Source organism: Oncorhynchus nerka, linkage group LG22, assembly GCF_034236695.1.
Source record: "Oncorhynchus nerka isolate Pitt River linkage group LG22, Oner_Uvic_2.0, whole genome shotgun sequence".
Taxonomy (NCBI): Eukaryota; Metazoa; Chordata; class Actinopteri; order Salmoniformes; family Salmonidae; genus Oncorhynchus; species Oncorhynchus nerka.
The window spans coordinates 71063814-71135902 of NC_088417.1; the positions used below are offsets into that span (position 1 = coordinate 71063814).

General features: G+C 41.5%; 4 protein-coding genes across 7 annotated transcripts in view; 1 reads left to right on the forward strand and 3 right to left on the reverse strand.

Moving 5' to 3' along the window:
* The first annotated feature begins 3400 nt into the window (after positions 1-3400).
* mipepb (mitochondrial intermediate peptidase b) lies at positions 3401-23278 on the forward strand. Of its 3 annotated transcripts, none has more exons than XR_010460553.1 (19): positions 3401-3825; positions 4077-4250; positions 4359-4447; positions 4552-4638; positions 4854-4917; positions 5107-5289; positions 5451-5607; positions 5750-5798; positions 5924-5984; positions 6101-6153; positions 6399-6552; positions 6733-6810; positions 6903-7107; positions 7389-7498; positions 7962-8036; positions 8114-8230; positions 9587-9708; positions 9832-9941; positions 13231-13290. XR_010460553.1 is itself a non-coding variant. In XM_065007355.1 (19 exons), the coding sequence occupies exons 1-19, from the start codon at positions 3688-3690 to the stop codon at positions 21264-21266; spliced, it is 2082 nt and encodes a 693-aa protein (XP_064863427.1). In that variant the 5' UTR covers positions 3401-3687; the 3' UTR covers positions 21267-23278. The 3 variants fall into 3 exon arrangements, 2 of the variants coding, with proteins under 2 accessions (XP_064863427.1, XP_029483654.1); XM_065007355.1 differs by lacking the exon at positions 9832-9941 and adding an exon at positions 21175-23278 and having other exon boundaries at positions 13231-13304; XM_029627794.2 differs by lacking the exon at positions 9832-9941 and adding an exon at positions 17326-18015 and having other exon boundaries at positions 3405-3825; positions 13231-13304.
* Positions 16637-26927, reverse strand: LOC115105591 (tumor necrosis factor receptor superfamily member 19-like). 2 transcript variants are annotated; one of them, XM_029627797.2, is made up of 7 exons: positions 26303-26927; positions 26086-26196; positions 25452-25630; positions 25283-25368; positions 19138-19299; positions 18873-18989; positions 16637-18709 (listed from the first exon to the last, which is right to left on the reverse strand). In XM_029627797.2, the coding sequence occupies exons 1-7, from the start codon at positions 26342-26344 to the stop codon at positions 18507-18509; spliced, it is 900 nt and encodes a 299-aa protein (XP_029483657.2). In that variant the 5' UTR covers positions 26345-26927; the 3' UTR covers positions 16637-18506. The 2 variants fall into 2 exon arrangements, with proteins under 2 accessions (XP_029483657.2, XP_029483655.2); XM_029627795.2 differs by having other exon boundaries at positions 26282-26926.
* A 138-nt stretch (positions 26928-27065) lies between these two features.
* LOC115105592 (gamma-sarcoglycan-like) lies at positions 27066-34850 on the reverse strand. The gene is made up of 7 exons (XM_029627798.2): positions 34506-34850; positions 33981-34082; positions 32895-32982; positions 28973-29092; positions 28703-28775; positions 27558-27681; positions 27066-27338 (listed from the first exon to the last, which is right to left on the reverse strand). The coding sequence occupies exons 1-7, from the start codon at positions 34701-34703 to the stop codon at positions 27165-27167; spliced, it is 879 nt and encodes a 292-aa protein (XP_029483658.2). The 5' UTR covers positions 34704-34850; the 3' UTR covers positions 27066-27164.
* A 29868-nt stretch (positions 34851-64718) lies between these two features.
* LOC115105593 (glucose-6-phosphate exchanger SLC37A4-like) overlaps positions 64719-72089 on the reverse strand; it is an 18323-nt gene continuing 10952 nt past the window's right edge. Inside the window, exons 6-10 of the mRNA XM_029627799.2 lie at positions 70592-70677; positions 70398-70511; positions 70183-70248; positions 69074-69212; positions 64719-68950 (exon numbers count right to left, since the gene is read on the reverse strand). Coding sequence (XP_029483659.1) covers positions 68784-68950; positions 69074-69212; positions 70183-70248; positions 70398-70511; positions 70592-70677 — 572 coding nt within the window. The 3' untranslated portion in view covers positions 64719-68783. The remainder of the gene's footprint in view (positions 68951-69073; positions 69213-70182; positions 70249-70397; positions 70512-70591; positions 70678-72089) is intronic.

Sequence of the window (72089 nt, forward strand, 5' to 3'; positions counted from 1 at the left end):
TCCATTGGTTTTGTCTTGTCTTCCCACACACCTGTTTTCAATCCCATTCATTACCTGTTGTGTATTTAACCCTCTGTTTCCCCTCATGTCTTTGTCAGAGATTGTTTATTGTCAGTGTAGTGTTTTTGTTGTATAGGTGCGCGACGGGTCTTCGTACCCATATTTGTTTATGTTCTTTTCCTGTTTAGTGTTATGGAGCATGTTACTATGACATTATTAAAAGACTCCATTTTACACTCCGTTTGACTCTCCTGCGCCTGACTTCCCTGCCACCTCTACACATATGCCTGACAGTTCTTTGGCTTGCAAGCCTCCGCCTTTTTCCTCCAAACATAACAATGGTCATTATGGCCAAAGAGTTCTATTTTTGTTTCATCAGACCAGAGGACATTTCTCCAAAAAGTATGATCTTTGTCCCCATGTGCAGTTGCAAACCGTATTCTAGCTTTTTTAATTGCAGTTTTGGAGCAGTGGCTTCTTCCTTGCTGAGCTGCCTTTCAGGATATGTCGATATAGGACTCCTTTTACTGTGGATATAGATACTTTTGTATCCGTTTCCTCCAGCATTTTCACAACGTCCTTTGCTTTTGTTCTGGGATTGATTTGCACTTTTCGCACCAAAAGTACGTTCATCTCTAAGAGTCTCCTTCCTGAGTGGTATGATGACTGCGTGGTCCCATGGTGTTTGTACTATTGTTTGTACAGATGAATGTGGTACCTTCAGGTGTTTGGAAATTGCTCCCAAGAATGAACCAGACTTGTGGAGTCTACAATTTGTTTTCTGAGGTCTTGGCTGATTTCTTTTGATTTTCCCATGATGTCAAGCAAAGAGGCACTGAGTTTGAAGGTAGGCCTTGAAATACATCCACAGGTACACCTCCAATCGACTCAAATGATGTCAATTAGTCAGAAGCTTCTAAAGCCATGATATCATTTTCAGGAATTTTCCAAGCTGTTTAACCCTTGCAAGGCTGCTGGCCCAGACAGCACGCTTTCTGTGTCCTCAGAGCATGCCTAGAACAGCTGGCTGGTGTGTTTACGAACATATTCAATCACTCCCTATCCCAGTCTGTTCAAGATGGTTTCCATTGTTCTCATCAATCTACACACAATACCCTAATGCTCCTACCTGCCAGGCTACCGGCCGCCTCATGAGCGTCACTGTACAGCTATTTTCAGGTCTCTCCAATGATGTTAGATCTGGTTCAAGTCCCAGCTCTGGCTGGGCCACACAAGGACATTCAGAGACTTGTCCCGAAGCCACTCCTGCATGGTCTTGGCTGTGTGCTTAGGGTCGTTGACCTGTTGGAAGGTGAACCTTCGCCCCAGTCTGAGGTCATGAGCGCTCTGGAGCAGGTTTTCATCAAGGATCTCTCTGTACTTTGCTCTGTTTATCTTTCCCTCAATCCTGACTTGTCTCAAGTCCCTGCCGCTGAAAAACATCCCCACAGCATGATGCTGACACCACCATGCTTCACCGTAGGGATGGTGCCAGGTTTCCTCCAGACGTGACACTTGGCATTCAGGCCAAAGAGTTCAATCTTGGTTCAATCTAGGTAGTTGTTGTTCAGATATTACTGCACTGTTGGAACCAGAAGCACAAGCATTTCGCTAACATTTGCATTAACATCTGCTAACCATGTGCATTAACATCTGCTAACCATGTGTATGTGACCAATAAGATTTGATTTGATGCCAAACAGGAGGTGTAAAGAAGGGGATTTCCTTGGAAGATGGGGAAGGAGAGGAGGGTCTCAGCTGAGGTCCAAGCATTCTGATATGTTCTGGCCAGTTGTCCCTCAAACAGGCCTGTAGGTGCCATCAACCAGCCTACATACAGTATTATCTGAGTGAATGAACTGTTAGGATGGCAAAGAGAGAGAGAGATCAATAATCACTGTTTAAAAATGGTGTAAAACTGTTCTAGATTCAGATTGTCTCAGCACTGTATGGTACAGCAAAGTTAGAGAGATATGCAAACTTACAATCATGAGGCCAGGCATTATGCTTCTCATCAGGGTGTTGTAGGAGAAAGTAGTGTAGGACCTTGAGAGCTTCTGGATAGGGCTGAGTACCTGTACTGTGTGAATGTTCCTGTGAAAGAGAGAGAGAGAGAATGTGGGGGGAATCAGTAATCAAGTAATATCAGACTATCTCTGTATCATTGATCATCAGCCCCCCTGAAAGGTGATAGGTATACATTCAGAAAAGTAGGCTGATTGGCGTCCCATGTCTCCTCTGCGCGCTGGAACCAGTCGCCCACCACAGGAGCCTCGATCTAACGCTGATGCCAAGGAGCCAGAACCGGCTGATACCCCAGTACACACTGGAAGGGGGAAAGGTTAGTGGAGGAGTGGCGGAGCGAGTTCTGGGCCATCTCTGCCCAGGGCACGAACGCCTCCCCCCCCTCCCCCCTCCAGCCGGTCCTGGCAATAAGACCTCAGAAACCTATCCACATCCTGGTTAACTCTCTCCACCTGCCTGTTACTCTCAGGGTGAAAACCCGAGGTAAGGCTGATTGAGACACCCAGACGTTTCATGAACGCCCTCCAGACCCTCGACGTGAACTGGAGACCTTGAACAGACACTATGTCCTCAGGTACCCCGTAGTGCCGGAAGTTACGTTATTATATACAGATCTCTGGTGTAAATGGGAAAGTGGGTTTCCAGGGTTAGAGTAGTGCAGAAGTTGTCATATACTGAGTCAGTGAAGAAAGTAGAGGAAGATGGGTCAAGGTGGGGTAACCTGAGAGGAGTGGTGTGAGTAGTAGATCTGTACCAGTACAGAGGGATAGGCCAACAAGTGATATGTTTCCGTAAGATTGGATTTTTAGCAATGGTTATCAACTGTACTGCAGGGATGGAATGTAAGTTACAGAAAATTGAGGTTGTGGTGGCAGCTGCAGAGAGGTATTTGGATGTGCGAGACTTGACATCAGAAGTTACAGGGTGTGTTAAGTGGTGGTGTCCCATCCTTTCAGGTTGTTGGCCTGAAGTAGGACTAAATAGATTTAAATAGTGGAGTAGGGTGGTGTTTTTTTGTGAGTGTAGTGTTAGATGGTAGGGTATTTGTAAAAAAAAAAGTATAAGGGAGTTCAGTCTAGTAGGTTGCGGTAATGAAACAATTATTGGATGCCAACCGCAGTTAAACCTCATCGAAGAAGAAATGAGAAGGCGCACAATCACAGAAGAAGCGAACGAGACCATGAGAACAAGCTGACATAAACGCTCATAACGAAAAATACAAAAAAAACTAGATTATGTGATACATGCATTTCGAATATCGCGCATAAATGTACATGTGAAATAATCGATTTAATTCGATACATCGCCCAGCCCTATGGATAGGGCCTAGTCGCGAAAGTGCAGACACGAAACATCGGAACCATTTTGAGAATTGTAAACATTCGTCATTCATGCTTGGCAGTGCTCGTTTTAGCTCAATGGCAGTGGTGGGCTACTAGCTAGTTAACCGAATAATTATAGAGAGACAGTGAAATAAAGACTCATTTAAAATCCAATACTTTTTTGTATTATGAAAGTATCAGCATGGATGCAAAGCAAAAGCTTAAAACGTGCTTGCTTATTATAGAGATAATCATTTAACGCGAGCCAAGTTACTCCCCACGGAATTTTCACTTTGACCGACCGACCTTTTTCTTTCCACAACAATCAGTTGAAGTTGTTATGATGTTGGCGTGTCAACGATTTGTGAGTGTTGTGAGGAACTCAAGGACACTATCACGACATGTCACTACTTGGTCTCCGGTTGGAGCAGCATTCAATGCCCAGCAGAGGAAAGTTGATTTGTTTCAGAAGAACGTGGTAAGTCAGCTAACGTTAGCGGTTTGTTTGCGGACCGCCATAATACCAGAGAAGAAGTTAACTAGCTGCATACAATCCCAACCTATATTAAATGTCCTCATTGTCAAAATCACCCATAATTGTGTTCACTAGAAAAATACTTGCTCTTTTATAAATGTGTAATTTGGGGTTGTTGTAATGATCAGCCTCGAAAACGAAGAGTTGGCCACACAGACTTTTGACATGGCATTGTACGTGCTATATTTGCACAGGGATTATTCGGGGTTCCAGGGTTGAGTACTCCGGCTGGTTTCGAGGTGGCTCAGCAACGAGCGCTCAGGGAAACAGAACAGTTGGTAGAAATAGCCTGCAATAACCCACCAGGCGCCCTGACCGTGGAGACCTTCGATCAACTTTCTGACAGCCTTTGCAAAGTGGCAGATTTGGTAATGGCTCACAGTCACACTCAGAGATCATTGGCATCGTTGTTGTCAAGCCAAACTCCTCCCTGTTGAATATGATACACCCTTGATGTTGTATTTCTTTTCTTGCAGGCAGATTTTGTCAAAGTTGGCCATCCAGACCCTGCCTTTCGGGATGCTGCTGAGAAGGCATGCATAAACATTGGCACAGTAGTAGAAAGGTATGAACCCTCTTCCGTAGTTTCTCTAGTAAAGTATTACATGATGTCAAGCAAAACACTTTTTTAATACATTCTTTGATGTTTTCTCTTTTTTGCCCTGATAGGCTGAACACTAATGTTGAACTGTGTAGGAGTCTCAAGAACCTACTAGATAACAAAGAGGTTCTGGATTCTTTGGACCCAGATACAAGGCATGTACAATCATCTTCCTGTTTGTACGATGAGTAGCAGTGCATTTAGTCTTTTGCCTGACGACTCAAACTGAATTCTTCCGCTGCTCAATGTTTGCTACATATTTCATTGCAGAGAAGAAACTAATGTCCGTGGGCGTAGTGTTTGGCTGGAGCAAGGAGGTTGGGTAGACAGGCAATCTTGTTTTACTGATATTTCACAATACATTTTGCAGGAGAGTAGCAGAACTGTTCATGTTTGATTTTGAGATCAGTGGCATTCATCTGGATGAATCAAAGGTTAGTGATGTGATATAAATGACATTACTAGCCTATCACTTATACTTCATGGAATATATTTTTAAATCAATAATTGTCATGTACACATTGATTATTAGCCTACTAAGCCACATCCTAAGGGAAGTATAACCACAATGTGAGCTTAACCTAAACAGCACCTCTGTTTCAATGTATGAATCTTTTTCCCAGAGAGGGAAGGCGGTGAGCCTCAATGTCAAACTGCTGGATCTGAACAATGAATTTCTAAATGGCACCCACCTGCCCAATAGGATAGAGAAGACGGCCCTGCCAGAACACATCCGACACTGCTTCTCCATAGACGGCAACTCCATCCAGATTGGAGGTCTCCATGCAGATTCTCCTGATGAACTGGTGTGTGTGTGTGTGTGAGCGTGTGTGCGCAACCCAGAGGTTTATCTCTATACATAATTAGTGGTCTTCCAGCTACTGTCCCATGGTAGGAAATGGTATTGGGCATGTTTGTTTGCTGTGCAGTAGCCTATAGATATTATATGCTTGTTCTTTTCTCTTAGGTGCGGGAGGCTGCTTATAAAATCTTTCTCTTCCCGAATTCAAGTCTGCTGCTTTGTCTGGATGACCTGTTGACTTGTAGGAATGAGCTAGCCAAATTAGTGGGCTATGAATCTTTTGCACACAGGGCTTTAAATGGAACTATGGCCAAGACTCCAGGTAAAGTACTCTGGCTGTTTACCTAATTTCTTTGTGCTCTGCTGCTTGGAAGAAATATTTAATTGATTTTATGATTCTTCAAACAGAGAAGTGTGTACTATGCTGTGTTGACCAGTGTGTTTAGTATGTTTTTGTTTTGTAGAGACTGTCATGAAATTCCTTGAATTGCTGACAGACAAACTCTCGGACAGGTATGGTAGGAGTCAGAGAGCCAGACACTGGCATGAACACTGTACAACACATCAATGTTTTGCCCATCTCAAACATACTGTAAGAGTAGCACATGCTCACACAATGTCCCTATTCCTCAATCCAGAACTGCCAAAGATTTTAACCTGATGAGGGATATGAAGATGAAAATGAACTCAAGAAGCACCGTGAGTCATCTTATAAATGCGTATAAGTAGCTCTCATGGTTCTGACATCCATGTGTAGGAGATCATGACAATCTTTCTGCTGTTTGATGTTTCAATGTTAAAAAAAAAAATCCAAGGTACTCATGCCATGGGACCACTCCTACTTCAGCAGCGCTGTGCGGGCAGAGAGGTAAGATACCTATAAAAAGGTATACAGTACTGTAAACCTATGTGTATATTCTAAGTGGAAATAATATAACTTGTCAACAAGGAATCGTTGGGAATCTCCTAAAGAAACTATGGAAAGGTTGACGGGAGTACCTGAGCTTTATTTTCTACTAAAAGGCCTCTAGAGGGGGCTTGTGTATTGCTTAACATTATTCGGAAAACAGTCTGTAATAACATAGCCTTACAAGTGTATGTTTGTGTGTGCAGGTATAACATCGATCCCAGCCTGTACAGTCCTTACTTCTCCTTAGGGGCCTGCATGGAGGGCCTCAACATGCTGTTCAGCCAGCTGCTGGGAGTCTCCTTCCGGAATGAACAGCCCATGGCAGGAGAGGTGTGGAGTGAAGAAGTCCGCAAGTTGGTGAGAGAACAGTCTCTGTCTGTATGACACTCAACACCAGTTTCTGGGGGCTCCTTTGAGTGAACCAGCAGAAAATGTAATAGTTGCTGCTTGGCTTTTTGTCATTTTAAGGCCCATCGTTTCTTTTGGGGATGGATTTTATTTTAAGCAGTCCTAAATGTCAGTTGGTTCTCTTAACAGGCTGTTGTCCATGAGACCGAGGGTCTTCTGGGATACATCTACTGTGACTTCTTCCGAAGGCCTGACAAACCACACCAGGTAAGACAAGCTGCTGCAGAAATACTGCCTAAATCCTCTGCGAAAGTAAGATACTAATGCTGATCATATCAAGGCTTTCTCTGTGCTCCCAGGATTGCCACTTCACCATCCAAGGGGGGCGTCTTAAGAAGGATGGGGAATACCAACATCCTGTGGTGGTGCTGATGCTGAGCCTGCCCCCTCCCACACGTAGCACCCCAACACTGCTCAACCCCGGCATGATGGAGAACCTGTTCCACGAGATGGGCCACGCCATGCATTCCATGCTGGGACGCACGCGTTACCAACATGTCACAGGTAACCTGAGTCCAGGCCAGAGCCTACTGCTTTAGGAGGGATTTCCCCTGTCTCTCATTATTGCATTGCATATGTTGCACATTTGCTTAGCAGACACATTTATTTGCTTAGCAGACACATTTAGTGAACTACCATATGATTAATAGGCCTACAGTCTTGTGTTTGTATGACCTACGATACAGTGCTAGCATGGCATGCTATCGCAAAACATTTTATGACATAGTACAGTTGGTAAACAATCTCTTTTGTGAGAGACTCATCTTCTGACTGGTCTTTTCCAGGAACTAGATGCTCCACTGACTTTGCTGAAGTCCCCTCCATCCTCATGGAGTTCTTTGCCACAGACTATCGGGTGGTAAATCAGTTTGCACGGCACTATCAGACCGGACAGGTGGGCAGCACAAGTTCATACCTGTCCTCTGTAACTTTCCCTCACACACAACACAGTCATTCTTAAGATTATGTCATCTATATGGACTAGCAGTAGTTCTTGTTTACTGCTGTGGTCCACAGATACAGTAGTGTCCTAAGCTGTCCTATCAGACTGTCTGTTATAATAATATAGACTTTGCCCCTTTGGTATGATAATAGTTCTGAGACGCATCACTAGCTCTGCATCAGCTCTGAACCAAATGCTCTCGGCTGCACTTGAACACACGTTGGTTTTGTGTGAAGTCTTTTGTCATGATTTTGAATTGGACTGAAAGTCTGTTGATTAGACAGACTACAAACAGTCAAGCTAATAGCAAACTATTTATTTAACCAAATACTGAAGATAGCAGAGGTTCACCACACAGAAGACTCGATAGATGGGTGTGTTTTGTTTTTCTCAGAAATATTTTGTTCTATTTCAGCCCCTGCCCAAGAGCATGGTCTCTCGCCTTTGTGAATCCAAGAGAATCTGTGGGGCTGCCGACACTCAGCTTCAGGTATAGCCACAGTGGCAGTTTGTGTCTTTTCAGTACTTACTAAATAAAATTATTGGCGTGTTTTTATTTTTTCACAGGTTTTTTATGCTGCTTTGGATCAAGTGTATCATGGCAAGCCACAAAATCGGTCAACGACAGACATTCTAAAAACGATGCAAGAGAAATTCTATGGACTACCTTACGTTCCAAATACTGTAAGTGCCTGATATCTTAGTGAGTCTCATAGTACTGAAGCTGTGGACGATGTACTGATCTGTGAATGTCAGATCCTTGGGGGTAAATAGTAATTAGACTATTCTCTCTACCGGATATAAACCATCCGGTTTGTACCCCCCTTACTGTGTGAGAGAGAATTTATATCCACAGAGAAACATAAAACAGAATAGAACAACCCACAGGCTATTTCTTCTCAACTGTAATTTGGACAATGATATTCTCCCTGAATTGGCTTACCACCACAGCTAACCAATATCTACTCCGTGAGTCCATTTTCTATTAATTTTACATTAGTTTGTTGCCAAATAGCAGAGCTCAGTTTTTCCCTGCCTGGCCATACAAACCAAACTGCATTTGTTAACTGCAGTGATCATATGGAGCTACTTTCACCCCGGTCTTAGTTTAGAACATGTTTGGAACTGTGACACTCAGCAAGTCTTTTGATAGGTCCTTATCTGTCATTGACTGTGAGAAGCAAAGGGGAGGGTTCCCACTGGATTTGGATTATAACAAATCACCACACAGACAGCCGGGCTCTTATCATTAAAATAAGACTGCGTAGGAGTTAGAAACAACTGGCCAGAGAGAGAGAATACACAGAAGCAGCATCATTCCGATAGATACTGCACGTCTCACTTATGTTCTGTAGCCAATTTAGTCATCTTCTATAAGGTGGGTGGCACGTAGGAGAGAGGTTTGAAAAAAAATATTTTCAGATTGACAATGTTGCTTGAATACAAAATATTCAATCGAAAATATGGAAGTGTCTTTCAGTGCTGGGGTTAATTCCACAAATGCAATTCAAATTAAATACCCTCCCTATAAATTCCATTTCATTCAATTTAAATTCCAGTCCAGTTTTTGAATTAAGAGGTAATTCAATTTCTCTCAATTTCAATGTTATTTAAATCCAATAATACAATTCCCAATCCAACATTATCCCCAACAATTCAACAAATTCAAATTGAATTCAATTCCCTCAGGCTTTCAGGCTGATCATGTCACTCACTGTTCAGACAGCCTAGCTATACTGGAAATATATAAATACAAGTTGAAATTATTTAAAACAAATCCTGCAGCCCATTTTTTATACTAACTACATGAATTCCATTCACTGGAATTTAATTGGAATTCAATATTTGAACATTTCCCAAAGATAAAAACAGCATTAATTCCAAAACTTGAAGATTGTTGAAATTCGAATTGAAGTCAACGTAAATTCTCTACTTAATGTGTGAATTCAAGAACTGAATTGGAATTTCAAATTAAATTGGAATTGACCCCAACCCTGGTGTCTTTAGATAAAGATGTGTAACTGGTATTCTTGTCCCTAGGCCTGGCAGCTGAGATTCAGCCACCTCATTGGGTACGGTGCTAAGTACTACTCATACCTCATGTCGCGCGCCATAGCCTCCATGGTGTGGAGGCAGTGCTTTCAAAAAGACCCCTTCAACAGGTGAGAGAAACTCACCTGACCTGACCCCTGACCTGACCCATGTTGTAAATTATTTCAAAAGTTATTTAGTCTGCCATGTGAAGTCTCTATTTGAATTTTTTTATTTCACCTTTATTTAACCAGGTTGGCCAGTTGAGAACAAATACTCATCTACAACTGCGACCTGGCCAAGATAAAGCAAAGCAGTGCGACACAAACAACACAGAGTTACACATGGCATAAACAAACGTGCAGTCAGTAACACAATAAAAATAAATTATATACAGTGTATGCAAATGTAGTAAGATTAGGGAGGTAAGGCAATAAATAGGCCATGGTGGCGAAATAATTACATTTTATCAATTAAACACTGGAGTGATAGATGTGCATTAGATGAATGTGCAGAGATACTGGGGTACAATTAATTGTACAGTTCATTCCAGTAATTGTCAGCAGAGAACTGGAACAGGGGAGTTGGCTTTGGGGATGACCAGTGAAATATACCTGCTAGAGCGTGTGCTACGGGTGGGTGCTGCTATGATGACCAGTGATCTGAGATAAGGCAGGGCTTTAATTAGCAAAGACTTATAGATGACCTGGAGCCAGTGTGTTTGGCGTCTAATATGAAGCGAGGGCCAGCCAACGAGAGCATACAGGTTGCAGTGGTGGGTAGTACAGTGGGGCAAAAAAAGTATTTAGTCAGCCACCAATTGTGCAAGTTCTCCCACCTAAAAAGATGAGAGAGGCCTGTAATTTTCATCATAGGTACACTTAACTATGACAGACAAAATGAGAAGAAAAATAATCCAGAAAATCACATTGTAGGATTTTTAATTAATTAATTTGCAAATTATGGTGGAAAATAAGTATTTGGTCAATAACAAAAGTTTATCTCAATACTTTGTTATATACCCTTTGTTGGCAATGACAGAGGTCAAACGTTTTCTGTAAGTCTTCACAAGGTTTTCACACACTGTTGCTGGTATTTTGGCCCATTCCTCCATGCAGATCTCCTCTAGAGCAGTGATGTTTTGGGGCTGTTGCTGGGCAACACTGACTTTCAACTCCCTCCAAAGATTTTCTATGGTGTTGATATCTGGAGACTGGCTAGGCCACTTCAGGACCTTGAAATGCTTCTTACGGAGCCACTCCTTCATTGCCCGGGCGGTGTGTTTGGGATCATTGTCATGCTGAAAGACCCAGCCACGTTTCATCTTCAATGCCCTTTCTGATGGAAGGAGGTTTTCACTCAAAATCTCAAGATACATGGCCCCATTCATTCTTTCCTTTACACGGATCAGTCGTCCTGGTCCCTTTGCAGAAAAACAGCCCCAAAGCATGATGTTTCCACCCCCATGCTTCACAGTAGGTATGGTGTTCTTTGGATGCAACTCGGCATTCTTTGTCCTCCAAACACGACAAGTTGAGTTTTTACCAAAAAGTTATATTTTCGTTTCATCTGACCATATGACATTCTCCCAATCTTCTTCTGGATCATCCAAATGCTCTCTAGCAAACTTCAGACGGGCCTGGACATGTACTGGCTTAAGCAGGGGGACACGTCTGGCACTGCAGGATTTGAGTCCCTGGCAGCGTAGTGTGTTACTGATGGTAGGCTTTGTTACTTTGGTCCCAGCTCTCTGCAGGTCATTCACTAGGTCCCCCCGTGTGGTTCTGGGATTTTTGCTCACCGTTCTTGTGATCATTTTGACCCCACGGGGTGAGATCTTGCGTGGAGCCCCAGATCGAGGGAGATTATCAGTGGTCTTGTATGTCTTCCATTTCCTAATAATTGCTCCCACAGTTGATTTCTTCAAACCAAGCTGCTTACCTATTGCAGATTCAGTCTTCCCAGCCTGGTGCAGGTCTACAATTTTGTTTCTGGTGTCCTTTGACAGCTCTTTGGTCTTGGCCATAGTGGAGTTTGGAGTATGACTGTTTGAGGTTGTGGACAGGTGTCTTTTATACTGATAACAAGTTCAAACAGGTGCCATTAATACAGTTAACGAGTGGAGGACAGAGGAGCCTCTTAAAGAAGAAGTTACAGGTCTGTGAGAGCCAGAAATCTTGCTTGTTTGTAGGTGACCAAATACTTATTTTCCACCATAATATGCAAATAAATTCATAAAAAATGCTACCATGTGATTTTCTGGATTTTTTTTCTCTCATTTTGTCTGTCATAGTTGAAGTGTACCTATGATGAAAATTACAGGCCTCATCTTTTCAAGTGGGAGAACTTGCACAATTGGTGGCTGACTAAATATTTTTTTGCCCCACTGTACATGGGGCTTTGGTGACAAAAGGGATGGCACTGTGATAGACTACATCCAATTTGCTGAGTAGAGTGTTGGAGTTTATTTTGTAAATGACATCGTCGAAGATCGGTAAGATAGTCAGTATTACTAGGGTATGTTTGGCAGCATGAGTGAAGGAGGCTTTGTTGCGAAATAGGAAGCCGATTCTAGATTTCATTTTGGATTGGATTTGCTTAATGTGAGTCTGGAAGGACAGTTTACAGTCTAACCAGACACCTAGGTAGTTGTCCACATATTCTAAGTCAGAACCGTCCAGAGTAGTGATGCTAGACGGGCGGGCGGGCGGCGATCGGTTGAAGAGCATGCATTTAGTTTTACTTGCATTTAAGAGCAGTTGGAGGCCACGGAAGGAGTGTTGTATGGCATTGAAGCTCGTCTGGAGCAGCGTCCAAAGAAGAGCCAGAAGTATACAGAATGGTGTCGTCTGCATGGAGGTGGATCAGAGAATCACCAGCAGCAAGAGCGACATCATTGATGTATACATAGAAAAGAGTCGGCCCGAGAATTGAACCCTGTGGCACCCCCATAGACTTCCAGAGGTCCGGACAACAGGCCATACGATTTGACACACTGAACTCTATCGGAGAAGTAGTTGGTGAACCAGGCGAGGCATTTATTTGAGAAACCAAGGCTGTTGAGTCTGCCGATAAGAATGCGGTGATTGACAGAGTTGAAAGCCTTGGCCAGGTCGATGAAGCCGGCTGCACAGTATTGTCTTTTATTGATGGTGGTTATGATATCGTTTAGGACCTTGAGCGTGGCTGTGGTGCACACATGACCAGCTAGGAAACCAGATTGCATAGCGGAGAAGGTACGGAGGGATTTGAAATGGTCGGTGATCTGTTTAATTTGGCTTTCGAAGATTTTACTTTAGGTGGATTCGCTCACACTAGTCTGAACATGACAGTGACAAAGAAAATGACCACACACCCACATCACAGATGTCACTGTGACATCAGGGGATTTGTGTTTAGAAATTGAGTATTGTTTTGCCTGGGGTGTTTTTTTCTCAGAGCTGTTTTTTTTCTTCCTGCTCTTTGTGTTTCTGTCATGGGGGCTTGTAGAGTGGCAGACTACAGTCAGTGGCAGTGAAAGTACAGCTCAACCCACAGGAAAACCAAGCCAGTACAGTATTCAGACATATCCTTATCTGTCTGACATAAACCCCAATCCTATCTCTCTCTACCTCTCTGCCTATTCACCCCCTTCGTTTAATGTCCCCACACAGGGACATGGGAGAGCGATATCGAAGGGAGATGCTAGCTCATGGAGGTAGTAAGGAGCCCATGCTTATGGTGCAAGGTAAGGAGCTCACACTGTCACTATTTTTCTTGGCCGCTACCTTCCTCCCTTTCTTTAGGGTTCTTGCACTATTTTTCTCCTATTAGTTCCTTCCCCAGGTCACCACTCCTGTATGTATAGTACAGTGCCTTCAGAAAGTATTCACAACCCTTGACCACTTTTTTTTGTGTTATAACCTGAATTTCAAATTGATTAAATGTTTTTTTTATTGTCATTGGCCAACAACACACACTATCCCATAATGTCAGTGGAATTATGCTTTTCCAAATGGTAATACATCAATTAAAAATCTGACATGTCTTGAGTCAAAGAGTATTCAACCCTTTAATTATGGCAAGCATAAATAACTTCAGGAGTAAAAATGTGCTTAACAAGTCACATAATAAGTTGCATGCAATAATAGTACTTAACATGATATTTGAATGACTACCTCATATCTGTACCCCACACATACAATTATCTGTAAGGTTCCTCAGTCGAACACTGAATTTCAAACATGGACCAAAGACCAGGGAGGTTTTCTAATGCCTCGCGAAGGACACCTATTGGTTGATGGGTAAAAAAAAAGAAGCAGACATTGAATATCCCTTTGAACATGGTGAAGTTATTAATTACACTTTTGATGGTGTATCAAAACACCCAGTCACTACAAAGATACAGGTGTACTTCCTAACTCAATTACCAAAGAGGAAGGAAACTGATCAGGGATTTCACCATGATGACAATGTTGACTTTAAAACAGTTAGAGTTTAATGGCTGTGACAAGAGAACTGAGGATGGATGAACTTTATATTTACTCCACGATACTAACCTAATTGACAGAGTGAAAAGAAGGAAGCTTGAAGAGAATACAAATATTCCAAAACATGCATCCTTTTTGCAACAAGGCAATAAAGTAATTCTGCAAGAAAATGTGGCAAAGCAACTACATTTTTGTCCTGAATAAAAAGTGTTATGTTTGGGGAAAATCCAATACAAGGCATTACTGAGTACCACTTGCCCTTTTTTTTAGCATAGTGGTGCCTGCATCATGTTATGGGTATGCTTGTAATCGTTAAGGACTGGGGAGTTGTTCAGGATAAAAAAGAAACGGAATAGAGCTAAGCACAGGCAAAATCCTAGAGGATTCAGTCTGCTTTAAAACACAAGGCCTAATCTATACGAGTTGATTACCAAGAAGACAGTGAATGTTCCTGAGTAGCGGAGTTAGTTTTGACTTAAATCTACTTGGAAAAACTATGGCAAGACCTGAAACTGTTTGTCTTGCTATGATCAACAACCAATTAGACAGAGCTTAAAGAATGTTTGGTAAGTTTTGCACAATCCAGGTGTGGATAGCTCTTAGAGACTGAGCCAGAAAGACTCACAGCCACGATCACTGCCAAAGGTGCTTCTATAAAGTATTGACTCAGATGTGAATACTTATGTAAATTAAATATTTCTGTATTTAATTTTCAATAAATTTGCTAACATTTCTAAAAATATGTTTTCACTTTGTCATTGTGGGATATTGTGTGTCGATGGGTGAGAGAAAAAATATTAAATCCATTTTGGTTTCAGGCTGTAAAACAACCAAAATGCGGAATAAGTCAAGGGGATAGAATACTTTCTGAAGCCACTGTATATTATCAACTTATATCATTTTGGCAAAGCCATCAATGCATAGTTTTTTTGCAAGTGTATATGCCTGAGGCACAGGCTTTGGCTACTTCAAACTCTTAATTATAGCTATGTGATGATGGCAGTTGCTTTGCTTTTCCCTGGGTTTGGAAACAGGTAAGGGCTCCTACTATGCATCATGGCCCTCTGATGCCTCCCAGGTTATCCTGAAACCACCATAAATCTCAAGACGGGAAGCTTTATTTGTGTTTAAAGGAAAGATTCACCCATTCCCCAGGAATAGATCAAATCAAATGTTATTTGTCACATACGCCGAATACAACAGGTGTAGACAGTGAAATGCTTACTTTCAAGCCATTAACCAACAATGCAGTTTTAAGAAAATACAACAACAAAAAACGTAAGAGAATAACAAATGATTGAAGAGCAGCAGTAAATAACAATAGCGGGGCTATATACAGGGGGCACCAGTGTCAAGGTAATATGTACATGTAGGTAGAGTTATTGAAGTGACTATGCCTAGATAATAACAAGAGTAGCAGCAGTGTATGGGGGGGGGGGCAATGCATTTAGTCTGGGTAGACATTTTATTAGCTGTTCAGGAGTCTTATGGCTCGGGGTAGAAGATATTTAGGAGCCTCTTGGACCTAGACTTGGTGCTCCGGTATTGCTTTCTGTGCGGTAGCAGAGAGAACAGTCTATGGCTAGGGTGGCTGAAGTCTTTGACGATATTTAGGGCCTTTCTCTGACACCGCCTGGTATAGAGGTCCTGGATGGCAGGACGCTTGGTCCCGGTGATTTACTGGGCCGTACGCACTACCCTCTGTAGTGCATTGCGTTCGGAGGCCGAGCAGTTGCCATACCAGGCAGTGATGCAACCCGTCAGGATGCTCTCGATGGTGCAGCTGTAATACCTTTTGAGGATCCGAGACCCATGCCAAATCTTTTCTGTCTCCAGAGGGAGGTGTTTAGTCCCAGAGTCCTTATCTTATTGATGAGCTTTGAGGGTACTATGGTGTTGAACGCTGAGCTGTAGTCAATGAATAGCGTTCTCAGATAGGTCTTCCTTTTGTCCAGGTGGGAAAGGGCCGTGTGGAGTGCAATAGATATTGCATGATCTGTTGGTGCTGTATGCAAATTGGAGTGGGCCTAGGGTTTCTGGGATAATGGTTTTGATTTGAGCCATTACCAGCCTTTCAAAGCATTTCATGGCTACAAACGTGTGTGCTACGGGTCGGTAGTCATTTAGGCAGGTTACCTTAGCGTTCTTAGGCACAGGGACTATGGTGTAGTCTGCTTGAAACATGTTGGTATTACAGACTCCGACAGGGAGAGGTTGAAGGGAGAGCTTTGTATGTGTCTCTGTGTGTGGGGGGTAAAGGTGGTCTGAAGTGTTTTTCCCTCTGGTTGCACGTTTAACATGCTGAATAACGGGGATCTAGGCCTGGTCGGGTTTCTGTATTATATCCCTCCCACCTGACTCATTGAAGAACTCTTTGTCCAGTTTGAGGTGAGCAATCGCAGTTCTGATATCCAGAAGCTCTTTTCGGTCATAAGAGATGGTAGCAGCACATTATGTACAAAACAAGTTACGAACAACGCAAAAATATATATTTTTAAATAGTATGGTTGGTTAAGAGCCGATAAGATGGCAGCCTTCCCCTCCGGTGCCATCATGGAACATTGCTCAGAAATGCACAAAAACGAGAATGTTCAAAATGGGTGGATATTTCCTTTAATTTGCACACTTAATTCAAAGCCCTATTTATGGTGATACTTAGGAAACTCTCCAGATAGATTTTTACATCCATTTAGCAAATGTTGAAACTAGATGTTATTCCATCCACTCACACCCAAAAAGCTAAACCCACTCAACATTCCCTGGAGTCACTCAGAATTTTGGCACTGGCTCTTGTTTTTCATAGTCACAGTTGAAAGATGGGCTGAAGTTCATGATTTGTCGGTATTTGAAGAAGATCAAATACATTAATCAATGGCATTACTCTCCCATAGGGCCAAAGTGAGTTGTATATGGCTTTCATTTTCAATTGCTGTGTTAACTCGATCAGGCTCTGAGAGGTGACATGCATCTCTGGTAATTAACCTCTTAGTAGCTGTCAACATGACATGAGTACAGCCAAAGCTGAGTTGTTACAATACAGAACCAGCACAGATAATCAGCGGTGTATTACAGGCCAATTTGACATGGACCTAGTTTAATTTCTGTACATATGAATGAACTCAAACACAATGAATCCGGGTTAAAACAATAGCTCAATAGATTGAGCACTACAAATAAAATATCAAGATTTTCTTTCCCTCAGACAAGTTTCAAATTTGTCATTGAAGTCCTTTATCTAAATCTGTCCCCCTCTCTCCTGGCCTGTTCCATGGTTTGCAGGCATGCTTCAGAGATCCCCTACCCTTGAAGAATTAGTGGACGCTCTAGTAGCTGACCTGGACACAGACTCAGTAACCTGCCGTGATGATTCGTCATGAGCAGATTGTACTTTTGTTTTTTACCTACTGTGAATTATCACGGGAAATTAGGGGCAGGACCCCTCCCCACTTACCTCATCCTACGCTTAGCGATGTTGAATTTCAAAATTGATATTACTCTGCAGTGGCCTGATGAGTATGAGGGAATGAAAATATGAAGTGTGTATAATATTGTATTTGACTTGTGATGCATCCTTGTCTCATTGTGAATTATGAACCCTTAACATCCATGTTGCCAGTGCCAGCCCTATATTGTCTACTATTTAATTTTTTTTGTCATCTGAACAACTAGTGTGCTATTACTCTCTAAATCTCTAGCTACAGGTTTCAGCTATTGAATGAATCACTCTTGAATGCTCTTTTTTGTGAGATAGACCGTCAGCAGCCTGATTAGTGAAACAAGTGAAAGAGCTGTGGGCCTGTAATTGTTTTGACATAGAGAATAAGGGGACGGAGGATGTCTGAAGGGCTGCAGATAAATGACAGACTCACTAAAGCAATACAGCTCTGTGCTGGCCTCTGGAAGAGCTCTGCTGTATTCTCTGGTTTTCCTTCATACTAACGAACACCATTAAAATAATGTTTAACACTTTGCTTGACACCCTGCTCGTAACGGCTTCATAACAAAGTATTGAAAAATGGGTGCCATCCATCATTTTGAGATGTTAAACCATTTTTTCCTAAGCAATTGTACTACTATAAAATACAATAGCTCAGAATTTTTGGCTCATCTTTATCAAGGGTGCCAATAATTTTTTGGATGAGACTGTAAATTACAAGCTTTAAATGTATACATTGTACATATTTTAACATTTTTAAAAATCCAAGAGAATTAGTTAAATTTAAACTTGCACTATATCAGACATTGGCCCACACATATTTGGTAATGGCAATAACAGAAGCAGAAAATACAAGTTTGAATGGCTTTGAAACCAGCAAGTCACGTTTCTGTCAGCAGTTGCAATGTCTTTCACATAACCACAAGTCTGTTATGATGACAGTCAACATATCAAAGGTTATCCTCATGAAGAAATGGTCTCTGCTTTTAGGTCTACTCAGTACAGTTTAGTGAATCCCAGATCTTTAGTTTAATACAGCATGGGTCCACGTCTTCTCATCAGACACTTCCACATCAGTTTGGTAGAGGTCATGGTTCAGCTCACTGGGCAGTGTGTTCTCTAGTGGTCTTCTCTGTGAGTCCCAGGCAGGATATGTGGCCATACCATTGCTGTTCTCCATGCTGCAAGGTTCCTCAGAGAACTGATAAGGGAAAAGCTTCACTTGACCTTAGGACAGGAAAATGCAGTTTTAGAGATGTTGATGGGACATGTCAAGTGCAGCAATTCAAGTTATGCACTCTTCTCAAATGTGGATTTGGCGCCATGTGCATATTGGTAAAGAATGACATGAAAAGGTTATTTGCAAGCCCAGGCTAACAGAACAACATACCACAAGTTATGCCTGTGCCATGGTAGCAGTTTGAGGTGATTTGATGTAGCTGATGGACCTGAATATTCTCAAAGCTGGGGAACTTTGCATCATGGCAGCTACCACCCTGGCATGGCTCTGATTAGTGCAAAAACACAAGTGTTTATATCAATAAATATTTGGCATGGTATAAATACAGCATATCTGCATTAAACATTGTTTGACATGATTACAATCTTAGTCAACACGAGGGATGAGTGAGAATCTGTGATTCAGGCAGGGTTACCATGAGGTTTCTTCTCCAGCTGTCTTTTGCAGTAGATGGCACAGAAAAGCATTAGGGCCAGTAGGACAGAAGTCAGAGCGATGCAGATGACTACAGCCAGGACAGTGTCCCTGGAGCTTGCCACAACAGACGAAAGGGGCACCAGGTTCACCCTGCTACTGCCTACACAGTAAACATGCATAAACACACACGCATGTGCACAAATATCACTACAGCTGTTTATCCTTGGGTGCAATACAGCACACCCACAAACATGCATTTAATTATAGAACAGTTCTTACCTTGGAATATTGAAGTCTCATGTTAAAAGGAACCACCAACTTTCATATGTTCTCATGTTCTGAGCAAGGAACTCAAACGTTAGCTTTTTTACATGGCACATATTTCACTTTTACTTCTCCAACACTGTTTTTGCATTATTTAAACCAAATTGAACATTATTTATTTGAGTCTAAATTGAATTTTATTGATGTATTATATTATGTTAAACTAAGTGTTCATTCAGTATTGTTGTAATTGTCATTATTGCAAAAAAAAATCGGCCAATTGAATCGGTATCGGCTTTTTTTGGTCCTCAAATAATCGGTATCGGCGTTGAAAAATCATAATTGGTCGACCTCTAGTTGTTATGACACCCACTTTCTCGAAGTATTTTTAAGTATGGGATAATTCAGATTTGTAATTGAGTGTGGGTGCAGTGTGTGTTGGCATGTGTATATTAGGTTTTCAGTAAGGCAATGAATGCTATCTCATATGTCCTCTTTGGTAGTGGCTTCTCAAATCCAAAGACAGCACATTGAGTCTGGTTGTCTTTGTGTCTCCCCAAATCTTTCCTGCTTTTCAGTTCAGATAGAGGACAATCCACTGAAACAAATTTACATGCTGATCTAATCATAACACTGTTCTGTGCCAAAACCCTTTGGTTTGATAACCAAACCGAACATACCAAACTGAACCACCAGAACAGAGATGTCTAAAAGGTGTCAGGAAATCAAAAACAAGCACCTATTAATTTTTTTCAAGCCTATTTTCTCAAAAAAGTGATTGGAAGTACAAACTATGGTAAGATCCTTCAGTTGGAAGGATATGCAATAACTGCTGGTCTACACTTTGTTTTTGTTTTATAAAAGTCACTATGAATGAAATGCTGCTCCATCACAACTGGAGGCATGTAGTGAGAGGTGGGGAGAAGACACTTGGAGAGCACTGTCACTCTGGGATACAACAACCTATTTGTCTCATAAGAATTTCACATTTCAACTACAAGAGTTCTCAGATGGACTTCAAATAAGTTTTTGTAATCTCAAAATCATCTAAATATGCCTTTTATGGTATCAAAGTGTGCTTCAATACCAGGAGTATTTTTCCATACCTAACATCTAACAGTAGGTTGTAACATCTGGGAAATGTGTTCTTATTTCAACCCCATTTGACTGCCAAGTTAAACACAGAGAGAGACGGAAGTTCAACAGCCAGCTAGCTCACACTCCACTACAAAATAGTGGTGGGCATGATTTGATCTTCCAAGAATTTCATTTGAGGCTGGTACATAGTGGATATGTGTGTGCAAACAATCCCAGAAAGATGGTTAAACAGACAGACATCAGTAAAGCACATTTCACATGTTCCCTGGAAATATTTTCTTAAATTATTCTAAAAGTGGTACAGTAACATTAAGCGTGCTTATAGTACATGGACTGAAGCCCAATCTTGCCTATGGGGAAATCAAAATCAAATTAAATGTTATTTGTCACATGCACTGAATATAACAGCCGTAGACTTTTCCCGTGAAATGCTTACTTATGAGCCCTTTCCCAACAGTGCAGTTAAAAAGTAAGAAAAAAAGAATTAGTAAATAAGAAGAAAAAAAAGGAAATAGTAACATAATAAAATAATAACGAGGCTATATACAAGGAATACCGCTACCGAGTCAATGTGCAGGACTGCGATTACTCACCATGGACTGGCAGAATCCCTTTTTTTCCTTTAACGAGTCTGACGAGGCCGTTGCAAACTATATACTGTTCTCTGGTACAGGCCCAGATCCCTGTGATTTGCATGGAGAGGAGGCAGAGAAAAAGGGGCCGGAGGGAGGGCTGCCTTCTGAGAATTCATGGGCGATCGAATAAACCCCCACTTTCTTCCATTCTGCAAGCAAACGTGCAATCTTTGGACAATAAAATAGATGACCTACGCGGAAGATTAAACTACCAACAGGACATTAAAAACTGTAATATCTTATGCTTCACGGAAACGTGGCTGAACAACCACACTATCAACATACAGCTGGCTGGTTATATGCTGCACCGGCTGGATAGAACAGCGGCGTCTGGTATTTTTGTAAATAACACCTGGTGCACGATATCTAAGGAAGTCTCAAGCTATTGTGAGATAGTGTATCATGATCAACTGTAGACAACACAACCTACCTAGAGAGTTTTCATCTGTGTGTTTCGTAGTTGTTTACATACCACCACAGTCAGAGGCTGGCACTAAGACAGCATTGAATGAGCTGTATTCCGCCATAAGCAAACAAGAAAATGCTTACCCAGAGCTCGCCCTTGATGGGGTCAAATTGGGGTCATGATAGGGGCTGCCCCAAATGTTTGATGTATTATAATAAAATAATTGATATTCTTATGTTGTATTAATAGGAGAGGGGCTATGGGACCCCTCCTCCTCTACATTTAAAGGGTCCTAGACTACAGATTAACAATATATATATTCATTGTAAGGTTTTAGAATTGTTCCAATCTTTTCTAAGTCTCTGCCTCTTATAAAGAAACGGGGTCTGTGAAAAAGCATTTCAAAGATAAACAAAGAGCCATGCAGGGGACTAGAAGAGATAAGAGGCTAATCAGACATACCTCTATAAATCAACTTGGGGGATTGGACATTTACTGCTGAGGCCTTAGAAAACACTGGAACTATTGTATGCATGGGCTTGGTCTGAGGAGTAGCAGGTAATGACGTATGCAGTGACATCACAGGGGGTTGACTACAAGCATGATAAAAGTAACTTGGACTTTTCCTATGGGGCAGAACTCATGAGAGACATCAGTTGTATGTGTGATGTTTGACTTCTGTCTACAGCTGTATTTTGATTCAAATTGTTATGATTTATAAGTGCACATTTTGAGTGTTCCTTATTTGTTAAGTAAATAAAATGGAGCAGAGAAAAACGGAACCAACACCCTCCATTTGACAGATCTGACCATAATTCTATCTTCCTGATTCCTGCTTACAAGCAAAAATTAAAGCAGGAAGCACCAGTGACTAGATCAATAAAAAAGTTGTCAGATGAAGCAGATGCTAAGCAACAGGACTGTTTTGCTAGCACAGACTGGAATATGTTCCGGGATTCCTCCGGTGGCATTGAGGAGTACACCACATCAGTCATTGGCTTCATCAATAAGTGCATCGATGACGTCTGTCGTAGCAGAATCAGAATTAGTTAGGTAACATTGATAAATAAGATGTTTTATCTACTTTCATAAATATGCTTATGTGGGTAAAGTCACTTGGGGCCCAGAGAGGGGAGAGGTCAGGCTTGTCTTTATATGTGAATGTTTCTTTTAAACCATGTGAAGGGATGATTGAGGGGGAACCAATTATCTCTTGGCTCCACAATGTCTGTGCTAGTCACTCCCTACTTTTCCCATTTGGGGGAAGAGTATGGCAGTGTCTGGAACCATTGTGTGTCCCCTCTGATGTTGCCCTTATCTTGACCTAGAGGCTTCACTCTCCTCTCTGTGAGCTTGTCCAGGAGGGATTGTATTTGAGATGGGAGTATCTAGAATTGACAATTGATATATGCCATTGGATGAGGTAATGTTTTGGCACTATGTTGTACCAAGAACAAGATAAGAACTTAGTTTAGGAGACCAAACTGAACAATAATTTATAGCTAATGCTGTCTGGATATGGGATACTCCTCTCTCAAGTAAAAGTCTTCCTTTATGCAGTTTTCCTAAGACCTGTGGTTCGTCATTGTGAGTTGGGAGGGGTGGATCTTTGCTATAAAAGATCTCAGTTGCCATTTTGTAAGCACTCAGAATTCATTTATAGACACTGAATTGATCTGAGAGTCAAAGGGCTATGGGGAAGCTCATATTATTAAAATATTACGTTTAAAGTATAACTCTGACTTGTGTGTGGTTTGTAAACTCTCCTTTCACTTAGTAATACAGGAAATTACCACGACACGTCGTACCTACAGTGACCGTGATGTCATTCAAAGAGGCACTGAGTTTGAAGGTAGGCCGTGAAATACATCCACAGGTACACCTCCAATTGACTCAAATTATGTCAATTAGCCTATCAGAAGACTCAGTTACACCAGCTCTGTCAGGAGGAATGGGCCAAAATTCACCCAACTTATTGTGGGAAGCTTGTGGAAGGCTACCCGAAACGTTTGACCCAAGTTAAACAATTTAAAGGCAATGCTACCAAATATGAGTGTATGTAAACTTCTGACCCATTGGGAATGTGTTGGAAGAAATAAAAGTTGAAATAAATCACTCTCTACTATTATTCTGACATTTCACATTCTTAAAATAAAGTGGTGATCCTAACTGACCTAAGACAGGGACTTTTTACTGGTATTAAATGTCAGGAATTGTGAAAAACTGAGTTTAAATGTATTTGGCTAATGTGTATGTAAACTTCCGACTTCAACTGTATGTAAAAATGCTGTTCATTGGCTACAGCTCAGCATTCAACACCATGGTACCCTCCAAACTCATCATTAAGCTTGAGACCCAGGGTCTCGACCCTGCCATGTGCAACTGGGTCCTGGACTTCCTGAAGGGCCGCCCCCCAGGTGTTGAAGGTAGGAAACAACATCTCCACTCCGCTGATCCTCAACACTGGGGCCCCACAAGGGTGTGTTCTCAGCCCCCTCCTGTACTCCCTGTTCACCTACGACTACGTGGCCATGCACACCATCCATGCACGCCTCCAACTCAATAAAGTTTGCAGATGACACAACAGTGGTAGGCTTATTTACCAACAATGACGAGACAGCCTACAGGGAGGAGGTGAGGGCCCACTGAGTATGGTGTCAGGAAAATAACCTCTCACTCAATGTCAGAAAAACAAAAGAGATGATTGTGGACTTCAGGAAACAGCTAAGGGAGCACCCCCCTATCCACATTGACGGGACAGCAGTGGAGAAGGTGGAAAGTTTTAAGTTCCTTGGTGTACATATCACCGACAAACTGAAATGGTCCACGCACACACAGTGTGGTGAAGAAGGCGCAACAGCACCTCTTCAACCTCAGGAGGCTGAAGAAATGTGGCTTGTCACCAAAAACACTCACTAACTTTTACAGGTGCACAATTGAGGGCATTCTGTCGGGCTGTATCACCGCCTGGAATGGCAACTGCACCGCCCACAACCGCAAGGCTCTCCAGAGGGTAGTGCAGTCTGCACAACGCATCACAGGGGGCAAACTACCTGCCCTCCAGGAAACCTACAACATCCGATGTCACTGGAAGGCAAAACATATCATCAAGGACAATAACCACCCGAGCCACTGCCTGTTCACCCCGCTTCCATCCAGAAGGCGAGGTCAGTACAGGTGCATCAAAGCTGGGACAGAGAGATTGAAACTACAGCTTCTATCTCAAGGCCATTAGATTGTTAAACAGCCACCACAAGCACAGAGAGGCAGCTGCCTACCTACAGACTTGATATCATTGGCCACTTTACGAAATGGAACACTAGTCACTTTAATAATGCCACTTCAAGAATGTTTACATATCTCGCATTACTCATTTCATATGTATATAAAGAATACTGTGTCCTTCACTATCCATTCTTTACTATCTATTGCATCTCAGCCGCTCTGTCACTGCTCATCCATATATTTTATACTGATATTTTCTTATCCCATTCCTTTACTAGATAGTGTGTATTAGGTTTTGTTGTGGAATTGTTAGATATTACCTGTTAGATACTGCTGCACTGTTGGAACCAGAAGCATAAGCATTTCGCTACACTTGCAATAACATCTGCTAACCATGTGTATGTGACTAATACAATTTGTGTCTGTGTGAGTGTGGCGTCAATATGCATGTCTGTGAGTATGTAGTGTGTGTGAGTGTGCATAGATCATTTGTATTGATGAAAAGGCCTACTCACAGAGAGGCTCATAGGCATGAGTAGGGTCTCCACAGGGTACACAGTCCATGTCCTGAAACCCACTCAGCTTGGTTTTCCTATAGAACCTGTAATACAACAACAGCATATGTGATGGAAAATGGAGACACTTCGGAGATAATGGGGAGGATGAGACAGCAGCTGTCCTCACCCGGGCAGACAGTCTCCACACACAGCGTTTCCTGTGGTGGTGCAGTTGGCTCTATGGAGGCGGCTGGTGTGGGCACATGATAGACATGGCTTGCATTTCTGCCCTCCTGCTTCCTCTTTGTAGCGCCCCGGTCTGCAGGGTGCACAGCGAGCACCCACCCCATAGCCAAAACCACATTCCTGAGGGGTTTAACACACACACAGGAGACCCAGTTGATGGTGAGGAGGTGTGGTGGGGGTTGGGAGTTTGTGAAGGAACAGCAAGCAGAGGTCGCTGACAGTGGTTGAGAGAGAAAGAGACAACTTGCATAGTAACATTTGTGTAAAATGTTTCATATGTCAACAAAGTATGTAACAGGAAATACATAACATTTTAGTCATTTAGCAGATGCTCTTATCCAGAGCAATTAGGGTTAAGTGCCTTGCTCAGGTTCAGATTGACAAATTTTTCACCTAGTCGGCTCAGGGTTTCAAACCAGCGATTTATATTATCTTATAGGGGAACCTTTCTTACTGGCCCAAAACTCTTACCGCTAGTCTACTTGCGGCGCGCAGATTAATTATATTCTTACAACGGCATGACTGGTTGTATCAATAATTTTGACAGTAGGGAATACGTTTGATAGACTACTCACCGTGGATAACTCCTGCCCAGATCCACACTGTCTGCAGGCGACACAGTCCCCTACTTCATCCCTGTACTCCTGCTCCCTGCATTCTCTATTCTCCACTGCAGTTCCATGAACCTGACCAAGAGCATCACTCACAGACTTCAGATACACTACAACAAATGAAAAACTACATCCGTAAATGAAAAACGTTATGCCTTACCATATAGCACAAAATAATCACCTCCAGTAAAAGCGACAGCGTCTTCTTTAGCTTCCACTCCATGTTAACTATTTTGTCTTAAAATGTCTGCCAATACCTGGATGGGAATCAATGAGCTAATACTTTTATACCACCCACGCTCATAATAATGCGATTAAACGGTCCATCTTCTGATACAGTACGTCCAATGTTAATTGACATAAGAAGCTATTAAGTACAGTAATATAAGTAGATATCTGGCGGACATGACATATGATGCTACCATAGGCAAGATAAGGCAACAGCGTTTATTCCATAACAGGTTCCTAGAAAATACCGCGCCCCACTCCTAAATACCCAGTCAGAAGTGTAGTTCGCAGACACGGCTATTGGGTAGGCTACTTTTTCAACAAACACTGTTGCCGCCTGCCAGATACTAGCGCATCAAGCTCCCCTTGAACATTATGAACAATCTTCAATCACATATGTACACTGCACGTTCAAAATATCAACCTGTCTTCAGAGCAATGGGTAGGATTTGGAAAATGCATTTGTTTCCCTCCGTTTAGTATGATATATTACCCTACAATAGGTTACGTTATGGATGGAATAGCGGTCGTACAATATCATATAGGATGTATAGTATCATACATGTTATCCGGTTGTACAACATCATAACCAACATATGTTTACTGTGAAAGTGATGAAAATATCCACAAATATAATTAATGAAACTATTCCCAGACAAAAAAGGTAACATAGTTGGTGCCACTAGAGTAGAACACCTTGCATGTACATCTTTTAGATATGAAGCTGTGAAAAAAAACTATTAAAATATATGATGATGTATGTATAAATATAATCCCAGGTAAATACAAATCTCAAGATAATAGAGTGTGGTCTTTTAACAATTGTGACTGTTGTCATGGCAGGTGGAGGTGTGACCAGCTTTGGACAGGTACAGTCTTCCATCAGGACACACACACACTTCATACAACTGCTCCCCAGGACTCCCTTTCTCTCCTTCTCCACTCAGAGGTAACCTGGGCAGCTGCACCCTCTCAGCATCCAGAATCAACTGCAGAAAGAGAGGAAAATAATATGATGCTATATTCATTATTTGTTTGAGCACATGAACCATAAGACATTCATTTAGTTTTTGCTAACAATAAGAAATATATTTGGAAACATGAGTGTCCTTATTCCAATGCAAATGAATTAAGTATTGTAATCAGGACACTGAAGTAAAAAGTGTTGCCATGTGTGCTATCCTAGATTTAGTGGTGCCTCTTCTTACCACTCCGTCCATAGAGAGTAGAGAGATGTCCATGCTGGACACGGCCTGGCCGCTGCCGGACACTGCTTTGATGTGGACTCCCTTTGGAGCATCCAGGTGGAGGGATCGGGTGGGGGCCTCTAGCCTGAACACACAAAAAGACAGAGTATACGGTAAAGAATATTAGATAATAAGAGAATATACACAAATGGTGCATGCTTTACACTTAGAAGGCTGAATTGGACTTGAATTAAGCCTATAGGTGGCAGAAAATCCACACATTACCAGTTTAGCACATTTATTCAGTCTACATTCAAATGTATTTAGTCATGTTATCAATTCGAATACAGAACATATTTGAATTTAATTTGTTGGAAATCGGCAGAGACTGAAAGAACTGTGGACAAATTCACTGGGGGTTTTCACCGAGCAATATGAGCCAATGACATGAATATTTATGCACACCATCTCCAAGCTGTTGCTATGAGACCCCTTGATCCATCCAAATCAGAAATTAGCTTAATACCTCTTATCTTAATTAAACATGTAAATTGGATTTACATATTTCCACAAAAGCATCTCTTTACATCGACAGTAAAGCCCCTAAATACATAAGTCCCAATTTATAGGTCTGCCCACTCATGTACACAAAAGAGGAGGTCTCTACTCCCACCCACTGGCAGTACATGGAGTGTGTGGCATTAGGATTATGATTCGTTAAGGTAGGACACTTTGTATGCTGAGGGAGAGAGAGTGAGCAGAGCACTGTGCATTCTGAGGGCCACACACTGGGGAAACCAAGATGGCGGGAGAGATCACAACGGCACAGGAAACACACGCTGCTCCTAACCCCAGAGCAGTGGACTGTTGTGCCTGTTACGTCTGTGCTGCAGCCTGCACTGCGGACACTGCTGTTGATGGGACATTTATATTGAAGAGAGAAGATGTCTGGGAAATGTTGCCCTGCTGTGTGATACATATGGTGACTGTAAGACAACAAATTATGTTTAATTGTTATGTTGTTTACCCAAGGTGGGATTATTTCTGTCACAGGAAATGGAGACAAAATTATCAAAACTCTAATTTAACAACAGAAGAAAAGCAAAGGCTTCTCTCCCCTATGATCAGATAAAAACTGCCATTAGGTGTCAACATTTTAAAGTTACCTCAAGTCCATGGAATGCTCTGCCCTGACCAGGGATGTCTCTATAGAATGTTCACACTGAGCACCATCAGACCCTGTAGAACACAAATGTAGGAGCACTGCCCAGTTTACATTATATTCTTATAATAACATCATGTGAATCAGTATGCAGATATTGTATGTATTACCATATCCCTGACAGTTACAGTATATCAGACAAAACTAACAAAGGATGTTTCATGATTAAACAAAGTTGGACTGTCTCTCTGAATAGTGTGAAATGCCCACATACCTGTAATGGTTAGCTTATCCACTCCAACAACTACCTGTTCTGTACCAGCAGAAAATAACAATTTCCCAGTGCTTGTCATCACCTCAAAATGTTGTCCTACGCTTTCCATGGATTGTGGACCTAAATACAAATAATAAATTATATTACCAAAGTGATTAAAACACAGTAGGCATTTAATTAACACTTAAGTAAATGGATGCACACAGTGGGTTGCGTTCAAATGTTACAAACACATCTACCCACACAGCAATAACTGTGTGTGGAGAGTGTTTTGATTCAGCAGAACAGCTATTTGCTATCTCCACGTACACATACAGTAGGTAGTGGGAGATGTGAGTTAACCCCAATATTTAAAAACGCTTAGATTCTGAAATGAAAGGTGCTTCATAAATGGGATCCATTGAGTTGCCTAATGAGGGTCATTACCAAAACACATTTATATTTTACTCAAGTTTACATACACTTAGGTTGGAGTCATTAAAACTTGTTTTTCAACCACTCCAGAAATTACTTGTTAAACTATAGTTTTGGCAAGTCGGTTAGGACATCTACTTTGTGCATGACACAAGTCATTTTTCCAACAATTGTTTACAGACAGATTATTTCACTGTATCACAATTCCAGTGGGTGAGAAGTTTACATACACTAAGTTGACTGTGCCTTTAAACAGCTTGGAACATTCCAGAAAATGATGTCATGGCTTTAGAAGCTTCTGATAGGCGAATTGACATCATTTGAGTCAATTGGAGGTGTACCTGTGGATGTATTTCAAGGCCTACCTTCACACTCAGTGCCTCTTTGCTTGACATCATGGGAAAATCAAAAGAAATCAGCCAAGACCTCAGAAAAAAAATGTAGACCGCAAGTCTGGTTCATCCTTGGGAGCAATTTCCAAACGCCTGAAGGTACCACGTTCATCTGTACAAACAATAGTACACAAGTATAAACACCATGGGACAATGCAGCCGTCATACCACTCAGGAAGGAGATCGTGTCACGATCGTCTTCAAGGAAATGACCGGACCAAGGTGCAGGGTGGTAAGCGTACATTCTTTTATTTTAAATGTCGCCAACAAAATGAACGTGGAGCTCTGTAACGCTATACATGCCACAAACAAAGACAACAACCCACAAATCACAAAAGGAAAAAAGGCTGCCTAAGTATGATTCCCAATCAGAGACAACGATAGACAGCTGTCCCTGATTGAGAATCATACCCGGCCAAAAACAAAGAACCAGAAAGCATAGACTTCACCCACCAGAGTCACACCCTGACCAAACAAACATAGAGAATAGAAGGATCTCTACGGTCAGGGCGTGACAGAACGTATTTTGGTGCGAAAAGTGCAAATCAATCCCAGAACAACAGCAAAGGACCTTATAAAGATGCTGGAGGAAACGGGTACAAAAATATCTATATCCACAGTAAAATGAGTCCTATATCAACATAACCTGAAAGGTCGCTCAGCAAGGAAGAAGCCACTGCTCCAAAACCGCGATAAAAAAGCCAGACTACGGTTTGCAACTGCACATGGGGACAAAGATCGTACTTTTTGGAGAAAAGTCCTCTGGCCTGATGAAACAAAATTAGAACTGTTTGGCCATAATGACCATCGTTATGTTTGGAGGAAAAAGGGGAGGCTTGCAAGCCGAAGAACAACATCCCAACCGTGAAGCACGGGGGTGGCAGCATCATGTTGTGGGGGTGCTTTGCTGCAGGAGGGGCTGGTGCACTTCACAAAATAGATGGCATTGTGAGGAAGGGAAATTATGTGGATATATTGAAGCATCATCTCAAGACATCAGTCAGGAAGTTAAAGGTTGGTCGCAAATGCGTCTTCCAAATGGACAATGACCCTAAGCTTCCAAAGTTGTGGCAAAATGGCTTAAGGACAACAAAGTCAAGGTATTGGAGGCGCCATCACAAAGCCCTGACCTCAATCCTATAGAAAATGTGTAGGCAGAACTGAAAAGGCGTGTGCGAGCAAGGAGGCCTACAAACCTGACTCCGTTACACCAGGAGGAATGGGCCAAAATTCACCCAACTTATTGTGGGAAGCTTGTGGAAGGCTACCCGAAACGTTTGACCCAAGTTAAACAATTTAAAGGCAATGCTCCCAAATACTGACTGAGTGTATGTTAACTTCTGACCCACTGGGAATGTGATGAAAGAAATAAAAGCTGAAATAAACCGTTCTCTCTACTATTTTTCTGACATTTCACATTCTTAAAATAAAGTGGTGATCCTAACTGATCTAAGGTTTGGTCTGGTCTGTCCTCGGTTGCAACACTCACTACCCAGTTCAAACTGTCTCTGGGAGCAACACCAGCACAAGAACCGTTCGTCGGGAGCTTCATTAAATGGTTTTCCATGGCCGAGCAGCCGCACACAAGCCTAAGATCACCATGCGCAATGCCAATCATCAGCTGGAGTGGTGTAAAGCGCTCCACCATTGGACTCTGGAGCAATGAATCACGCTTCACTGTCTGGCTACCTGCCCGACTGCATAGTGCCAACTCTAAAGTTTTGTGGAGGAGGAATAATGGTCTGGGGCTGTTTTTCATGGTTTGAGCTAGGCCCCTTAGTTCCAGCAAGGGGAAATCTTAACGCTACAGCATACATTACAATCAAGATGATTCTGTGCTTCCAACTTTGTGGCAACAGTTTTGAGAAGGCCCTTTCCTGTTTCAGCATGACACTGCCCCGTGCACGAAGCGATACAGAGATCGGTGTTGAAGGACTTGACTGGCATGCACAGAGCCCTGACCTCAACCCTATCGAATACCTTTGGGATGAATTGGAACGCTGACTGCGAGCCAGGCCTAATCGCCCAACATCCGTGCCCGACCTCACTAATGCTCTTGTGGCTGAATGGAAGCAAGGCCCCGCAGCAATGTTCCAACATCTAGTGGAAAGCCTTCCCAGAAGATTGGAGGCAGTTCTAGCAGCAAAGGGGGGACCCCTTCTCATTTTGGAATGAGATGTTTAACGAGCAGCTGTCCACATACTTTTGGTCATGTAGTGTATAAGAAAGATCAGGAATCTTTATTTTTTGACTTGTATTTAACCACTTATTTTTGGCACTAAACAGTCTCTACTGTACTTCCATAAATGTTTTCAAATGGTTGACGGCGGACCTTCAGACGAGTCTTGTGTTGCTCTAGGACGCCCACAGGCCCCACAACTGACATGTATGTGTTCGTGAGAGTCGCAAGATGCTTGTGGGGGTCGTAGAGCATCTTTCCATAGAGGGGTCATAATAGTTTGCGGGCGCTACAGACTATTTTGTGAGAAGACCGATTTCTGGGATGTCTCATGGTCTGAAACACCGCTCTAGCTCTGTCACCTTTCACCGCAGGTGCAGAAGTGCGACATCGGTGAATGCGGTGGACTGAAATGCATCCAATGCAAAAAAACATATCTCTAGCTTAAACGGACTGATTTTTTTTTTGGGGGATTATGCTAATTAGATTTCAGCGGGGGCATGGACATCTACTTTGATAAATACTCACAGGCTATTTATATTAGCCATCAAATGTAGGGATCTAAAGTATTAATCACATATATATATGAGCCCATAAACTGAGAATAATATATTTCAGGGCTCATGTGGAGGCATCCCATCTATGGCATTTTGATTTGAATACATTAAAGCCATCCTTTCTGATTATTCAGAGTTGCACCTAGCTTTTTTTGACATCTCCATTTCTCATAAATCTATTTAGCCCAGTAGGTCTGCATCTTATCAGTGCCACAGAGAAACTAATAGATACATCAGCATGAGTTCATTATACAGTCATCTATTAAACATCATAAGTGTGTTTAAATAATACTAGTTTTTAATTTGATTCCTTAGAAGCATGTTTTGAGTCATAATAGCACTATATATCACATTCTTGTAGCTAGCAGATGGACTCTTACCCAAGTTAAGGCTACCTAACACACCTTTTCCATTGCAGGCTTGAAGCGTGACATTCTGGGACTCAGAGTGGATAAGAAGGGAGGTGTCCTGTGACACAAGAGAACAGTGTTTGAGTGCAGTGTCACTCTGATCAGAGGGGTATACTACAATTAAATCTACTCAGGGTTTTCTAAAACTAGCCAACTTCAGTTCACATTCCAGCTCAGGCTTCATTCATTTACGGTGATACGGCCTGTTCTCTCTGCAGAAGGCAGGGCATTCATATGTGTTGCTCTTCGCAGAGCAGCGCAGAACTGTTGTGAAGGATGTTGTCAAGAATGTGAGTTTGTATTTATACAGGACCTTCAGCCCCACCTACCGTCAACCAATCATGTCAATGCGTGGCTATACAGAGTCTCCCGCATTGTTACAAAATGTGTGCGCCGCATGCCAATGCAGTATGGAGCTCAATTTGGCCTCTGCATACCTCTGAAGGCTCCGCAATTGCGCCTCCGACCACATTTTCGGATCAAGCATGAATTGGCTTTAACTAGCTAGTCAAACACCAAACTCTTCATTGAGACAATGCTGAAACGTCAATCCATGGGCGAGTCAGTTCCACATTTTAATTTGTGGCAAAATCAAAATTATAAAAGTTATCTTGCCAATCAAGCAGGCTACGGTTTGAAATAGGCTTGTTGAACTGCCGTCTTTATTGTATAACGTATTGTTAATGCTGGCTTTGGTGTGCTTATCAATGCACAACCACCTCCCACCTCTCCTATCAATAAAATAATTTAATAAAAAGTCATACAAAACTTTTACTGTGGATGAAGTTTGAAATGCATCCTGTCATTACTAAATGTGATTGAAATACCTATGTTACTATCTTTTTAGACAAAAACATTTGATGAATAAAATATTTAATCCATGGTGAAAGGGATGATGATGCAATCTTTGCAAGGGAATATGATTTCATTGGTCCTCAACTCATGGCTCAGACACTTCATTCAGTATAAGTGGAGTTAGCACTGAGTTAGCCAGAACATTGAGGGGAAACAGGAAGATATGTAAATGTTCAATGTAAAGAACTTGAATTAGTTTACCTGTTTGGAGTGTATCTCTTGGGCGTAGAGAGAGAAGAGGAACTCGGACACTCCATCAAGCCTCACCCGATCTGATGTTATTCTCAGCTGCCCCATTCCTTCCTGAAACAGTCAGGAGGAAATCAACTTTTAATACAAACTCTGTTTTGCCATTCTTGCTCTTGTAATATGCTGATATTCTCCTCCAGAAGAGTTAAAGTTATCTTATCGTACCTCTGAAGTGTTTTGTGAGACTGCTGACATGCCTTGATGGTCTTTAACTAGACAAAGGTGTATAAATGACTTCCCTGTTTTATTATAGATAAAACCCATTTCAAGATAGGCTATCTCATCCAGGATGTCTAGTAATAAGCAACTGTCACTGATAAATACTGAACTGAGCAAACTAGACTGAGCATGTACTCCTTGTGAGTCTCAAAAGTATTTAATTTGATTTCATGCATCCTTCTCCTGGCCACCTACTCAAAATTGTCAGAGGGAACCTCATAGCAGGCGAGAAGAGAAATACTGTTGAAATGCACTCACTGTGTTGAGACAGGTGACCCTGAGGATCCAGATTGTCAGGGCAATGTTGACCAGCAGGGTGGAGAGCAGGAGAAGCACCAGCAGATAGAGGCAGCGCTTCCTCCAGCCATAGACCCCCAACCTGTGATCATCATTCTGCTCCTCTGTGTCCGGGCCTTCAGCACCCTCTGCTGGTGGGGGGTATTGCTGCAAAACCATCAGCTGAGAAGGACAGTTATAGCACTGTTGCAGAATAGGCTACCTACAACCTTGGGGAACATAGCATAAACATGGAGCATCACAATGAAAAATGTTCATACAACATGTTATGTGTACAAGTCATACAAGTTTGAAGTAAAGATGCAATAATGTGCTGCTATATGTGTGACCACATTGCATTGAAGTCATGTAATCTGCTGTTGCATTACTTTATTTAGATAAACAATTATTATACAGTACCTTGTTTAGAAACTAATCAGAAAACCGAATGTTTCAAACGTGGTGAGAGTGAAATTATCCTTTTGAGCAGAAGTCCAGTCAATTTGAATCTTGGATGTTTAGAAGTTTTTAATTTCTGGCATCTCTTCAGTATGTTGAAATTATTTTTAGAGTGGATATGAGACCCAAAATCCTAAATGTATTTGTGAACTGTACATTTCTCAATCTATACATTGCATGCTTTAAATAACTGATGGGAACAAGATGAGATGGAAATGATAACTTTGTCTCCAAAAGGATGAACAGCACTGAACACTAATGAGATCTTGTTGTGAAGAACCCCTTAAAAAGAAAAACAGGAACAACTCTGCTAAATCTCCCCAGTAATTACATGTCAGTTCAGTTCCTGTTCAAAGCATCCTAATGAGCTGTTCAGTATTCCCCCACTGAAACAGGGGAACAATCTATGGAAATAAGTGGTGTGATGGTCAAAAATGAATCTTCCGTAACATAACTTTAAGCGATTGCTGGTTTTTACATCATCTGACTCATGTTCAGTGGATGTATTACACATTTTTATACCATAGCGACAAAAATAGTTCTGATCTTGAAATAACATATGCTACTTAAAAATAACTTTAATTCATATGACATGCAAGATGCAACATGATAAACAATAGGGCAGAATCTTCAGACTACTAGCTTGTTCCTTAACCAATGACAGACAAATCAATGACAATAAGCATCTCTTACCAAAGTATCAGAGAGAAAGTTTCCCTCCTTTGCAGAGGGACTTTTGTATGGAGCTCAGACCCATGGACCTGGCATTTACCAGCAAGATGCCATGAATCACGCTCCGAATCGGCACTGACTGAGTGATGCTTAGCATCCCTCCGCATGAGGACTTTGGCTTGCTCTCCTGCATTATATTAGGTACCCACATTTCGCTGCCTGCCTCACTTCTCCATTCTCTTTGTTCAGCCTAAGTTATGGGCTACCTATGGGTTTTCATTGCAGGTGAAAAACCATGTCATTATTCTCTGTCCAAAACTTTTTTGCAGAATAGCAGAAAAAAAACCCAGTCAGGTATATGAGATGAAAGAGACATAAAATATACAGTATTTCAAGTGATTCTCAGTCTCATTAGAAAATTAAGATGTTTTCAGTACAGCATTCTGCTGAAGGGTTGCTGATATTATTTCAGAATTACCTATAGATTTTTGTAATAATATTAATAATTATTGCATATGATTCATTATGCATGTTGATATTATTAATTAAAACGTGCTGTTGACAAACAATCAGCACCAAGGACAGGTTTTATAATATCATCATTTTTTATAATTCACTCATTCATAATTTCACACTAGAGAAGGATTGTACCTAAATGTTCGCTCAAAGTGGAGATGCTGTGAATGAACATATCCTAAACTGTACGAATAAACACGAGTTATCACGTTTCCTTTCCGCATGCGATTCTGTCTGTCGGTCAGTGCATGCTCTATTCAAATCCTCCTCATTGTAAACAAAAAATACCTCAATGTCTTACCGACTTGACAGACTGCACGACTAGAAAACTCGTCTCTGGCATGTTGGTGTTGGATTTACAGACGTAAAACCAAATATTCATGGCAAAGAAAGTCGTTTAAAATGAGTGATTGTCTGATACCTACACCAATATTACCTTGTTGCGATAGCGCCAATCCTGAAACTCAGATTGTCGCAAATTCTTAAAGGTGTGACGGTGCCACAGCTTTAGATATTTGGATACAAAAAAGACCCCCGACTCTGTCAACTCAACATCTCTGGACTGGAACTCCACTCCAGAATGAGTGATATGATGCCTTTATGCAATGTTGTGTTAATAATGGGCTGCTTATTCTAAATCCGTGTGGGGGCGTTATCACTACAAACATGCCACTCCAGTGCCCCTGGGTGCCATCACGCAAGGACAGGTTTGTTGATTTGGAGTTTACACATCCCAGTGCGCACACATAATTAATTCGGAACTTTAAATCACATTTTGGAAAGTAATTTGCACAGCTGTTTGTTAAGTATACACACATTTTAATGAGCCACTTGAAGACCAATACATGCATTACCAATGTTTTTGATTTAGTCCTAAGCCTACAACAACGAATCTCCCTACAAGTTACAATGTTTCACCATTAAAATCACCATGGTACCATGGTAAGGGTTATTGGTACAAGAATCATATCTGCATCATATCATTCTATATCTTGAAAACTTGATTGCTGACGTGCAAAACATTTTGGGACTATCAACAGTGGACTAATGAAACAAATACCCCAAAATGTCTATACTTTTACAATAAGTAATGTGAAGGGAGGAATTTCATTGCTATGTGGCCTAAACACTAATGGTATATTGTATATACAGTGGGGTGCGCAATTATTGACACCCTTGATAAAGATTTTGATTAACAATATACAGTTCCAGTCAAACGTTTGGATACACAATCTAATTTGTTTGGACTATTTTCTACATTCTAGAATATTAGTGAAGACATCAATTCTATGAAATAAGACACATGGAATCCTGTAGTAACCAAAAAAGTGTTAAACAAATCAAAATATATTTTATATTTCAAAGTAGCCATTCTTTGCCTTGATGACAGCTTTGCACTCGCTTGGAATTCTCTCAACCAGCTATACCTGGAATGCTTTTCCAACAGTCTTGAAGGAGTTCCCACATATGCTGAGCACTTGTTGGATGCTTTTCCTTCACTCTGCGGTCCAACTCATCCCAAACCATCTCAATTGGGTTGAGGTTGGGTGATTGTGGAAGCCAAGTCATCTGATGCAGCTCTCCATCACTCTCCTTCTTGGTCAAATAGCCAACCAGATTTAAAAATGCCCTGGTACTGGGTAAAGTTCATGATGCTGTTTAACGTTAACAAGGGCCCCAGGACCAGTGAATTATTTTTGCCCCATAACATCAAAGATCCACCACCATTTTTACAGAGGGTATGGGGTTGTTTTCTGCTCATGCATTCTCATTTAAACTCTTAAACCACCACTGTTATGGGTAGCCAAAGATCTCTATTTTCATGTCATCCAACAGATGGTATTGTAAATGGTGTTGACACTTGGATTGGAACCAGTGTTTTGGTGAGATGACATGAAAATAGAGCTCTTTGGCCACACACACCAGTGGTGGTTTTGGTGTGGAAATGAGAATGCATAAGAGGGGCGGCAGGTAGCCTAATGGTTTAAGAGCATTGGGCCAGTAACTGAAAGGTCACTGGTTCAGATCCCCAAGCCAACTGGGGGAAAAATCTGCCAATTGTCCATGGGCAAGTTTCTTTACCCTCCTGTTAGTCGATCTGTGTCCGGTTTCCCGATAGCGATGGAACTTAAGCTTATGAGTGTTTTAATGATGCATTCTAAAAAATAACTGCCAAAGATGTCAAACCCGTTTCCCAGAACGATACAAGACACTTATACTGCATGTACCGACATGTGTTGTTTCTCTAAAATCTGCGATTGTGACACACGGCGCTGCATGATTTACAACTGCCCCGTTGACGGGACTCCTATCCCTAAGTAGTAGGCTAATAGGTAGGTTTACCGATTTCACATGAAATTTGCTTGTGTTTTCCTTTTTTTAAGTATCCTTGCTTCGTTTATTTATAACACAGCAAGCTTTTTAGGCTATTAATATTCATCTATTACATTTTCGGTGGTCACAGAGAGACAGGTATTCATCTTCATTCTATGTTTAGCTGAGATTTTCTGTGTTGAAGTGACGCAGGAGGACAAATGGTGATCTACACACAAGTGGCTCGCTTGTGGCTTTGCTGGCAGCATATAGCAACATGTTGTGCGTCAAGAATTCAGCATAGCAAGTTTGTATGACGGTCTGGTTATTAAGTGGGTAAATAGTTGATTACAGCACAGCTTCGCGTTCTTAGGAAACTATGCAGTATTTTGTTTTTTTAATGTATTATTTCTTGCACTGTTACCCCAGGTAATCGTAAGTTTTATTACATACAGCCAGGAAGAGCTATTGGATATAAGACCAACGTCAACTTACCAACATTACGACCAGGCATACGACTTTCCCGAAGCCCATCCTCTGTTTGGACCACCACCCAGGACAGTGGATCGGATCCCAGTAGGCGACCCAAAACAACGGCACCGCAGACGGAGCGGTCTTCTGGTCAGGCTCCGTAGACGGGCACATCGCTCACCACTCCCGAGTATACTACTCGCCAATGACCAGTCTCTTGACAACAAGGTAGACGCAATTCAAGCAAGGGTTACCTTCCAGAGAGACATCAGAGATTGTAACATTCTCTGTTTCACGGAAACATGGCTCACTCGGGATAACTTATCAGAGTCGGTACAGCCACCCGGTTTCTTCACGCATTGCGCCGACAGAAACAAACATCTCTCTGGTAAGAAGAAGGGAGGGAGTGTATGCCTTATGATTAACGAGTCGGGGTGTGATCATAACAACATACAGGAACTCAAGTCCTTTAGTTCACCAGACCTAGAAATCCTTACAATCAAATGCTGACCGCATTATCTACCAAGAGAATTCTCTTAGATTATAATCACAGCAGTGTATATCCCCCGCCCCCAAGCAGACACCTCGATGGCTCTGAAAGAACTTCATTGGACTCTATGTAAACTGGAAACCACATTTCCTGAGGTTGCAGTTATTGTAGCTGGGGAGTTTAACAAGGCTAATCTGAAAACAAGGCTCCCTAAATTTTATCAGCATATCAAATGCGCGACCTGGATCATTGCTACTCTAACTTCCGTGACGCATACAAAGCCCTCCCTCGCCCTCCTTTCGACAAATCTGACCACGACTCCATTTCGTTGATACCAGCATATAGACAGAAACTAAAACAGGAAACGCCCTTGCTGAGGTCTGTTCAACGCTGGTCTGACCAATCTGATTCCACGCTTCAAGAATGCTTCGATCACGTGGACTGGGATATGTTCCAGATAGCCTCAGACAACAACATTGATGTATACGCTGATTCGGTGAGTGAGTTTATTAGAAAGTGCATCGGTGATGTTATACCCACGGTGACTATTAAAACCAGCGCAAACCACTGCTTTTAATCATGGCAAGGCGACCGGAAACATGACCGAATACAAACAGTGTAGCTATTCACTCCGCAAGGCAATCAAATAAGCTAAGCTTCAGTATAGAGACAAAGTTGTCGCAATTCAATGGCTCAGACAAGAGACATATGTGACTGGGTCTACAATCAATCACGGACACCGACGTCTTGCTCCCAGACAAACAATTTCTTTGCTCGCTTTGAGGACAATACAGTGCCACTGACACAGCCCGCTACCAAAACCTTTGGGCTCTCCTTCACCGCAGCCAACTTGAGTAAAACATTTAAACGTGTTAACCCTCGCAAGGCTGATCCGGCCCAGACGGCATCCCTAGCCGTGTCCTCAGAGCATGCGCAGACCAGCTGGCTGGTGTGTTTACGGACATATTCAATCAATACTTATCCCAATCTGCTGTTCCCACAAACTTCAAGAGGGCCACCATTGTTCCTGTTCCCAAGAAAGCTAAGGTAAGTGCTTTGAGAGACTCGTCAAGGATCATATCACCTCCACCCTACCTGACACCCTAGACCCACTCCAATTTGCTTACCGCCCCAATAGGTCCACAGACGACGCAATCGCAATCACACTGCACACTGACATAACTAATCTGGACGAGGTACACCTATGTAAGAATGCTGTTCATCGATTTACAGCTCAGCATTAAACACCATAGTACCCTCCAAACTCATCATTAAGCTCGAGGGTCTCGACCCCGCCCTGTGCAACTGGGTCCTGAACTTTTTGACGGGCCGCCCCCAGGTGGTGAGGGTAGAAAACAACATCTCCATCCCGCTGATCCTCAACACTGGGGCCCCACAAGGGTGCGTTCTCAGCCCTCTCCTGTACTCCCTGTTCACCCATGACTGCATGGCCATGCACGCCTCCAACTCAATCATCAAGTTTGCAGACGACACTACATTGGTAGGCTTGATTACCACGAAGAGATGACCTACACATCGGCATACACATCACAGACAAACTGAAGTGGTCCACCCACACAGACAGCATGGTGAAGAAAGTGCAACCTCAGGAGGCTGAAGAAATTTGGCTTGTCACCAAAAACACTCAAACATTTACAGATGCACAATCGAGAGCATCCTGTCGGGCTGTATCACCGCCTGGTAGAGCAACTGCTCCGCCCACAACCATAAGGCTCTCCAGAGGGTAGTGAGGTCTGCACAACACATCACCGGGGGCAAACTACCTGCCCTCCAGGACACCTACACCCCCTGATGTCACAGGAAGGTAAAAATGATAATCAAGGACAACAACCACCCGAGCTACTGCCTGTTCACCCCGCTATCATCCAGAAGGCGAGGTCAGTACAGGTGCATCAAAGTTGGGGCCGAGAGACTGAAAAACAGCTTCTATCTCAAGGCCATCAGACTGTTAAACAGCCATCACTAACATTGAGTGACTGCTGCCAACATACTGACTCAAATCTCTAGCCAATGTAATCATTTAAAATTGGATGTAATAAATGTACCACAAGTCACTTTAAACAATGCCGCTTTATATAATGTTTACATACCCTACATTACTCATATGTATATACTGTACTCTATACCATCTACTGCATCTTGCCTATCCCATTCGGCCATCGCTCATCCATATATTTATATGTACGTATTCTTATTCATTCATTTACACTTGTGTGTATAAGGTAGTTGTGAAATTGTTAGATTACTTGTTAGATATTCCTGCACGGTCGGAACTAGAAGCACAAGCATTTCGCTTGTACAGATCTGTGTCTCGCATTAACATCTGCTAACCATGTGTATGTGACCAATACAATTTTATTTGATTTAGTTTAATCAATTCTCCATTTAATGGATTTATTCACAGGTAAATAGTAATATGCTCTAAACCGCTCTGCTGACAAACTTTTTGCCCTGTTTCCAATTGTCAACAAGTAAATAATTTATTTTTTAAACGTTTTATTATTAGCAAACTAGCTACAGAGCTGGCCAACTTTTACATACGATATAGCTAGCTAGATAAGTGAATTAAATATCACCAGCTACCTAACTTCATATTAGCTAGCTATCTTGATGTATTTATCATTGTAAAAAAACAACTCTAAATGCATTTAGCTAAAAGCCATGGCGGAGGGTGAAAGAATAGCAGCCAACTGTCAAAGTGAGAGAATAGGCTATTCTGCATAGGGCAGGTGCTTTTGTGTAGTTCCTCTCCCAGTAAGCATGCTCATAGATAATAGTAACAATAGTAACATAATGCTCAGTGCTGTATAATTTGAGTATAATGAAGTCTGATTCTCCTGATGTTTTCTGTCCTCAGATACAGAGAGCTGTGAAAGCCTGTATGCAGATGAAGAGGTCCCAATAAAGAACAGTGGTTCTCAGTCCTGGTCCTGGGAACTCAAAGGGGTGCACATTTTAGTTTTTGCCTCAGCACTACACAGCTGAGTCAAATGATCAACTCATCATCAAGCTTCAAGTGGTATTTATGCATTCATTTGTGATGCTATACTTGAAATGATCCTGCTGTTGTCATGATACACATGCACATGTGTGTGCACATGCATCTATCCCAATGTTATCATGATTTGTTATAAGATATATTATACTTTAGTAATCCACAATGACATGGTGATATAAACGTCTAATAATGACATTATCTTCCATATTCCTACAGACACCTTGCAATTGGAGATTCCTTCAAAATGATTGCCTATAGTTACAAGTTTGGGTGACCAGGGCCATCTGGGACTGTCTCCTGGGAAATTCAGGCGTGTGAAGGCTACCCGTGTCCTGTATAACTTCATAAGAATGGACACGGGGACCAGGAGGGGATCTGCAGCTCGCCACCATGTCCCAGAGGAGAAGTCTGCTGCTCTGCAGGAGGGGATCTGCAGCTCGCCGCCGTGTGCCAGAGGAGAAGACTGCTGCTCTGCAGGATGTTTCAAGGATGGGGTCCAACAATGCAGCAAGAGAGGCAATCCGTGAGCGGGAGATCTTCATCTCCTACTTCTTCGAAGAGGGTGCTGTTCCCTGGCAACACTATAGACTACACTATGCAAAACCAAAGGCTCTTTTAACCTCTTGGGGCTAGGTGGCACTATTTTCATTTTTGGAAAAATAACGTTCCCAAAGTAAACAGGCTATTTCTCAGGACCAGATGCTAGAATATGCATATAATTGACAGCTTAGGATAGAAAACACTAAAGTTTCCAAAACTGTAAAAAATATTGTCTGTGAGTATAAGAGCCATTCACATTGTAATAACAGTATTCTTCCATTTACTTAGCTATGTTAACTGCAGTTCTTCAATTCCCAATTTCTTTCCTTTTGATTTCTACTTCTCAGGTGAGGGTGCTGTTTAGGTAAGGGGGTGATGTCTGTACAAAAACAAAACACTATTTTAAGTCACTCATATTGAAAAACATTTGAACAAATACATGCCCTATAACCCACACTTACACACTCATGTATCAATCTGATCAATGGATTGTGTTGTGCAGTAAGCAGGTTCAGGTGTATAACTGTGGCTCCTTCCACCTTCAAAGAATAGGCAAGAGGGCCTACACTATATTGCTTATCCTCGTGTGTCTGTGCGTGTTTTTCAGTATAAAGTACTCTGAAGCCAATTAGTGTGGACGCCAGGTGAGGCTACACACACAGATACCTGTTGAACACGGTCTCTTTAACTACCTTATTTTCTCAATAACAGTCTCTCTCCTTCACTTCATCCCTCCCCCGTCTCCCTAAATCCTCTAGGTTATATCAGCTATGTCGGTGAACCCTTCCTGCATCTGAACTGGCTACATAGAGGGCACAGCAGGACCAGAGGTGAGAGGTCACTTGGTTGGGTCAACAGGAAGTATTATCAATGACATGCTTTACATTGAAATACAGATAGAGATGTAGTAGTCCCAGAGTTAATGATCCAAGGTCAGTTTTGCATTTCACCTCCTGATGGTTATGATGACTGACAGTGTTAGCGAGTTTAAGCCTTTTTTGTTCTCTCTCTCCATCTGTGTCTCGTCTGCAGGTATGTTTTGACGTGAGAGAGGATGCCAACCCCCAGTCCCATCATCGCCACCTCACCCGCTCTTAAGATAAACTTTGGGCCAACTGGGGGCCCAAGGCAGGTTAGGAGACACCGCTAGAGACACTATTATGTAATTGGGATGAACTGAGAGAATATTAGAGTAGCACTGTGATTCATTAATCATATGCTGTCTTCCTTGCTCCTCTGTTCTTACCTCTTTCCCTTTCTGTTACACTCTCACACCGCTCTCCCCACCTCTTTCTTCCTCTGTTTTATAATGCACACCAGATGTGCATTGAAGTACAGATTGAACTTGTATTTATAATATTATAATTTTTATAATCCATGTGTTATGTATCTATAACACTTGGATAATGAACTTCTTTCAATAAAGCATTTCACATTCTCTACTGATTGAAATTAAGTCTGTCATTTGGTGAAATACTACACCTATCCTGCATCCTCAGATCAGTGCAGATGAAGGAAATTATATATTGATATGAACCCGTTTTTTAGTATTTACATGATGCATAGGAAGTGTAGTTTAGTGTTTTTTAGATTCTGTTTCTGTATAGAGCACCAGCCAAGTTCGAACACACCTATAATTTTTTACTATTTTCTACTTTGTAAAATAGTAGTGAAGACAAACTCTGAAATAACACATATGGAATCATGTAGTAACTGAAAAAGTGTTAATATATTTATATTTGAAATTCTTCAAAATAGCCACCCTTTTCCTTGATGACAGCTTTGCACACTCTTGGCATTCTCTCAACCGGCTTCACGAGGAATGTTTTTCCAACAGTCTTGAAGGAGTTCCCACATATGCTGAGCACTTGTTGGCTGCTTTTCCTTCACTCTGCGGTCCAACTCATCCCAAACCACCTCAATTGAGTTGAGGTCGGGTGATTGTGGAGACCAGGTCATCTGATGCAGCACCATCACTCTCCTCCTTGGTCAAATAGTCCTAACACAGCCTGGAGGTGTTTTGGGTCATTGTCCTGTTGAAAAACAAATGATAATCCCACAAAGTGCAAACCAGATGGGATGGCGTTTTGATGCAGAATGCTGTGGTAGCCAAATTCTCAAATTCGGACTCATCAGACCAAAGGACAAATTTCCCACCGGTCTAATGTCCATTGCCCGTGTTTCTCGGCCCAAGCAAGTGTCTTCTTATTATTGGTGTCCTTTAGTAGTTGTTTCTTTGCAGCAATTCGACAATGAAGGCCTGATTCACGCAGTCTCCCCTGAACAGTTGATCTTGAGATGTGTCTGTTACTTGAACTCTGTGAAGCATTTATTTGGGCTGCAATTTCTGAGGCTCGTAACTCTAAGGAACTTATACTCTGCAGCAGAGGTAACTCTGGGTCTTCCTTTCCTGTGGCGGTCCTCAAGAGAGCCAGTTTCATAGCGCTTGATGGTTTTTGCGATTGCACTTGGAAGAAACTTTCAAAGTTCTTGACATTTTCCAAATTGACCTTCATGTCTTAAAGTAATGATGGACTGTCATTTCTCTTTGCTTATTTGAGCTCTTCTTGCCATAATATGGACTTTGTCTTTTACCAAATAGGGCTATATTCTGTACAACACCCCTAGGGACCTTGTCACAACACAACTGATTGGCTCACACACATTGAGGAAAGAAATTCCACAAATTAACTTAAGGCACACCTATTAATTGAAATGTATTCCAGGTGACTACCTAATGAAACTGGTTCAGAGAATGCCAAGAATGCCATCAAGGCTACTTGAAGAATCTCAAATATAACATATTTTGATTTAACATTTTAGTTACTACATGATTCCATATGTGCTATTTCATAGTTGATGTCTTCACTATTATTCTACAATATAGAAAATAGTTTAAATAAAGAAAAACCCTTGAATGAATAGGTGTCCAAATGTTTGACTGGTACTGTGTATGAATTACAAATCTGCCTTTAACTAGTCAAATCATGTTTCTAGTCCAGTGGTTCTTAACCTGGGTTCGATCGAACCCCAGGGGTTCGGTGAGGCAGTCTCAGGGGTTCGGCGGAGGTCAAGACACACATCCGACTCATATGATTCGTGATGACACGTCCCGCTTGGCCATCATTGGCTGCAGGTGATCACGCTACATCGCTTGGCCTATCTGTGCTGCAGGGAATTTGGTGCGCTCAGTAGTCGACTTGTGACTATCGTGATGGTACGTCTTGTGATTTCTTTCTTAATATTTTAATCCCTTCATACTTACTATGTCGAGCAAAAAAAGAAAGGGGTCAGACGAATATGTACAATATGGATTCACATGTTTAACGGAACGTGATGGGAGTCAGCGTCCTAACTGCATGATTTGCAATGCCAAGTTGAGCAATTCTAGTCTAGCACCGGCAAAACTAAGAGAACACTTCCTTAAGCTGCATGGAGATGGAAAATACAAGAACACAACGCTCGCTGAATTCAAGGTGAAGAGAGCCAGATTCGATGAAAAGGCTACTCTGTCTGTTCTCGGCTTTGTACCCATCAACAAACCGATCCTCACAGCATCGTACGAAGTTGCTTACCTGATCACAAAGCAGGGAAAACCACACACCATTGGTGAAACACTCATAAAACCAGCTGTGTTGAAGATGGTTGAATATCGTGCTGGGAGTTAAGTTATCCCAAATTCCTCTTTCAAATGACACCATCAGCGACAGAATAGAGGACATGAGCAAAGACATCTTGGCTCAAGTAGTTGCAGATCTGATTTCAAGCCCGGCAAAATTCAGCTTTCAACTCGACGAGACCACAGACGTTTCCAATCTAAGCCAGTTTGCTGTATTCGTGCGCTATGTGAAAGACGACGTGATAAAGGAAGATTTTTTATTTTGTAAGCCTCTTACAACAACAACTAAGGCAGCCGATGTGAAGAAACCTGTGGATGACTTCTTCAAAGACAACAATCTTTCGTGGGATATGGTTTCTGCAGTTTGTTCGGATAGAGCTCCAGTCATGCTGGGAAGAAAGTCTGGTTTTGGTGCGCTAGTGAAAGCCGATGCACCACACATCATTGTTACGCATTGTATTCTGCACAGGCATGCGTTGGCAACAAAAACCTTGCCTCCAAAACTGGCAGAAGTATTAAAAATTGTAGTGGAATACGTGAACTATGTGCAAACTAGTGCTCTGAGGCACAGCATCTTCAGTGAGCTATGTAAAGAAATGGGCTCTGAATTCGAGGTACTTCTGTACCATTCTAACGTTCGGTGGTTATCACAGGGACAGGTGCTGATTTGTGTTTTTGCCGTGCGTGTGGAATTAGCCCTGTTTTTGCAAGAGCACCAACATTGTCATGCAGATTGCTTAAAAAATTCTGAGTTCATTCTCATTTTAGCGTACATGGCCGATATCTTCGCAGCTCTCAATCATCTCAATCAAAAGATGCAGGGCGGTGGAGTCAACATCATCGAAGTGGAGGAAAACCTGAAGGCTTTTCAAAAAAAGCTACCGTTATGGAAACGACAAACAGAACGATAACTTCGCAAACTTTCCCCTGCTGGACGACTGTGTAAGTAAGATCGAAGATGTATCTGGAATCGGAGACATTTCTGTACCCGCGGAACTGAAGCAAGCAATTGCCACGCACTTAGATGAGCTTGCAAAGTCTCTCGACGGATACTTCCCTACAAGAGAGTCATATCCAGCATGGGTGAGACAGCCGTTCACGTTTAGTGTTGAGACAACAGATGTTAATGATGAATACCTCGATGAAATCATTGAAATTCAGCAGAGCCAGATTCAACAGCAACTCTTCAGAACAACAACGCTTTCAACGTTTTGGTGTCAACAAATGGTAACGTACCCTGTTATTGCTAAGAAAGCTCTAGAGATTTTCATACCGTTTGTTACAACATATCTTTGCGAGCAATCCTTTTTGAGGATGCTGGACATAAAAACGAAGAAAAGGAACAGACTTTGTTGCGAAAATGACATGAGAGTGGCACTTGCCAAGGTGAAGCCGCGCATTTCTGAACTGGTCTCTGAAAGGCAACAGCAGAAGTCACACTGATTTGCAGTAAATATTCATTATTATGTTTTTGTTTTTGTGTGAAAATCATGTTTTGATGATTTTGTTTTTTGAACACAGTGATGTTGATGCACCAGTAAAATATATACCTATGTTTTGAATTTGAAAAAATCATGTTTTATTTTTCCAATTAAGAAGGGTTCGGTGAATGCCCATATGAAACAGGTGGGGTTCAGTACCTCCAACAAGGTTAAGAACCACTGTTCTAGTCTATTGCATAGTTACAATGTGCAGACATGCAGACACAGGATCATTCAAAGACTGGAATTTGATACTCTTGGTATTAGATAGGACTGAAAAAGAATGCCTCACAGACATTCATACCTGAACTACACCTTTATTTGCTAAGGTAGAGCACATGATTAGTGGATATATTCAATATACAGGCTACAATGTGGGGATCTCATGCATGGTAATAACCACAGGTATATATAACTTGTATCCAGGGCAAAGTTATATTATAGTCTACTCAATCCATAGGCTTCTTTAATTTCATTCAGACCGTTTTGAAGTTGATACAACCGGCTATGATAGCTGAGGTTCATAGCTAGTTTCTGAACTAATATTTATAGCAAACGTTTTAGGGTCCATACACAAATCAGCTACATAGCTAGCTACACATCCATACATGTAGTTGTATCCTCCACTGCACAATAAGCAAGAAAATAGTAAGCTAGCTATGTTATTTCAGCTGCATTGCATGGCAAATATCAGCAAGTGAAGATTACAACATTTTACATTCATTTTGCTGTAAATGCTTTAGCTAGCTAGACTCTTTACATCCACTGTTTCAAAAGACCACAGCCTGGTTTGCTGGTTGTTTCAGCAGTCCCTAAAACATTAAAACAACCAGAATTATAATTTCATACTCACCCATAAAGCCAGCTGGCTAATGTTAGCTCGTCAGCTAGCTTGCTAAATAGTGATTTTTGTAAATTTACTCTATGACCAAAAAATATGTATAATAATTCAACATGAACATATTCAACAACTTTTTTGCATGATTCATTATGACGTTATATTTACTTCCATCCTAGTATTTCTGTCAGCCATCTTTGCTGAATAAAGTATCCTACCTTGGATTGCATAGCGTCAAATTCATCATGGGAACCACTTGATATGATTGGACAACGCCCAGTGGTCGCCACTGGTGATTTGCATGACGTTGGGAAATTAACTTTTTCACTGCCTCCCATGCCACTTTTGCGCCGCACAACGATCCCCCGCCCTCTCCGCTTTCCTTCCATTGGAAATGAATGGGAAGCTGTGTTTCACCGCGTGCTAGTGTACACTGGGCATTAGCTGATCTACTAGTGGTCTGAGGCAGGCATTACTATTAAAGGCTGATATGTCATTCATATACACAGAAACAATGTAAAAACAGTACACTACACTTCCAATGCATCAGCAAGTGACTGATGTGGTGTATTCCTCAATGTCATCGGAAGAATCCCGGAACATGTTCCAGTCTGTGATAGCAAAGCAGTCCTGTAGTTTAGCATCTGCTTCATCTGACCATTTTTTTATAGACCGAGTCACTGGTGCTTCCTGCTTAAATTTTTGCTTGTAAGCAGGAATCAAGAGGATAGAGTTGTGCTCGGATTTACCAAATGGAAAGCTTTGTACATGTCTCTGTGTGTGGAGTACAGGTGATCTAGAATTGTTTTCCCTCTGGTTGCACATTTAAGATGTTGATAGAGATTTGGTAGAACTGATTTCAGTTTCCCTGCATTAAAGTCTCCGGCCACCAGGAGCGCCGCCTCTGGGTGAGTGGTTTCCTGTTTGCTTATTTCCTTATACAGCTGACTGAGTGCGGTCTTAGTGCCAGCATCTGTCTGTGGTGGTAAATAAACAGCCACAAAAATTATAGCTGAGAACTCTCTAGGCAAGTAGTGTGGCCTGCAGTTTATCACAATATTCTCTACTTCAGGCAACCAAAATCTAGAGACTTCCTTAGATTTCGTGCACCAGCTGTTGTTTACAAATATGCACAGACCCCCCCCCCATCTTACCGGAGTGTGCTGTTCTATCCTGCCGGTGCAGCGTGTATCCCGCTAGCTGAATATCCATGTCGACATTCAGCCACGATTCCGTGAAGCATAGGATATTACAGTTTTTGATGTCCTGTTTGTAGGATTTTTGTGATCTTACCACGTCTAATTTATTGTCCAATGTTGCACGATGGCGAGTAATATTGACGGTAACGGAAGCTTTCCTAGTTGTCTTCTGCGGGTCCGGACGAGGCATCCGGCTCTTTGTCCTCTGCGTCGCTTCCTTTTGTGAATAATTGGGATGTCTGCCCTGTGGGGTGTTTGGAGAATATCGTGTGAGTCCTGCTTGCTGCTGTTGAAGAAATCTTTGTCTAATCCGAGGTGAGTGATCGCTGCCCTGATATCCAGAAGCTCTTTCCTTCTGTAAGATACGGTTGCAGAAACATTATGTACAAAATAATTTACAAATATCGCAAAAAAAAACACATAATAGCACAATTGGTTAAGAGACCGTAAAACGGCGGCCATCTCATCCAGCACCATTTTGCAATGCTCCATCCCCCACGTCACATGTAAATAGTCTAAAACAGGTCAATCTGCACTGATCTGAGGACACAGGATAGTTGTAGTATTTAAATGAGACTTAATTTCAAATCAGAGAATGTGAAACGCTTTACTGAAAGAAGTTCATTATCCAAGTGTTATAAATACATAACACATGAATTCTACATATTATTATTGTAATATTATAAATACAATTTCACTCTGTACTACAATGCACATCTGGTGTCCATAATATAAATATAGGAAGAAAGGAGGTGGGGAGAGAGTAAAAGACAGAAATGGAAAGAGGTAAGAACAGAGGAGCAAGGAAGACAGCATATTAATGAATCACAGCGCTACTAAACTTAAAATTCTCTCAGTTCATCCCAAATACATAAGTGTCTCTAGCAGTGTCTCCTAACCAGCCTTGGGCCCCCAGTTGACCCAAAGTGTATCTTAAGAGTAGGTGAGGTGGCGATGACGGGACTGGGAGTTGGCATCCTCTCTCACATCAAAACAGACAAGACAGATGGAGAGAGTGACAGCATGATTTAGTGCTTTTTTTATTCTAACACTGTCAGTCATCATAATAATCAGGAGGTGAAATACAAAACTGACCTGATCATTAACTATGGGACTACTACATCTCTCTGTAAAGCATCTCTTTAATAATACTTCCTGTTGACCCAACTAAGTGACCTCTCACCTCTGATAATGCTGTGCCCTCTATGTAGCCAGTTCAGATGCAGGAGGGGTTCACCGACACAGCTGACATAACCTAGAGGATTTAGGGAGAAGAGGGAGGGGGATGAAGTGAAGGAGAGAGACTATTGAGAAAATAAGGTAGTTAAAGATAGTGTTCAACAAGAATCTGTGTGTGTGGCCTCACCTGGTGCCCACATTAAGTGGCTGCAGAGTACTTTATACTGATAAACATGCACAGACACACAAGTACAAATAATATAGCATAGTTATAGAAATAATGACGTACTATTCTCTATGGTTGGTCCTCTTGCCTATTCTTTGAAGGTGGAAGGAGCAACAGTAATACACCTGGACAACACAATCCATCAATCAGATTGATACACAAGTGTGTAGGTGTGGGTTATAGGGTGTCTAATTGTTTTGTTTTTTTTTATCTTAAAAAAGAGCCTGTTTTGTTTTTGTACAGACATCCATCCCCCTTACCTAAACAGTATCCTCACCTGAGAAATAGAAAAGGAGAGAAACTGGGAATTCAATAACTGTGGTTGACATAGCTAAGTAAATGGAAAAATACTCTTATTGCAATGTGGATGGCTCTTAAAGAGCCTTTGGTTGTGTATAGAGTAGTCTATGGTGTTGCCAGGGAGCAGCACCCTCTTCAAAGAAGTAGGTGGTGAAGAGCTCCCACACACGGGAAACATCCTGCAGAACAGCAGACCTCTCCTCTGGCACACGCCGGCAATCTACAGATCCCCTCCTGGTCCTCGTGTATATCCTTATTAAGTTATGCAGGACACAGGTAGCCTTCACATGCCTGAATTCCCCTAGGAGGCAGTCCCAGATGGCCCTCATCACCCAACCTCACCAAACACACTAACTGTAGGCAATCAATTTGAAGGAATCTTCAGTTGCATGGTATCTGTAAGAGTAATGGAAGTCATTAGACTTTTCCGTCACCAGGTCATTGTGGATTACTGAAGTATAATAACAAATCATGATAACATTGAATAGATGTGTGTGCACGTGTGGCATGTGACAACAGCAGGATCATATCAAGGATAGCATCACAAATGAAATACCACTTGAAGCTTGATGAGTTGATCATTTGACCTAGCTGTGTAGCGCTGAGGCAAAAACAAAAGGACCAGGACTGAGGACCACTGCGCTTCATTGGGACCTCTTCATCTGCATATAGTCTCTCACAGCTCTCAGTATCTCAAAACAGAAAAGATCACAAGAAACAGACTTTATTATACTCTAATTAGACAGCACTGAATATTATGTTACTATTATCTCCATCCTCACTTCTAGGGACTGGAACTACACAAAATACCTGCCCTATGCAGAAAAGCCTCCTCTCTCACTTTGACAGTTGGGGCTGCTATTCTTTCACCCTCCTCAATGGCTGTTAGCTAGCTACCTACAAATGCATTTAGAGTTGTTTTTTTACAATGATAAATACATCAAGATAGCTAATATGAAATTAGGTCACTGGTGATGTTGGCTAGATAGCTGGTGATGTTGGCTAGATTACTAGCTAGCTACATTAGCAGCTCATTTGAGTTAACATGCACTGTAGCCAGTTAGAGTTGTCTTTTAAACTCTTTATAAAGGGTGTAAATAATTTAGGACTCCACTGTATATAAAAAATAAATGTGACGTTAAGTTAGAGGCCACATTCAATAGACGCAAAGATGGCTAAATGTTCTGTAACCACGGATGTAGTCCACTAAATGTCCAAAATGAATACACGTTTGTTCCTACTAAGTGCCAACCACCATCTCTGCAGTGCTATTGAAATGATCACCTAATTTCTTCCTTTACCTTCCTTCTCCTCCTTTTCTGCGCCTTCACCCTCCTCAGTGCCCCTTGTGTAGATCACCTGTGCTCTGTGCTTGGACACCAGCTTGATCATACCTGTGGAAAACAGATAGGACGAATACGCTGGATAAGAACACACAGCACATTTATGGGAGCACAGAGGCTATTAACAAATTACTTCCAGTGAGCTTCAATCTGCAGATTCATGGAGAAGAACATGTCCAATAGATGGGTCACATGTATGCAACTAATATATTGACAAAGCTACATACTGATTAACCAAATTCATTCTTAACTTGGCAATTTGCTATGTTCCAACTCTCTACCCTTTCCCTCAGAATGTGCAATCATTCACTCCCCCCCCCAAGTACTTTAAAAAATGTGCAGGAGGGTTTTTTGACCATATTCCTTACACTGGTCGATTCCTTTAAATATTTGATGTTCAGGAGGAAGAAGGGTAGAGAACAGGACTGAAGCCAGTTTGAGGTATACCTTTAGACAGCAGTTCCTGGATGGCTACCCTGGCGAGACAGCCTCTGACCTTTAGCCTTTCAGATACAATAGTTGGGATGATGAGTTTGTAGTTGGGCACTTCCTTGAGCAGTTTGTCGTAGGTGGCTTTGCCGAAGAGGACCAGGTTATTGAGCCTGTCCCTCACTTATCCTTTGGAACACTTCTACTCAGGACAGAGAAAGAAGATATTAACTACTTATTATACAAGGCCAAACGGTGGGTTATTATAGCAACCTATACCAATAGCTACATTCCCAATGATGTTAAAGTTACATCAAATCCAATCAAATGGTCACGTTCGTCACATTGATGAGACCAAGGCGCAGTGTGATAAGCATACATTCTTCTTTTAATGAAGGAAAAACACTAAACAAACTAACAAAGAAACAAACGTGAAGCTATATAACACGAGTGCTGCCAGGCATAGACACATAGACAATAACCCACCAAACCCAAAATGGCAAACTAAATAGGATCCCCACTCAGAGACAACGATAAACAGCTGTCTCTGATTGGGAACCAATTCAGGCCACCATAGACCTACATACAGTGGGGCAAAAAAGTATTTAGTCAGCCACCAATTGTGAAAGTTCTCCCACTTAAAAAGATGAGAGAGGCCCGTAATTTTCATCATAGGTACACTTCAACTATGACAGACAAAATGATAAAAGAAATCCAGAAAATCACATTGTCAGATTTTTTATTAATTTATTTGCAAATTATGGTGGAAAATAAGTATTTGGTCAATAACAAAAGTTTCTCAATACTTTGTTATATACCCTTTGTTGGCAATGACAGAGGTCAAACGTTTTCTGTAAGTCTTCACAAGGTTTTCACACACTGTTGCTGGTATTTTGGCCCATTCCTCCATGCAGATCTCCTCTAGAGCAGTGATGTTTTGGGGCTGTTGCTGGGCAACACGGACTTTCAACTCCCTCCAAAGATTTTCTATGGTGTTGATATCTGGAGACTGGCTAGGCCACTTCAGGACCTTGAAATGCTTCTTACGGAGCCACTCCTTCATTGCCCGGGCGGTGTGTTTGGGATCATTGTCATGCTGAAAGACCCAGCCACGTTTCATCTTCAATGCCCTTTCTGATGGAAGGAGGTTTTCACTTAAAATCTCAAGATACATGGCCCCATTCATTCTTTCCTTTACACGGATCAGTCGTCCTGGTCCCTTTGCAGAAAAACAGCCCCAAAGCATGATGTTTCCACCCCCATGCTTCACAGTAGGTATGGTGTTCTTTGGATGCAACTCAGCATTCTTTGGTCCTCCAAACACAACGAGTTGAGTTTTTACCAAAATGTTATATTTTGTTTTCATCTGACCATATGACATTCTCCCAATCTTCTTCTGGATCATCCAAATGCTCTTTAGCAAATTTCAGACGGGCCTGGACATGTACTGGCTTAAGCAGGGGGACACGTCTGGGACTGCAGGATTTGAGTCCCTGGCGGCGTAGTGTGTTACCGATGGTAGGCTTTGTTACTTTGGTCCCAGCTCTCTGCAGGTCATTCACTAGGTCCCCCCGTGTAGTTCTGGGATTTTTGCTCACCGTTCTTGTGATCATTTTGACCCCACGGGGTGAGATCTGCGTGGAGCCCCAGATCGAGGGAGATTATCAGTGGTCTTGTATGTCTTCCATTTCCTAATAATTGCTCCCACAGTTGATTTCTTCAAACCAAGCTGCTTACCTATGGCAGATTCAGTCTTCCCAGTCTGGTGCAGGTCTACAATTTTGTTTCTGGTGTCCTTTGACAGCTCTTTGGTCTTGGCCATAGTAGAGTTTGGAGTGTGACTGTTTGAGGTTGTGGACAGGTGTCTTTTATATTGATAACAAGTTCAAACAGGTGCCATTAATACAGGTAACGAGTGGAGGACAGAGGAGCCTCTTAAAGAAGAGGTTACAGGTCTGTGAAAACTAAGAAAACTAAGGTCAGGGCGTGACACAAATTGTATTTGTGTCAGGTGTAGACCTTACCGTGAAATGCTTACTTACAAGTCCTTAAGCCCTTAACTAACAATGCAGTTCAGAAAATACAGTTAAGAAAATATTTCCAAAATAACTAAAGTAAAAATAAAACCCTACAAAAACTAATTTAATTTCCCCATAGGCCTTGTCAACGAACCATGGCAGAGTTAGTACCTACCCCAGACACCATTACTATTGCTCTCTATTTGTTGTACTTCTGGGGAACCCTGAGCCGCCGCCTCCTTCTTCTTCGTGTGGTGTTCCAGCAGACGCCTCTTTGTTGCGTATTGCTCCCTTTCACAATTCGGAAAATGCATTGCACATTTGTTCTCAAAAAAAGGGAAAAGGGGAATGGGGGAAAAGGGAAATTGCACCACCACTTAACCCTATATATACACATCCACAACACACCTCACCACCCCTTCCCACTACTTTGGCCCTAACAGATCCTACTTCAGGCTGTTGGCCTGGAACCCCTTTTCTCAAAACCCTCTACAGTTCTTCTGCACTAAAATCTCTGACACCCAAAAACTTCCCTGCTGCTGCTACTACCAATTACATTTTCTGAGATGATCTTTTAATTTGTCCGGTACAATTAATGACCATAGCAATAAACGCCAAGAAGTCTACCTTAGCAAAGCACAAACAGTTCGGGTCACTCTGTACTGACCTACTACTCACATGGATCCTCTCAGGCTCCCTTACAATTTGCCCTCCATTCTCTACTTTCCTCACTGCCTCAGCATATGACACATTCTGCACTACTATCACCCTGGAAACTTGAACCGGTGTCACTCGCACAGGCCATTTCTGATCCCCAGCAACATGGCCACCCCCACAATTGACACACTCCACTTTTTCCACTGAAACTACACTCCTTAGTCCCATGCCCTCCTGCTCATTTCTCAAACCTCCGAATAAAACTCAGAGCTATTGGGCTTGTACGACATTGCAGGCAGCTTTCCATACCTTAAGGGAACATTTTGACATTCGCCATATGGTTAGTGAGAAAGTCCACATTGCAAATGTACGGTCCCTTACTAGAAGTCCGCCAACATTTCTAAAATTTGCGGATTGCGGCGGGCCGTGCAGCAGGGCCGGATCTTCAGAAAAGTCATCAAACAAAGTCTCTCGGACATTCGGTTTCCGTTTTATAAAATGTTCAAATTTTTGTCATTTTTCCGCTGTCCCGGTAAATCCCACAAGAGGGCGAATGGAATCATATTGCAAATGTACAAAACATCACCAATCACGACGTGGCCTTATCTCCTAAACGGAAAAGACTTTGAAGACGAAACTTGGTGAGCATAGGTTTGGCATAATGGGCAGTTGGCCCCGAACAAGATGGCGCCGAGGCCTCAACGGTTTGTGAGTTATGGCCATTTTTCTGGGATTAAAGGTCAAAAATGAAAATAGAAAAATAATTTTACCGCTTCGCGTCAAAGTAAATGAACCTACGGTGTCAGGAAAAGAAGAACCAGCCATTTATCTATCGTAATTTAAGAGAAATCGTACAATGTATGATTGATGTTCAAAAACAATTTTTTTTTTAAAGTTACAGATCCAGTTGCAGTGTGTTCAGACAAATCTTTTTGAAGTCTGTTTCCGAGCTCTGCGAGATTTCTGTGATTTTCTGAAAAAACACACACTCATTCAACCCTCTGTAAATAAGTCAGTTCTTAACATAAAGACTTAAAACTCAATATTCTATAAGTGCCTACCCCAAGGAGGATATGTGTTCACTTTCAGCTGCCTTTTAAAACCGGAAGTGCCTTAAAATGGTGTCATAGGTGCTGTTTTGAAGGGTTAAAAAGGTCAGATCTTTTCAAAACTTCATATGTGTGATTAGGCAACCCTCATGAACTGGAAGCCAGTCAATTCTCCCAATGCTTTTGGGTGACAGTGGGAGAACCTTTAGGGTGAGAAGCACAATTTGACCTCAGGAATGTTCCTGAGGTCCTCCCGATCTGTGCAAGCCTAACCTTGACCGTGTGGCATTAACCCTTAATAGTTAAAAGAAGGTGTTTACATCAAACAGTTTTCAATGACTTCTCTCCCTATAGGAATACATTGCCTGCACCCCTAAATTCATCCTGAAGCCTATGTGGGTTATGAATGCCGTATGAACCTGTCTTCGATGACAATCCATCAGGCCACTATGAGGTCTACCTGTGTTGATTCTAAGCTTCCTGAAGCAACCGGAAGTGATTCAATTCACCCTAAATGTGTTTTGATATACATAACCTGCAATTATGAAAATCACTGCATTCAACCCTGTGTAGATCAGTCAATTCTAAATATAAAGACTTAAAACTCAGGATTCTGTAAGAGCCTACCCCAATGAGGACGTGTTCACGTTCAGCTTCCTGTGCCAACCGGAAGTGCCTTAAAATGGTGTCATATGTGCTGTTTCGAAGGGTTAAAAAGGTCAGATCTTTTTAAAACTTCATATGTGTGATTAAGCAATCCTCATGAACTGTAAATCAGTCATTTTTCCCAACAGATGTCAAAGGCTCTCTCACACATACACACAGCAAGGATGGAGTGACAAAGTGCGGTGCTTAAAGACACACAGAGCCTGCAATGGCATTTCCATATTCTCAAGGCCGTGCCGAGTTCAACGAGATGCCCCGCTTGACCGTAGCTCACTCTGAGTGCAGTGACCGTGAAAAAAGTAGGCCCAAAATTAAGCCTGGCCCTAAATTTCATTTGCTTTTGGGTGACAGTGAGAGAACCGTTAAGGTGAGAAGCACAATTCGACCTCGGGTACGTTCCTGAGGTCCTCCCGATCTGTGCAAGCCTAACCTTGACCGTGTGGCATTAACCCTTAACAGTAAATCAGGGTTTTTTGATCTCACAGATTACAATGACATCTCTCTTTATAGGAATACATTGCCTGCTCCCCTAAATTTAACCTAGAGCCTGAATCACCGAAGGACCTATCGAGCCGAAACTCGGGATTCGGGGTCGCCTCACATAGGCCTTCACATAATGTCCGACCTGGACCCGCAGCTAGAACGTAACTATGTGTTTTACGTTTTTATTATGTTTTAAACTAAAGGCGCTGTGAATTATGGGTCTGCTCTGACATATGTGATAGTTGGCTTCTAAATGAGTTGGAAAAAGTGGGTTTGGTGTCAATTGGTATCAGTTTGGTGTCAAAATGACATCTAATTGACTGATGGACACTGACTTGCTAGTTGACTTTTGTACATTTGCAATATGTTTAAACGGAGAGGGACCATCACCAAAATGGCATTCTGAAATCAACACAAAAAATGGCATCACCATAGTCTCCAGACTGTGCCGAGTTCAACGAGACGCCCCGCTTGACCGTAGCTCGCTCCGAGTGCAGTGACCTTGAAAAAAAGCAGAACCAAAATGAAGCCTGGCCCTCAATGTCATTTGCTTTTGGGTGACAGTGAGAGAACCGTTAGGGTGAGAAGCACAATTCGACCTCAGGTACGTTCCTAAGGTCCTCCCGATCCGTGCAAGCCTAACCTTGACCGTGTGGCATTAACCCTTAACAGTTAAAAGGTGTTTACTTCAAACAGTTTGCATTGACTTCTCTCCCCATAGGAATACATTGCCTGCACCTCTAAATTTAACCTGAAGCCTATGTGGGTTATGAATGCCTTATGAACCTGTCTTCTATGACAGTCCATCAGACCACTATGAGGTCTACCTGTGCCAATTCTAAGCTTCCTGAAGCAACCGGAAGTGGTTGAAATCACCTTATCAGTGTTGATCCATACACTGCCTGCAGTTTGATAGACATAGTGCATTCAACCCTGTGTAGATCAGTCAATTCTTAACTTAAAGACTTAAAACTCAGGATTCTGTAAGTGTCTATGTCAATCAAGACATGTGTTTACTTATAGCTTCCTGTGCCAACCGGAAGTGCCTTTAATTGGGTCACACTGTCTGTTTTGAAGGGTTAAAAAAGTCACATCTTTCCAAAACTTCATATGTGTGACTAGGTAACCCTCATGAACTGTAAATCAGTCATTTCTCCCAACAGATGTCAAAGAAAAGCTCTCACAAGCACACACAGCAAGGATGGAGTGAAAAAGTGCGGTGCTTAGACACAGAGAGCAGGCAATGGCATTACCATAATCTCTAGGCCGTGCCCGAGTTCAACGAGATATCCCGCTTGACCGTAGCTCGCTCGGTCTAAGCGCAGCGACCATTAGAAAAGTAGGCCCAAAATGAAGCCTGCCCCACAACCTCATTTGCTTTTGGGTGACAGTGAGAGAACCATTAGGGTGAGAAGCACAATTCGACCTCAGGTACGTTCCTAAGGTCCTCCCGATCCGTGCAAGCCTAACGTTGACCGTGTGGCATTAACCCTTAATAGTTAAAAGAAGGTGTTTACTTCAAAGAGTTTGCATTGACTTCTCTCCCCATAGGAATACATTGCCTGCACCCCTAAATTCAACCTGAAGCCTATGTGGGTTATGAATGTCGTATGAACCTGTCTTCGATGACAGTCCATCAGGCCACTACGAGGTCTACCTGTGTTGATTCTAAGTTTCCTGGACCAACCGGAAGTGGTTAAAATCACCCTAAAAGTGTTTTTCCATACCCTGCCTGCAGTTTGATAGACATAGTGCATTCAACCCTGTGTAAATCAGTCAATTCTTAACGTAAGGACTTAAAACTCAGGATTCTGTAAAAGCATACCCCAATGAGGATATGTGTTGACTTATAGCTTCCTGTGCCAACCGGAAGTGCCATAATTGGTGTCTCTTGGGCTGTTTCGAGGGGTTAAAAAAGTCAGATCTTTCCAAAACTTCATATATGTGATTAGGCAACCCCCATGAACTGTAAATCAGTCATTTTTCCCATAAAATTTCAAAGGAAAACTAAATCACACACACACACAGCTTGGAAGGAGGGACCCATTGGGGTGCGTAGAGACATACACTGCCTGCATTAGTTAACCTTGTTGGAACTTTTAAAGAACCGTCAGACCTAGAGTTCCGAAACTTTAGAATCCTGTTCTAGACCTCAGGTCGATAGTGCGTGGTGAGTTACGTGGCTCTAGACGGTTCTCGGACCGAGAAACAGCTTTGTACATTTGCAATGACTTCAATTCATTTTGACCATTACGAAAATGGCGACATTTAGAAATGTCTCAGACACAAGACTAGGTGCATTGCGACCGTCTCGGCCCATATAGACAGACCCCAACGTTTCGGTCCGATAGCTCATTCAAGGACCCCGTAGCAAGTCATAGAAAAAAGTTGATTTTCAGCACCAATTAGGGTTTTGCTCGGACACCAAATGACCGATCGAGCCGAAACTTAGGATTCGGAGTCGCCTCAGCTAGGCCTACACGTAACATAAGAAATGGACCCGCAGCTAGAACGTAACTATGTGTTTTATGTTTTTTTTTATGGTTTGAACCGAAGGCGTTGTGAATTTTGGGCCAGCTCTGAAGTATGTGATAGTTGGCTACTAAACGAGTTGGAAAAAGTGGGTTTAGTGTCAGTTTGTATCAGTTTGGTGTCAGAATGATATCTAATTGACTGATGGACGGTGACTTGCTGGTGACTCTTGTCCATTTGCAATATGTTTAAACAGTGAGGTACCATCACCAAAAGTGACATTCTGAAATCAACCCTAACGAGCCATTGAGATGAACCAGAATCACTGCCCAGCCATCCCGAGTTCATCGGGCCAGTCAATTTCACATTCCTGCAGGATTTTTATAGCATGACAAATTCGTGATGGTACCTGCCCATTGAACCATATTGCAAATGCACAGTGACTTTGCAAAAGTGACAAAACATAAACAAATGGACATGATGAAATCAACACAACGAGTGATGGAAAGGTACAACTATCACTGCTCGGCCATCCTGTGTTCATCAGGCCAGTCAATTTTGCATTTTTGAGCATGTCAAATTTCATATGGTAAATGCCAATTGAACCATATTGCAAATGCACGTGCACTTGCAATATGATTGTATAGTGAAAAAACATCACCAAATGGACATGATGAAATCAACACAACGAGTGATGGAAAGGAACAACTATCACTGCCCGGCCATCCTGTGTTCCCATAGCGGGCATTAATATCAGAATGACCGGTAAATGCATTTACAACCATATTTTTATTTTTGGGTTACCAGTTGCATAGCAATGCACATGCATTTGCAATAGGATTCTATAGTGAAAAAACATCACCAAATGGACATGATGAAATCAACACAACGAGTGATGGAAAGGTACAACTATCACTGCTCGGCCATCCTGTGTTCATCAGGCCAGTCAATTTTGCATTTTTGAGCATGTCAAATTTCATATGGTAAATGCCAATTGAACCATATTGCAAATGCACGCGCACTTGCAATATGATTCAACAGTGAAAAAACATCACCAAATGGACATGATGAAATCAACACAACGAGTGATGGAAAGGAACAACTATCACTGCCAGGCCATCCTGTGTTCATCAGGCCAGTCAATTTTGCATTTTTGAGCATGTCAAATTTCATATGGTAAATGCCCATTGAACCATATTGAAAATGCACGTGCACTTGCAATATGATTGTATAGTGAAAAAACATCACCAAATGGACATGATGAAATCAACACAACGAGTGATGGAAAGGTACAACTATCACTGCTCGGCCACCCTGTGTTCATCAGGCCAGTCAATTTAGCATTTTTGAGCATGTCAAATTTCATATGGTAAATGCCCATTGAACCATATTGCAAATGCACGCGCACTTGCAATATGATTCAACAGTGAAAAAACATCACCAAATGGACATGATGAAATCAACACAACGAGTGATGGAAAGGTACAACTATCAGTGCTCGGCCATCCTGTGTTCATCAGGCCAGTCAATTTTGCATTTTTGAGCATGTCAAATTTCATATGGCTTTTGACTTCCTATGAAATCATATTGTAAATGGACAAATCATATTCCTTATGCACAAGTAAAAAAAATAAAAAATAATAATGATAATAAAATACAACTAAAGTATGTTGATACAGTTCTTATACGTGTGTAATTGACACAAAATTTGAAAGAATTTCATATGGCTTTTGACTTCCTATGAAATCATATTGAAATTGGACAAAACATTACTTATGCGCATGAAAAAAAAAAAAAAAATGATAATAAAATTGGAAAAAGTGTATTCATACAGTTCTTACACATGTGTAATTGACAAAAAATTCGAAAGAATTTCGAAAAACGGTCCAGAAAGCACTTTTTTAAGGGTGTGTGAAGTTTTTTACAAAATTTTGACATTTTTGACTTTTGACTTCCTATGAAATCATATTGAAAATGGACAAAACATATTACTTATGCGCATGTAAAAATATATATATATGATAATAAAATTGGACAAAAGTGTATTCATACAGTTCTTACACATGTGTAATTGACAAAAAATTCGAAAGAATTTCGAAAAACGGTCCAGAAAGCACTTTTTTAAGGGGTGATAAGTTGACAAAAAAATCATTTTTTCAAAAAGTTGCTTTTGGACGTTGACTTGGGTTACATTTCCAATATGAAAAACCACGGTGGAGCAGATTCGCCACCTGTTGAATTTTTAAAGTGTTACAACTGGCAATTGCCATATGGTATTTGCAATACACTTTGCATGAATCAACGCCGAATTGGGTGGTATTGGACAATGTGTATATGGTTTGTCCGATGCCAATGACTTCCCATTCATTTTTGTCCAATACAGGGGGGTCTTCCCTTACACGTGTAATTGACAACAAAAAAAATCAATTTTCAAAATTTTACTCTTGGGTCTTGACTTGTGTTACATTTGCAATATGAAAAATTATGGTGGAGTGCACTCGCCATCTGTTGGATTTTTGCAGTGTAACACTTGGCATTTACCATATGGTATTTGCAATCAACTTTGAATGAAACGACGTCCAATTGAGTGGTATTGGACACCGTGTATATGTTTCGTACGGTGCCAATATGTTCCCAATAATTTTTGTACATTTCAGGGGGGTGTTCCCTTACATTAGATAGCACAGCCACAAAGTCAAAATGGTCTGTATCGTAAAAAATGTATGTAAACAAAAATTTGCTTGGTCATAATTTAAGGTTAGGTTAAAAAAAAATCACATTTTAAGAAGATAAATTGTAGAAATACCTGGGGTTGACTTTGTGGCAACTAGTTTTGACCTTGCAGGTGACTGCTGACTGACTGATCGACAAAGAACCTTGCATCATAAATAACTACTCATTATTATTTGTAGAGAGTCGGACTCATAATACATTACGATTTGATCCTCTCGAACATGAGGTAACATAAATAGCTTGTGTTCCTGGGATATTGAGTTTCTCGTTGGTACCTCACACTTTTTTCTTCATATCAACCCATATCACAATTTAGAGATTTTTTGTTGTTGTATACACTGACCAACATCTAGAAGGTTTTTGCACTATGGGACTAATATATATACTGAACAAAAATCTAAACGCAACATGTAAAGTGTTGGTCGCATGCTCCATGATCTGAAATAAAAGATCCCAGAGATGTTCCATACCCACAAAAAGCTTATTTCTCTCAAATTTGGTGCACACATTTGTTTACATCCCTGTTCTTGAGCATTTCTCCTTTGCCAATATAATCTATACACCTGACAGGTGTGGCATATCAAGAAGCTGATTAAATAGCATCATTACACAGGTGCAACAGACAAGTCCTCAACGGGCAGCCTCATTAAAATAGTACCCGCAAAACACCAGTCTCAACAGTCTCAACGTCAACATGCGACTCTGGGATGCTTGCCTTCTTGCCTTCTATTAGGGCCAAAATGAATTTATTTAAATTGACTGCTTTCCTTGTATGAACTGTAACTCAGGAAAAAAAAAATGAAATTTGCATTTATATTTTTGCCAAGTACATATATTTATTAATTTAGTCCCATGCAGAACCAACCACCAGAACCATATTGGGCAAAATGTGCCCAATATGGTTACTTCTATTTCTGTGGTAAATGTAACCTACAAGGCACATTGGATTAGAAAACCAGTACGTTTTATGATTAATGGTCTGTCCATAACAGGCTTTAGGGTGAAATAAGAACAGGGTGACAATACATTCATTGCTCTTTATTAGTTTTCCTTATCATTTCAATAATTCCAGTTACACAAATATGCCTGAGTGGCACAGAATAGTGAGATAAATATTTTTCAATTATAAACTGCTTGTGGAAAGGTCCAATGCAGCCATTTTTATCCCAATATCAAATAATTTCTGGGTACAAGTACCTTTCTGTGATTATTTGTTTACCATTTTAAAACAAACAAAAATAGCTTCTTAGCAAAGAGCAATTTCTCAAGTAAGAATTTAGCTAAGACTGTCTGAGAGGGGAAAACTGTCAATGTAGCGGTTATTAGCCAAGATGTCTGTAACTCTTTCTTATTGGTCTATTAACTAATTTACCGCCTGGTGATAACACCAGGAAGGCCAAAACTCCATTCCACCAAAACAGGCTGAAATTTCAGGCTGTCTTTTCAAACAGCTCTTACACAAAAAAATGGCATTATCATAATTTTCACAATTTCACAGTATTACTATAATTAATGGATAAAGAGCTGAGCTGATTGGCCGAAAGACCAATTATTGGCAAAAGATCAGAATAAGGCTGCCTGTGTAAACGCAACCATTGGGCGCATTGCTCAGCCCAGGCGTTGCTGATGCATGCCAGATCTTACAGAGCCTGAATAGGTATTTTAAGTATCAGCTAACCACATCATATGTTATAGCAATCTGTCAGTCAATGACAGTCGATGACGCGGAACGAAGCTATTGCTTGATGCATGCAACGTCTGAGCAGGGGAATGTAACCAGTGGATGTGTTGACACAGACAGCCCACTTCTGATTTTTTATTTCACTAATTGGTATTTTGACCAATCAGATCAGCTATTTTGCCAATAATTGGGCAAAAGATCAGAATTAGGCTACCTGTGTATAAATGCAACATTTCATACTTTGGTGAAAATATCAGGATGATGCGAGCCTGGTGTTCCAGCCTCTTTGGCTGCATTTACACAGGCAGCCCATTTAGGATATTTCCCCCCCAACTAATTGGTATTTTGACCAATCAAATCAGCTATAAAACAATATCTGATCTATTTCAGAGACTAATTAGTGAAGAAATAAACATCAGAATTGAGCTGCCTGTGTAAATGCAAACATAGAAGAGTTGGCCACAGCTCATACAGTATGGGACCAGGCTCAGAAATCTAATTCTGATATTTTTTCACAAATCAGATCAGCTCTTCTACCAATAATTGGGGAAAAGATCAGAATTGGTATACCTGTGTAAACCCAGCATCTGTGACCACATTGTCTAATAACAAAACCTGTAGTGACAAAACAGTATCCTGTGACAAACACTTGGACTGTGTGCATACTTTAATGCTTTCAAGACTTCACATTATTAAAGGGATAGTTCGGGAATCGGGATTTTGGCAATCCGGAAATGTCCCAGGTTAGCCCACAGCCAGAAAGTGTTGCATCCGCAACAGCATAGGCTACAGAACTTGGGTGATTCTGATATTACTATACAGTGGGGCAAAAAAGTATTTAGTCAGCCACCAATTGTGCAAGTTCTCCCACTTAAAAAGATGAGAGAGGCCTGTAATTTTCATCATAGGTACACTTCAACTATGACAGACAAAATGAGAAAAAAAATCCAGAAAATCACATGGTAGCATTTTCAATTAATTTATTTGCAAATTATGGTGGAAAATAAGTATTTGGTCAATCACAAAAGTTTCTCATTACTTTGTTATATACCCTTTGTTGGCAATGACAGAGGTTAAACGTTTTCTGTAAGTCTTCACAAGGTTTTCACCCACTGTTGCTGGTATTTTGGCCCATAGAGCAGTGATGTTTTGGGGCTGTTGCTGGGCAACACGGACTTTCAACTCCCTCCAAAGACTTACTATATGGGGTTGAGATCTGGAGACTGGCTAGGCCACTCCAGGACCTTGAAATGCTTCTTACGAAGCCACTCCTTCTTTGCCCTGGGCGGTGTATTTGGGATCATTGTCATGTTGAAAGACACAGCCACGTTTCATATTCAATGCCCTTGCTGATGGAAGGAGGTTTTCACTCAAAATCTCACAATACATGGCCCCATTCATTCTTTCCTTTACACGGATCAGTCGTCCTGGTCCCTTTGCAGAAAAACAGCCCCAAAGCATGATGTTTCCACCCCCATGATTCACAGTAGGTATGGCGTTCTTTGGATGCAACTCAGCATTCTTTGGTCCTCCAAACACAACGAGTTGAGTTTTTACCAAAAAGTTATATTTTGGTTTCATCTGACCATATGACATTCTCCCAATCTTCTTCTGGATCATCCAAATGCTCTTTAGCAAACTTCAGACGGGCCTGGACATGTACTGGCTTAAGCAGGGGGACATGTCTGGCTCTCTAGGATTTGAGTCCCTGGCGGTGTAGTGTGTTACTGATGGTAGGCTTTGTTACTTTGGACCCAGCTCTCTGCAGGTCATTCACTAGGTCCCCCCGTGTGGTTCTGGGATTTTTGCTCACCGTTCTTGTGATCATTTTGACCCCACGGGCTGAGATCTTGCGTGGAGCCCCAGATCGAGGGAGATTATCAGTGGTCTTGTATGTCTTCCATTTCCTAATAATTGCTCCCACAGTTGATTTCTTCAAACCAAGCTGCTTACCTATTCCAGATTCAGTCTTCCCAGCCTGGTGCAGGTCTACAATTTTGTTTCTGGTGTCCTTTGACAGCTCTTTGGTCTTGGCCATAGTGGAGTTTGGAGTGTGACTGTTTGAGGTTGTGGACAGGTGTCTTTTATACTGATAACAAGTTCAAACAGGTGCCATTAATACAGGTAACGAGTGGAGGACAGAGGAGCTTCTTAAAGAAGAAGTTACAGGTCGGTGAGAGCCAGAAATCTTGCTTGTTTGTAGGTGACCAAATACTTATTTTCCACCATACTTTGCAAATAAATTCATTAAAAATCCTACAATGTGATTTTCTGGATTTTTTTCCCGCATTTTTTCTGTCATAGTTGAAGTGTACCTATGATGAAAATTACAGGCCTCTTTCATCTTTTTAAGTGGGATAACTTGCACAATTGGTGGCTGACTAAATACTTTTTTGCCCCACTGTATGTTGAAAAATGTGTAGGGGAAATCAATCTCTGTGTAATAATAACAGTATTTGAAACAACAATAGCGAAAAAAAATTATAGTTAGCCTAAATATTTTTCACCCCCATAGATTATACATTTTTTTCACACAGCTACATCACCTTAAGTTAGCAATTTCCTTCAAACTGCACGTAGATACATGAAAATGTTCATCTGACTCTGGGGAAGTAGATAAAGGGCCTCAATGCCAAAATCCTGAACTATCCCTTTTAGGTTGATGCATTTAAATATTTTCATAGACAACTAGCTAAGATCTCTAAACTTTAAAAGTCCATTTAGTAAAGCCAGTATGTCATCAAAAATAGATGTCGTGTTTGTCGTAAAGTATCTATTTTCCTGACTGAACATTATTTTATAAATGAAGAATTAGTGAAAGGGAAATACTACTGTGATCGTCAAACATGACCGTTTTGTGCAAATTTCTATACATACATAGTTTTAATGCTGGCTCATCAATGAAGCATTCGGGAACTTCAAGACATTTGGCATCCACTGAAGGCAATCTATGCAATGGACAGCAGAGTCACTGTGTATCAACAACATGCTTCAAATAATATTAGTTATTATACCGACTAAATAAGTGGTAAGAGAACAGATTATTCGAAATTTAGGACTTAGGCCTACATGATATACTATACTTTTGGAAGTCATTACTGTGAGTGGATGCCGTAGGTGTAGATTCCATAGGTGCTTAGAACTGTACGGCTTGTGAGGAGTTTGATTCTGACGGTGTATTAAATGACAAACTAAAGTGTAGCAAAGTATCCTTTTAGAAAACATGGTTGCTAACATCTAAAACGTCTGGAGGTGAGATCACTTTGACACAGTGTTGTGTTTCCAGGGATAGGAGGTGTACTTTAGGGGCTATGTAATGTGCAGCCAGTCCAACAACCCTTGCTGTAGAATATTCACCCAGTCACACAGCAGGAACCTGTGCATAGCTCAGGAGATGCAGAGATCAATCAATCCATTTTCTGGGGGATGTGGCCCATTTTGGTGCGAATGTTACGGAACAGAAAGAAGATGACTGTCGTCACGGCAATGGTCACTTCAGCTACCCAGAAGGCCATGTCCCAGCTGTAGTATTTAGCGATGGTGCTGAAGGGGAGTCCCGCAAAGAAAGCCCCAACTGCAACCAATAAAAACACAGCTAGCTTACTGACATGAATGTCTCAGAGAATTGCAGAATTCACGAACCATGCGTTGTCTTTTTGAGAATACAGATAAAAAGGAACCAATATAGGAGACTTACCATTGGCCATGAGAGCTACGATGGCATGGGAGGACCCACAATAGTTTGCTGGAGCACTTTCATTGGCTATCACACCAAACAATGCGATGGGTCCATAAGAGGAGAATCCAAACATAGCACCCAGGGAAAGTATCCAGATCTAGATGAGAGAATATGAAACAGGATATAAAACGTAATGAATGTTTTTTCATATACATAATTTCAAATTGGTCTACAACTCAGATCAATATATACTGAACAAAAATATAAAAACGCAACATGCAACAATTTCAAAGATTTTACTGAGTTACAGTTCATATATATCATTAGGCACTCATCTATGGATTTCACATGACTGGGCTGGGGTGTAGCCATGGGAGCCAGGCCCACCCACTGGGGAGCCAGGGCTAGCCAATCAGTTTATTCCCACAAAAGGGCTTTATCACAGACAGAAATACTCCTCAGTTTCATCAGCTGTCCGTGTTGCTGGTCTAAGACGATCCCGCATGTAAAGAAGCTGGATGTGGAGGTCCTGGGCTGGCGTGGTTACACGTGGTCTGAAGTTGTGAGGCCGGTTGGATGTACTGCCAAATTCTCTAAAAAACGTTGTAGGTGGCTTATGGTAGAGAAATTAACATTAAATTATCTGGCAACAGTTCTGGTGGAACTGTCAGCATGCCAATTGCACACTCCCTCAAAACTGTGGCATTGTGTTGTGTGACAAAACTGCACATTTTAGAGTGGCCTTTTATTGCCCCCAACACAAGGTTCACCTGTGTAATTATCAAACTATTAGCTTCTTGATATGCCACACCTGTCAGATGGATGGATTATCTTGGCAAAGGATAAATGCTCAGTAACAGGGATGTAAAACAAATTTGTGCATTTTAGAGAAATAAGAGTTTTGTGCATATGGAACACTTCTGGGATCTTTTATTTCAGCTCATGAAAAATGGGACCAACACTTTACATTTTTCGTTTATATTTTTGTTCAGTATAAATATTCCTGTTCTTGCAACCAAGATAAATTTTTCAACAGATAGTGTTGCCGATGACTCAGGACGTTATGTGATAGAGTATAAACAAAGTAAGCTACAAACACATTTGAGTAAATTCGTTATAATGGCTACCTCTTTCTCTGACAGGCCAATAAGGACAGAGAGAGGATGAAGGGCCACTACCCAGACGGGAGCTTCCTGTGGGAACAGTGATGTGACGAGAAAAGATGGCACAGATTATAGTTTTACATACATTATTCTTTAAACGAGGACTAACAACTGAAAACTTGCATAAACACCACCATGAAATGACTGAGATTTTAATGGGAATGTTGAATTTAATGTACCTTTAGGGCCTCAGCTGTGATAGTGACACGGAACAGGTATAGGGACAAAAACATGCCAGCCATCATGGAGAGCAGGAGGACATGGCGAGGGTTACCATGGGTACCCAAACCTTGCTGTGGGACAATAAGACAATAAAAACAATGCAGAGTGATGTAAACACTTATTTTGATGTGTGATTGGTGTTGTCACTCACCCTAGCAACAGCCCTGTCAGACAGGAAGCCAGCTGCGAGGCTGCCCACCAGACCTCCAACCTCCAAGGCACTCATGTAGGAACTGCCTTTGGATGACATACAGTACCAATCAAAAGTTTGGACACACATACTCATTCAAGGGTTTTTCTTTATTTTTACTATTATCTACATTGTAGAATAATAGTGAAGACATCAAAACTATGAAATAACACATATGGAATCATGTAGTACCCCAAAAAACTGTTGAACAAATCTGAGATTCTTCAAAGTAGTCACCCTTTGCCTTGATGACAGCTTTGCAGACATTCTCTCAACCAGATTCATGAGGTAGTCACCTGGAATGAATTTCAATTAACAGGTGTCCCTTGTTAATATGTGGAATGTCTTTCCTTTTTAATGCGCCTGAGCCAATCAGTTGTGTTGTGACAATGTAGGAGTGGTATACAGAAGATAGCCCTATTTGGTAAAAGACCAAGTCCATATTATGGCAAGAACAGCTCAAATAAACAAAGAGAAACAATAGTCCATCACTACTTTAAGACATTAAGTTCAGTCAATCCGGAAGAGTTACCTCTGCTACAGAGGATAACTTCATTAGAGTTACCAGCCTCAGAAATTGCAGCCAAAATAAATGCTTCACAAGGACATCAACAGTTCAGAGGAGACTGTGTGAATCAGGCCTTCATTGTTGAATTGCTGCAAAGAAAACACTACTAAAGGACACCAATAATAAGAAGAGACTTGCTTGGGCCAATAAACACGAGCAAAGGACATTAGACTGGTGGAAATCTGTTCTTTGGTCTGATGAGTCCAAATGTGAGATTTTTGGTTCCAACCACCGTGTCTTTGTGAGACGCAGACTAGCATGGAGGAGGAGGTGTGATGGTGTGTGGGTGCTTCGCTGGTGAAGCGGTCAGTGATTTATTTTAAATTCAAGGCACACTGCAGCGATACGCCATCCCATCTGGTTTGCGCTTAGTGGGACTGTCATTTGTTTTTCAACAGGACAATGACCTAACACACCTCCAGTCTGTGTAAGGGCTATTTGACCAAAGAGAGTGATGGAGTGCTGCATCAGATGACCTGGACTCCACAATCACCCGACCACAACACAAATGAGTTGGACAGCAGAGTGAAGGAAAAGCATCCAACAAGTGCTCAGCATATGTGGGAACTCCTTCAAGACTGTTGGAAAAGCATTCCAGGTGAAGCTGGTTGAGGAAATGCCAAGAGTGTGCAAAGCTGTCATCAAGGCAAAGGGTGGCTACTTTGAAGAGTCTCAAAAATATTTGATTTGTTTAACACTTTTTTGGTTACAACATGATTCCATATATATTATTTCATAGTTTTGATTTCTTCACTATTATTCTACAATGTAGAAAATTGTAAAAATAAAGAAAAACCCTTGAATGAGTACGTGTGTCCAAACTTTTGAATGGTACGGTACATGTTAGGCAAATACCTAGATATACACTTGTAAATTGTGTGTGTGCGTTAC

Coding starts and splice junctions, on each gene's coding strand:
- mipepb (XM_029627794.2), top strand. CDS start 3,688: ATGATGTTGGCGTGTCAACGATTTGTGAGTGTTGTGAGGAACTCAAGG. Junction 4,639..4,853: donor TCTTTGGACCCAGATACAAG/GCATGTACAATC, acceptor TACATTTTGCAG/GAGAGTAGCAGAACTGTTCA. Junction 5,290..5,450: donor CAGATTCTCCTGATGAACTG/GTGTGTGTGTGT, acceptor CTTTTCTCTTAG/GTGCGGGAGGCTGCTTATAA.
- LOC115105591 (XM_029627795.2), bottom strand. CDS start 26,344: ATGGAGTGGAAGCTAAAGAAGACGCTGTCGCTTTTACTGGAGGTGATT. Junction 26,197..26,281: donor TGATTATTTTGTGCTATATG/GTAAGGCATAAC, acceptor GCTCTTGGTCAG/GTTCATGGAACTGCAGTGGA. Junction 18,710..18,872: donor TGGCACAGGCATAACTTGTG/GTATGTTGTTCT, acceptor TCCTGTCCTAAG/GTCAAGTGAAGCTTTTCCCT.
- LOC115105592 (XM_029627798.2), bottom strand. CDS start 34,703: ATGGTTTTGCAGCAATACCCCCCACCAGCAGAGGGTGCTGAAGGCCCG. Junction 32,983..33,980: donor AAGAGATACACTCCAAACAG/GTAAACTAATTC, acceptor CTTGTGTCACAG/GACACCTCCCTTCTTATCCA. Junction 29,093..32,894: donor GTTAGGTAGCCTTAACTTGG/GTAAGAGTCCAT, acceptor ATTTGTATTTAG/GTCCACAATCCATGGAAAGC.